This window comes from Pteropus medius, unplaced genomic scaffold (genome assembly GCF_902729225.1).
Source record: "Pteropus medius unplaced genomic scaffold, Ma_sr-lr_union100, whole genome shotgun sequence".
Classification (NCBI taxonomy): Eukaryota; Metazoa; Chordata; class Mammalia; order Chiroptera; family Pteropodidae; genus Pteropus; species Pteropus medius.
In genome coordinates this window covers 1,088,357-1,152,544 of record NW_024351073.1, presented here as the reverse complement: position 1 = coordinate 1,152,544, position 64,188 = coordinate 1,088,357, and the positions used below count along the sequence as shown (strand labels likewise).

The 64,188-nt window shown below is 36.2% G+C and overlaps 1 protein-coding gene across 3 annotated transcripts; it reads right to left on the bottom strand.

Moving 5' to 3' along the window:
• Window positions 1-3,690: 3,690 nt before the first annotated feature.
• On the bottom strand, window positions 3,691-57,173 carry C6 (complement C6). 3 transcript variants are annotated; one of them, XM_039842589.1, is made up of 19 exons: window positions 57,005-57,138; window positions 56,585-56,699; window positions 52,175-52,337; window positions 50,470-50,626; window positions 49,086-49,230; window positions 45,356-45,497; window positions 40,657-40,795; window positions 37,450-37,647; window positions 32,419-32,659; window positions 27,151-27,273; window positions 24,408-24,574; window positions 22,718-22,943; window positions 21,667-21,838; window positions 21,243-21,354; window positions 17,846-17,978; window positions 16,776-16,964; window positions 11,841-11,931; window positions 9,305-9,546; window positions 3,691-4,110 (listed from the first exon to the last, which is right to left on the bottom strand). In XM_039842589.1, exons 3-19 carry the CDS (start codon window positions 52,315-52,317, stop codon window positions 3,929-3,931), a joined length of 2,802 nt encoding a protein of 933 aa, XP_039698523.1. In that variant the 5' UTR covers window positions 52,318-52,337; window positions 56,585-56,699; window positions 57,005-57,138; the 3' UTR covers window positions 3,691-3,928. The 3 variants fall into 3 exon arrangements, with proteins under 3 accessions (XP_039698523.1, XP_039698521.1, XP_039698522.1); XM_039842587.1 differs by lacking the exon at window positions 56,585-56,699 and having other exon boundaries at window positions 57,005-57,173; XM_039842588.1 differs by lacking the exons at window positions 56,585-56,699; window positions 57,005-57,138 and adding an exon at window positions 55,437-55,790.
• Window positions 57,174-64,188: the final 7,015 nt, after the last annotated feature.

Genomic DNA, 64,188 nt, shown 5'->3' with positions numbered 1-64,188 from the left:
AAGACAATGCGAATCTGGGAAGACAGACACGCACAGAAGGAAGAAGATGAAGAAAGCCATGTGGCGATGGAAGCAGAGACTGGAGCGAGGCAGCTATAAGCCGGGAAAGGCAAGGATTTCTGACAAACACCAAAGGCCAGAAAAGGCAAGGAAGAATTCTATCCTACTGGTGTCAGGAAGAACAGGGCCTTTCTGATACGCTGATTTCAAATATATAGCTTCTAGAAGTGAAATGATAAATTTCCATTATTTTAGGCCACCCAGTTTGTGGTACTTTGTTGTGGCAGTTCTAGCAGACTGATACAGCTTTCACAGTGTTCTACGCAATCTCATTTTCCTCTTGCCTCAAATAAGTTTGGGACAGATCATATAGATTTCTGGTAAGTTTCTGTTTATAAAAGTTGGTCCAGTTTAAGTCTCCACTTTCATATCTAATTTGCACCTGACCTCCTTCCCACTTCCAGTGTCAGCCAGGCTTGTGGGTCAGAGGACTGGGGTAGGGAAGGGACGACGATTGCTCTTGCATGTTTCCAAGCCCTCCAGCATCATGAAAGTGATGAGGAAGGGCATGTCTCATTCTAGGACACCTCCCTCCCATCCATCTGCTGAGACTGGTTCTCTGATGTCAGAAACAAGGAAGTAGACTGGGAGAGATGGTAGTAGGTGTTGTTTGATGTTACAGTCAGTAATGAGACATCACCTCTGGACTTGTGCTAATTAAATCTTGTTCTATGTTATTGTTGGTCCTTGTGTTTTCTTGAGTTGGCGTTTTACTTTACTCCAACTTGCTCTTTTCCCCAGAACTTTCTGTGAGAGAGGCAGCCGTGTCTCCTTTTGTTGTTTTCTGTAGATTCAAGTCCAAGATTCAGGATGGCCTCGGAGTGCCTGCCTTTCCTCTTCTCTGTGTTCCTCCCCACAGAACCAGGAGAATCACCAGAGTTCCATGTTCCTTCCCTATGCCTTGTGACTCAGACAGAGAAAGGGCTGCACCTCTCTCCCTTCTAGTCCTGCCACACAACTCCCTTCTCACTGCCGAAATCGTGCTGACCACCCTTGAAAGCATCCTGCCCTCAGCACTCTCTATGCAGGAAGTGGTCTCATGTTGATGTAAGGGAGACTCCCTGGATGGATCCACACCTCTCAGGAACTACTCCAGGACGCTGCTCACTAGTGGCAGCTCTAAGAGTCCACAGCATCCAGCCAGTGAGGGCAGCACTATATATCCTTACTGTAGGTGCCCCCGCATCCTACAGATGATTCTCTCAAGGCTCCAGTGGCTACTTTCGGCATTTTCTGCCTCCTCACCAAGGGGACGAAAAGGACTTAGAGGAGGACTGGGACTCTCACTATGAACATTACATTCATGTGGCTGCAGATTCTCATGGCTCCCCTCTCCTCCCCTAGTCTGGCCCTCTCGCCTGGAAAATGTGGGGCTGGCATGAGAGGTAGGTAGAGTAGAGCCAATTCAGTCCTGAGGAAAGTTTCTTGGCTCAATTGTTGGTGGCTTTCATTAGGATATGGAAGTATTTACTGTCTCTTTGCCTTCAGTTTGAGATCTTGGAAGTGCTGAAAGCATGATGCTTCCAAGAGTGGCCTGTGCCCTCTGGTAGTGAGAAGGGAGTGGGGTGGCATGGCTGGGAAAAAGATGAGTTACTGACTCCTGGGAAAAGAAAAATTCCCACTCAATTGCCATTATACTAGGAAATATGTTTTCTGCTTCTGGGTTTTTTCCTTTCTCACTCTCTTTTGATAATGCAAGATGTTTTAGATTTTGCCAACATCCTATGATTGAGGAGATGGAGGAGGGGCTGCATTTAATGAATAAGATCTAGAGAGGGTGCTGCCAGAAGGCTGTGGCTCATAGCCTCTTCCACTGTGGGNAATTTGCACCTGACCTCCTTCCCACTTCCAGTGTCAGCCAGGCTTGCGGGTCAGAGGACTGGGGTAGGGAAGGGACGACGATTGCTCTTGCATGTTTCCAAGCCCTCCAGCATCATGAAAGTGATGAGGAAGGGCATGTCTCATTCTAGGACACCTCCCTCCCATCCATCTGCTGAGACTGGTTCTCTGATGTCAGAAACAAGGAAGTAGACTGGGAGAGATGGTAGTAGGTGTTGTTTGATGTTACAGTCAGTAATGAGACATCACCTCTGGACTTGTGCTAATTAAATCTTGTTCTATGTTATTGTTAGTCCTTGTGTTTTCTTGAGTTGGCGTTTTACTTTACTCCAACTTGCTCTTTTCCCCAGAACTTTCTGTGAGAGAGGCAGCCGTGTCTCCTTTTGTTGTTTTCTGTAGATTCAAGTCCAAGATTCAGGATGGCCTCGGAGTGCCTGCCTTTCCTCTTCTCTGTGTTCCTCCCCACAGAACCAGGAGAATCACCAGAGTTCCATGTTCCTTCCCTATGCCTTGTGACTCAGACAGAGAAAGGGCTGCACCTCTCTCCCTTCTAGTCCTGCCACACAACTCCCTTCTCACTGCCGAAATCGTGCTGACCACCCTTGAAAGCATCCTGCCCTCAGCACTCTCTATGCAGGAAGTGGTCTCATGTTGATGTAAGGGAGACTCCCTGGATGGATCCACACCTCTCAGGAACTACTCCAGGACGCTGCTCACTAGTGGCAGCTCTAAGAGTCCACAGCATCCAGCCAGTGAGGGCAGCACTATATATCCTTACTGTAGGTGCCCCCGCATCCTACAGATGATTCTCTCAAGGCTCCAGTGGCTACTTTCGGCATTTTCTGCCTCCTCACCAAGGGGACGAAAAGGACTTAGAGGAGGACTGGGACTCTCACTATGAACATTACATTCATGTGGCTGCAGATTCTCATGGCTCCCCTCTCCTCCCCTAGTCTGGCCCTCTCGCCTGGAAAATGTGGGGCTGGCATGAGAGGTAGGTAGAGTAGAGCCAATTCAATCCTGAGGAAAGTTTCTTGGCTCAATTGTTGGTGGCTTTCATTAGGATATGGAAGTATTTACTGTCTCTTTGCCTTCAGTTTGAGATCTTGGAAGTGCTGAAAGCATGATGCTTCCAAGAGTGGCCTGTGCCCTCTGGTAGTGAGAAGGGAGTGGGGTGGCATGGCTGGGAAAAAGATGAGTTACTGACTCCTGGGAAAAGAAAAATTCCCACTCAATTGCCATTATACTAGGAAATATGTTTTCTGCTTCTGGGTTTTTTCCTTTCTCACTCTCTTTTGATAATGCAAGATGTTTTAGATTTTGCCAACATCCTATGATTGAGGAGATGGAGGAGGGGCTGCATTTAATGAATAAGGTCTAGAGAAGGTGCTGCCAGGAGGCTGTGGCTCATAGCCTCTTCCACTGTGGGAGGATCCCAGTGAGTTATAGAAGTGGGAAATCTGCGTTTACTCGCCTGCTTGGAGATTGTCTGGTTAAGGTTTTGAGAATGATGACTAAATCAGGATTCGCTGTATGATGACTCCATTTCTAAACTAAGTGTTCTCAAAATGTGATCTCCTGATGACTGTAAGCTGTACTACCTGGAAAGTTGTTCAAAATCTAGATTCTCAGCCACCCCCACCCAGACCTACTGAAGCATAAATCAGGGGTAGTTCACAGGCACTGCATTCAGCAGCACTCCAGGTGATGCTGACGCACACTAATGTTTGAGGACCACTGTTCCAAAGACGCTTCTCTTCCCCAATTCAAAGGTCCTAAGAAATCCCATCATTTTAGTGCAACATGAACAGAAGAATTTATTAGATTCAAAAAAAAGTATTACCTAAGGATATGCTACAGGGTGTTGTGGGCTGGAACAAGATAGGGGAGTCTAAGAGAGGAGAGGCAGAGGAGAAGAATGATATGAAACTAACACTAAAGAATTTGCCAGTAACTTCTGGGCATGCCAGTCTGTTTGTACTTTGTAGGAATTATTTTTGGACAGTAAATCTGTTTATCAGTAATTGTGTTAAGCCAAACACCTGCCAGAATGCAGTATTTCCATTTTCCTCTTGGCGCATCTTATAGTTCCCACTTCACAGATGTTCACCGTCTTCTTACTCATCGACGATCCCATTCTGATGCAGTAGAGTTGATTTCCGCCTTTGGAGCACTGGGAGGGCAACAGGCAGACACATTTGGAAGTGGAGGCTGCAATGAGAGCAAGAGCGAGAGCAAGAGTGAGGGAGAGAGAGAGAGAATGTGACTCCCCACAGTACCTTAGGGTTTAATATTACCCAGCTTGTCTCCGGAGTGGTAAGTGCCTCGGTGGCAATAAATGAGAAAGGTGAAACAAAGGCATTGACCCAAAATATGAAAGCAGACTACAGAGTAAGCCAATAAGATTCAGCGGTCGGGTTATCTCTAACATCTTACTCTCACTCACTGCCCACGGCCAATCAGTTCCACCTGGTCAATCCAGTTCCCCAATGTCTTCAGTATGTCCTTTCTGTTCTTTTCTCATTGGCATTGCCTAAGTACATTTATCTTTCTCATTTATTGATCATGTATTACAAAACCCACGAAATATGCCAAGCGCTTTACATGCCTTATTTCATTTAACCTTCACAGCAGATGTATGAAATATATGTCCGTATACCAATTCTACAGTTGAGGAAGCAGAGCTCAGAGATATTAAGTGATTTGCCCCACAAGTAAGTAATGGTCACACAATTAGTATGTGGTCGATACAGGTTTCAAATCACACATGACTCGTAGGCCTGAACTCTTTTACCTAACTTTATACCACATTTGTTGATTTCTTTCTAGAATATTCCTGGGTTATGCTTGGGAAACTATATTTTTAATAAGTAACTAAATTGAGTAATTCTTCTTATGAGGCCTGGTTTCAGAACCACCCAACCACTTTATAATTCATATAAATCTTTTGTTCATGAAATAATTTCATGAAATAGAATCAGGAGTAAAGTTACCCAAACTAAGTATGTTAAATTAGTTTTGAGTAAAGGAATACAAGCTTATTTATACACATGCATGTTTTAATCAGAGTTCAAGGTCACTTACAGTTTAACCTCCACATCCCTTTGCAACATTGTCTTTTCTAGCGTTCTCCATTCTGGGTGAAGTAACCCCCTCTCTGTTTCCCAAACAAGACCCCAAAGGTGTTTCAGTTTTTGTCCTTTAGCCCATAACATCCCCCCTCCCTTTTTGTTTGCCAGACTAATGTTCTCTTTCCTACTTTTCCCCACATGTCCAGTTTCTACAAGTCTTACCTTCTCCATGAAGCATTTCATAGCCACTTAGCCCCTCGTCAATCTTTCATTTAACTAAACTTTAATAGTGTAAACTTGTCAGTACTATATCTGACATTTTTATACTTTCCTGTTAGCTTTTCCTATTGTTTTTCTCCTAAGACACCTATAAGGACTTTGAGAGCAGAAACTATGGCTCATCCATGTGTACATCCCACTCAACTCTTACCAAGGTGCTCAATTAATTCTGCTTCATTAATTGGTTTTAAATTCTGAATTTGGGGTGCAGATATAAGTATTCAAAAAGAAATGTATTTGATGGATCTGGGATAATTCACGTTGCCAAAATATCTGAGCCAGTCTGAAAATCAGCAGTGATTACAGCTTCGTTTAGGCAGATATCAGTACTTTCCCATGTGTCTCAACCAATGGGAGAAAATATAGCAGGGAAGTGGGCAAATCCTCATACTCATAGGCTTTCTGTCTTTGGTAGGAAACAGTTCATGAAAAAGCATGTGTTTCCCTTCTACGCCCTCTGTTAACCAGCTGGAGAAGATACTATTTGTGGAAAGTCTTCTCCATTATTGGAAAGAACAGGGTATGGTGAGGTGCAGGAGACTGTTCCACCTCTGGAGAGGTCAGTTCCCTCGGCTTCCAGAAAGGCCATAGTCACCACTCTTTTAGTATGGTTATGGCTTAAATGCTCTTAGCAGGGTTATTTTCAGACTACTGACACCAAAGAACTTTCCCACCTCCTCCACGAATACATCCCCCAACACTCAGTTCCCACACTCTCAACCTTATGAAATACTTCCCGGCCAGAAGATATTTATCTCTCTTATGGCTCTTATTACACACAACCTTGCATTAAAGTTATTCATGTAAGTATTATGTAGTTACTTCTCCAATTACCGTGACCAATTTAAGTGTACAAAGGCCCTTTATCTTCAGACCTTTCATCATACCTTGTATAGTGACTTCCATATATTGGGTACCAAATAAATGTTTGCTGAAAAAAATCTTCCCTTCCTGTTGATCGATGGTGAATATTTTTGAAATTCAGACAAAACACATAATATTCATAAAAATAGGCTCATTTCACAACCGTTTGTGTTCTAACTTTTGAAAAGTGAACTTGATGTTATTTTGAAGTTTGATTTTAAACTTTTTCTTATTTTAGAAAGAGAAGGAAATCAGTAGCAAAGCACACAATGTAATCAAGAACACAATTTAATCAAGGTGACATTCAATTCGATTCAAGATTAATAATATCCTAATTTGTCATGAGTGAGTTGGGTATAAAACACAATTTCAGCTTACTCTTTCTTCATAATTGCTGTGGCGTGTACATCGACGCTGTTCTCCAGTGCTACTTGAACTGAATTCTCTGTGAAATTGACTTTTGCTCATCAATTAAAGAAGGCTGCCAGAGGCAGACCATATCTATGGGGGAGAAAATGCTTTCCGTTTTCTGATTGTGTGCAAGATCAAAGAATATTTTAAATGATGTAGATCTCTTATTAAGAAATATTCATGTTTTAGTGTGATTACCCCAAGACATTCTGCTAACTTGAGTGATATTGATTAAGTATTCAAACTTTTTAGTGTTTTTTTTTTTTAGACAAACTTAGACTCCTAGAGACCATGGGACTTAGATATACTTACAACAAAGAACTAATAGTAAAAGATTTTTGTGAAATTGTAAGCCGCAGATTATTTATTACTCGGACAGATTTGAAAAGAAAAATTTGTGGAAAAACAGCAAAAAAATAGTTCTTTGCAACAGAAGAGTTCCATGAAGACCTTTTTCTTTATGATAAATGAGAAATGGAACTTAACACTAAACACATCCCAAAATGCCTGAGTTACCGATTGTAGTACAGACAGAGACCATTTTTATTTGATCCGCTGTCCAAATTCCTTTTATTTTCTGCATGTATTTTTTGATAATAATTTTCTTACACTACAATTTTCAAAGAAAGGGTTTATATTTTAGATAAAAAATAATGTTATATAATGCTGTCAGCTTTTTTCTACTACAAATTATTGTTTCTGAGAAAGATGTCAGTTGGATAATGGTGTTGATCGGGCAAAGAATGAATAATAGCGTTTATCTATAAGTTGATTTAATAGGATTAGAATTGGGCAATGTACCTATGAGGCCTGGTTTGCTGTCTCCTACAGTTCAAATATGGCTTGTTTAAATATGGCTTGAAGGTTGGAAGCCCCAGACATTGAGGTCCTGAGTTGCCACCATCATATGGTCTGCTGACCATGGCTTCTGTGTATATCCTCTGTCATTAGTTCAATCCTGCCACCTTTAAGGAAGCTAGATCTTGATAATTAGCTTTAAGTGGATCAGGAAGAAACTTTATCTGAGTAATAAAGCTTCTCCCCTTTTACAGGACTGAGTTGAAGAACACTGGGCTGGAAAGTGAAAGAGGATGAACGAGAACGATAAAAGTTTTTTGTCTTTTTTTTTTTTTTTAAAGTAAGATAGTTTTAGCAAAAGTTAGAGGTAATGATTCAACAAGTTTCTGTTGCATACTTTATGCCTCAGTTTAAGATAAACACAAGGGAAATCTAGTTGCCTATTTGGGTTCTGTTAAATCTTAATCTTCAACCCATATTTATGTATTATATGAAGCCTAGGTAGGCTATTTTGGGATCAAACTTCATCTTAGAGCAAATGTACTGCTCTAAAGTTTCTGCTTCCAAGCAATCCACAAACAAGATGGCAACAGCCAATACAATGACAAAAAATAGAAATGTAATGCCACTTCTTAAGTATCAAATTGGCAAAGATATAAAGGAGTGATAACTCCAAGGTTTGGTGAGGGTGTGGGAGGGACATCTTTATCATACATTGTAGATAGGAATGTCATATGGTAAAACATTTCTGGAAAGCAAGTTGATACAACAGATTTTATAATTTCAAATAATATTTAACTAGAAATTTCTAAAGTATATCCTAAGGTGTATTTTCTAAGGTATATCCTAAGGAAATAATCTTACATTATAGATTTATTTGTGATAGATTTGTCTATGTAATAGCAAAATTGTGGGAAAAATTTAAATGTCTAACAGAAAATTGGTTAAATAAATCACAAAATAGCAATATAGGCTTTTGCAGATATTGAAAATTATGTGACAGAATAATATATAGTGACATGGAAATAGTTTCATGATATAAGTGAAAAGCAGCAATATGTAAAATAGGATGTAGAGTATGATCTTATTTTTTTAAAATTTGGAATATAATTAGGGCTACTCCTGAGGTATGTATGACCCTGGAGAAAATTTTTTTATGGAATACTTCTCTATGCAAACAATTAAAGTCACTCCAAATTAGAGTGTCAGTGCGCCATACTAGCAGTTCAATCCCAAACAATCTCAGGAGAGACTACCTTGCTGTCAGGCGGCTTATCATGCTGCTCCCTGGGAATGAAAGTCTACCTCTGAGCCAGGGATGACTCTGTAGATGGAATCCCAGAGCTCCTTAGAGCATCTACTTGATCCCAGGCATGGGAGAGGAGAGAAGCAGTAGAGGGTCAGGGAGAACCACTGTTTGAGTCCATGAAAGACCCTGTCTGGGTTCATGGTGTCCTCCCTGAATAATACTGCCAGCCTTGGCTAGTCCCAGGCACTGAAATAGGATGTAAAATATTTTTAGGAAGATGCTTCCAGCTATTGGTACCCATGAGGAACTCAGTCTAGACCCAGGGCATGCTACTTATGCTGGTCCTAGCCTGTTCCAAATGCCAGAAGAAAACTTTAACAATTTTGATGCATGTCCTCCGAAGCGGGAGTGAGAAAGAGTGCCTGAATCATGAGATGAGGATGGGTACTCTTCTTACTGTGATCTAAAGGTGGTAATGATTATATAGCCATGAAAAAAGATTAGAAAGATTTATACCAAAATTGTTAACATAGTTATTTCTAATCATAGGTGGGTTATGTTTTTCTTTTCTGTTTAAATAATTTTATAATGTTTTTACAATAAACTAAAATTATTTTTGATTAAGAAAAGGTTGATTTTAAAAGAGAGCGTATGAATGCAAAGAAGAGGAAGTTTCGCTGAGATGAAGGTTAAGCGAGAGCACTTCTAGTATGTGGTTATCACTGGCGCTTACCTGAACATTTTTCCCAGTCGTAGCAGGTGTCATAGCCGCAGGATTCTCTCTTTGTGCTATTGGATGAAAGTTTTGTCCTTTCAAGACCCCATTCTAACTGTGGACCATCTTGGCAGGAACCAATATGCAGAAAATGGAGTTGCTGATTATTTAAACACTTCTTTGCCAAAAATTTACAAGCAGATGAAGTAAAGTAATGGCTGGAGTCTGAATCAAACACACAGAGATCTTCTGAATTAGGGCTGCCCAAGAGAGAAAAGCAAGTATTTATATATGAAGACCAGAAAAAATAAATAAATAAAAGAGATAGCATCTAGCCAACTTAATATGTTAACTTACTTCCCAGTCTTCGTCACCTTGCTACCCCTCTCCTCAGATTTCTTTTTTTTTTTTTCTCAGTTCCTCATTTTGTCTTGCATGCTCTGAGATTCCTCATTCTAAAATTTCATCCTAGTCTTGGTATTACTCTCAATCGCCTTTGAATTAAAATCTACATTCTTAAACTCTGGTAATGAAGACCTTCCATATTTTGACTCCAACAAACTTGCCTTTCTAGAATTATTTTCTCATCCTCTTTAATCTCTCTTTATCACCTGACAATTGTACTGATCATTTTCTAAACTGGTAAGATTATTCTTCCTTTGCTGCCATCCCATGCTCTGCTCAATCAGCATTGCATTGTCTCTCCGATCTGCCTCTCTGTGTCTAGCTCAATTACTGCCTACGTTTTAAAACTAACCTCAATCAACCTAGCCCATGGTAGTCTGTACCTCTTCTGAACTCAGTAACATTCATTAATTGCAACACTAGAATCATATATCATTATAGCTTTGCATGTGTGTTTGTTTTATGATTAACATGCACTTTTAAGTTATGCTTGGGTAACTTGCTTAATCTCTCTAAGTAGATGATGGATCCTGCAACCAAGAAAGAACCAGCGGCCACAGCCCTTGTCTTGCTGAGAGGATAAGAACTCCTTGATTACTCCAAATTTGAGTCTCTTCTCTGATGTCAATTTTAGAGTTAACAATCAGTGCACCAGTGTTTAAAGAACTAGAAACCATAGATGAGAAAAAAGGCCACTCACTAAGTTTGGAGAACTTAGGCTGTGGGGTCAGCCACTCCCACAAACACCTCAATGCCACATACAAGAGAACTGAGGACTGTAGAAAGAGGCTAGAGAGTCAGGGAAGAGCTGAAATTTAGATGATTTTGGAAGGCAGTCATTTTCATGGTTTAGTATTGCAAACATAAAGAAAAGTTTTTCCTGCATTAAGCGGACAACATGAATGTTGTAAGTACTCCAGCAGGCCGTCCGCCGGGTGAGGGGAGTCCAGCAGCAAGAAGCTGTGTGGTGGACAGCTTGTGGTGGATACTGAGGAGAGCAGAGAGAGCCACTTTTGGGCTGTTTTATGTCAGTAGAATTATACAGCCAAAGGCCCTGTAGGGTTTACATGAGTGAATGAATGAGTCCTTACAAGCATTCGTTCATCTTAAGCACAGAGGGACATGAGAGCTAGTCGCTGTGAAAAGGAAAGTATAGCAACTGGGCACAGCCTGCTGGCCCCTCACCCCAGTGTTCATTCCCTCTTCTCCTCAGTACTCTACTGTTACTCACACATGCCTTTACAGCCAGCCAAAGAACTGCATTTCACAGCCTCTCTTGCAGGGATGTGTGGCCATGTGAATATGAGAAGGTTAAGGAGATGGAAGCAAATGATGGGCCTTCAGGATTTCTCTTTAAAAAGAGAGACTGTGTTTGTTTTTGGTCTCCCTTCCTTCCTGTTGCAGCAGAGCAATCTTAGACCATGAAATAACTTTAAGGATAGCAAAACAGAGAGCAAGAAGCAGCCTCAGTGTTACATGAACTGAGATTCACCACACCAGCCCTAGCTTGCCTATCTCTGTATTTATTTTGTGAGACAGAGAAAGAAAAATTTTATCTTAAGCTAATGCTATTTTGGATTAAATTCCACTGAAAGTAGTCCTTAAATGAATAAGCGCTCTTGATACTCCTAGGCTTGTTCATGTAAATAAAGGGCAGTTGTAACAACAAAGAAGAGATAGCTAACTAGTCATGGCAGTCACATGAGGATATATTATCTTTCTCCTTCAATCTCTCTGCCCCTACATGAAAGAACAAACTGACAAAGCTATGTGTGTATGAAGTCCATACTCCCACCACTTTCTCTACTCCAAGCTTTTGGGGTCACAGCCTTATCCTTAAGAGAGAGGTAAGTTTTGAGATAATTGAGTCTGAAGTTTTAAAATAGACAGAAACAAGTCTTTATCATCAAAATGAGACTGTTTTAATAAACAAGAGCCATGCAAACTTAGGGAACTGGGCTGAGAGATAATTAGAAAACTTACAACCAGTGGGGAAGGAGGAATTCAACCGAGCACAAAGAGTATCAGCTATGTGAAAAAATTAATACGTTTCATGTTTGTGCTCCAAGAAGCGCAGCTTCTTTATCAAGCTGGTTACACTAGACTGATTTCCCCAATTTCTACACACGGTCCATAGAGTGCCTCTCACCTACAGTCTTCTTCCGGAGACATGCAAATGCATTCAGATCCCAATTGTTTTTGTCCTAGTTGACAATGGCCCTTTAAGTTTTTCAGAATCTCTGAAAGAAAAGAAAAAGGAGTAAAGGACAGTGTACAATACAGATTCTAAGCGATGAATCTCAACCTAGGAGAAAAGGCAATGGTGAAAGGTTTTCATTTACCTCCTGAAGTTAGAGCATTCATTTTGGCTTTTGAAAATAAGTTGACATGAAATATTCCATCTGAAATGTCCCTTCTAGCTCTCATGAGGTGTCATTTTTTTCTACCTAAAATTGCTGTCAAGTTCAGATAACTGAAGAAAATGGAATTTGTGAAATTTCCGTTCATTTGTTTTTTAAATATTTATTGAGCAACTATAGTATCCCCAGCATTGCATTACGTTTTGGTGAAAGCGGATTGAGCAAAAATTGACCCAGATTCTATGCTCACAGAGCTTATAGTTTTGTGGAGGCAGCCAGACATTAATCAAACACACACACCAATGCAAATAGAATTACTGCTCTTATTAGTGCTATTAAAGGGAAAGCATATAATCAAGAAAATTTATGTAGCCAGAATGGCTGGGAACGGTAAAATGAGAAGAGAAGAAAAGAAGCATTCAAAGCAAAGGAAATATCAGGCATGAAAGTGCTCAAAAGAGAGGCAGCAGGTGACTTTTCTGGAACTGAAAGAAGACCAGTGAGATTGAAGTGCATGAAAACAAGAGCATGGAACAAGATATGGCCAGAGAGGTTGGTGTGTGGCAGGTTGTGCAGGGTCTTTCAAGGCTTTTGAAAACTTTTGTCCTTACTTTATAAGCAGTGGAAAGTATGATGAGTTTTAAGCAGTGGATGGTATGACAAAACTAGGTCTAGATTTTGCAAAAGAAATTAATTCTGGCTTCTGTGTGGAAAATGGAGAGGCATGGTGGTTAAGAGGGCTAGGGGCAGACAATCTATGAGGCTATTATAGTAGTTCAGGTGAAGGAAGATGGTAATATAGACCAAAGTCCCCAAGGTGAAAAATGGAGAGAAGTGGGTAAACTTGAGACATATTTAGCAGATAAAATAGATGCTATCGCATTTTGTGGATAAGATATGAGAGCTGTGAAGCATGATTCTTAGGTTTCTGGTTTGCATAAGAAAACAGCCATTAGTACCTTAACTGAAATAGAAAATATTCAAAGACGTTAGTTTTAGGGAGGGGAGAGTGATGACTCGAGAGTTCCTCTCTGCATATGTTGAATTTGTGTTATCTTTAAGACTTCTAACAAAATAGGTATATAGAAATTTGGATATTCAGGTCTAAAACTCAGTAGAAAAGTCTGCGCTAAAGATTTAAATTTGTTATTAGTGTATGGGGGATCATGGAAGCTATGGGTATGGGTGAGATTCCCCAGCAGGAGAGTGTAGCATCAGGTGAGGAACTCCAACATATAACATCCAAGCACAGGCAGGAGCCTCCCCAAAAGACAGGGCAACAGCTAGAGAGCTAGACTCTAAATAAGATGTCATTGTGTCTTGGAAACCACAGAAAGGATGTATGTGCAGAAGACAGTCGACAGTGCTGAATGTTGCTGAGTGGTGAAGGGAGATTGAGGACCAAAACATTGTCTATTACGTGTAAAAATTCGGATATCAGTGACAGCAATCCTGCAAATAGCTGCTGGGAAGTAATGGCTCGAAAGTCTGATTTTCTTATAAGAAAAATCAATGAAGAAATGCAACACCTAAATGTAGTTATTTATCCCTGCATTATATACTAGGCACTAGGATATTATGGTGGAAAAGAAAAAAGTGAAAATAGCAGTGGTTCCTTTCTTCATGAATCTAAAGGATAGCGGGAAAACAGACATTAATCAAATAATCATAGTAATGGGTTTACACTTACAGGCTGAGATAGGTATTTTGGGGAAAGGGAACATGGTTCCAGAAGATCACATAACAGAAAGATGCCAACTGAGAAATGTAAGGAAAGACCCATAAGGAAATGATGTTCAAGCTAAGATGAGCAAGTGGCTAGTGTGTATGTGAGGAAGGGGAATTAAAGCAGAGAGACTAACACTTGGGCACATTATACAGAGGGAGAAACCTTGGTTATCTTTGCTTCCGTTAAGGCTCATTCAGAGAACCTTTAGACTGGTTGAATAGGAGCTGGAGCTGACCTCTGAAGCCTGTCGGATGAAACAGACTTCCCTGAACTGCATCTGACTAAGCAGGTATCCACAGAGCCACAATGGCCTCTGTAAGCAAGCAGTTGTCAAAGGAGGGGTGTAGGCAGCTATCTGTATATTCCGACACATTAGATGGCAGAACAGGAGACCCAGCTCATGGCTTCTCCTCCGAGCCTGTCAGGCAGAAAGTTTGATAAAGGAAGAAGGTTTATGTTAGAGGCAAAAATAAAGATTTAAAAAATCTGTAGGTTTTCTTCTTTACTGCTATTTCTGTTTCCTACTGTTATCCTCTGTTAGGACTCTCATTCCATCTGGTGATATTTGACCCAGAACTTTCATGAACATGGAGGCCTACAGCTGCTGAGAAGGCCTCAGACACTAAGATTATTTCCACTGACATGGGATTGTTTTTCTTTGGTTTCTTTTATACCTCTTTGCTCTTTGTACATAAATCCACACTTAGGTCAGGGAGGGACCTCAAGCCATACATTGTTTCAAAAGAGAATCAACTTTTAAGTGGCACAGAGGATTTCTCTGTCATTACAGATTTGAAATTGTCAATGACTCCATGCAAGGAGTCTTTGCTCCCTCACGAGGGCTCGGGATGAAGCTGGAACAGGCCCTTGGCTGCCCACACCCCCAGCGCAGTTTGTAAGCAATGCAGAAATGAGAGTCTTGCGTCTCTGAAGGGCTGAGAACAAGGGGACCCTCTGGAAGTGTCAGCTTCTCAGAGGAAGGAAACAAGTAACAGTGGAGGCAGCAGCAGCTTGCTTTTTTCGCATTGAAAGAATAAAAAGTCTTTCCCTAGCCAATAAATGGCCTGAGAGTCTCTTTACCTTACAGCTCCCCACACATTAAAAGTGTCTAGTTTTATTGATGATTTTCTTTCTCTTTCTGTGATTTCCTTCATTAATCTATTTTGTCAATGTTGCTAGAGAGAAAGTATAAGAGATAGGATATTGATTTCCATTATTTAATGTAGAACATTTCATTATCTCTCAGTTTGGATTATAATTTCTTTTCCAAACACAGAGTCGTGCGTCTCTCTCTCTCTCTCTCTCTCTCTCTCTCATCTCTGTCTGTCTCTATCTCTATCTCTATCTCTGTGTGTGTACTGTTATTTGCATAAAGAAGATGCTGCCTAATATACCCCAAGGATCTTAACTTTCTGAAGCCTGTGCATCCCAAACATATCCATCCCTCTGATATATATGATCAGGAGTCAAGCGGAACTAAGCCACAATATTAACCTGAAGTTCTTATAAATTTCCATGAGATTTCCTCATCAATTTTAAGGTTGTTTAACAGATTAACTTTTCCCCTTTCCTTCACATATTATAAAAATCCAGAAGAGGAGGATAAAGAAAGCAAGATAGCAAAGAGTGTGGGGAATTAGCAGAGCTATTGCACAGTTCCTATTTGATCCAAACTGTCTGCCTTGGGTCTAATGCAACTTCTCTATGTCTTGTGTGTGTGTGTGTGTGTGTGTGTGTGTGTGTGTGAAACATGAAACATTGTTGTTGCTTTCGATTGTTTTTAAATAAGCAAAATAGGCCTACTCATATCTGATCTCAGATACAGCCTTAAGGATTCTCTGACTTAAAATGAGACATCATTTGAACAAGCATGTTGAGAAATTTAGAAGACACGAATTGATAGAAACTCTCTTAATTGTCCTCCAGCTAACTGACTGGCCAGGCTGATACTCTCTGGTCCCTCTGTACCAGCTGCCTGTCTGACACTGAACTTCAAGGTTTGTGCTTCCTCTCTTCTACAACTTCACACTTCTGCTCCCACCGGTCAAGCTACAGGTTTACCGAGAGTCTGTTGTGTTTGTTCCAAATCTATTTATGCCAGTTGTTATTGTAACTGGGTAAGTTGATTAAGTATGTCAACTGATGAAATAAAGGAGAAAAAGGGAGTTATTATTATAAAAACTAAATTGAAATTTTTGAACAATTAAAAGTGATTTGCAAAAATTTTGTTTTAAATTAATTGTGAATGAGAATATTGTAAAAAAGTGAAGAAAAATATGTAAAAAATTTAGAGCATTCTATAGTCAATTTGCTTCAAAAGTACCTTTAAGTTTTCATCTCTCTGGAAAATAATGGCTCTCAACTCTACACATATTTGGGTTAGCTAGGAGAGATTTTAAACAAACAGTAAATCCTGGGCCCTCTCCAGCTCAATGACATCAGAATCCGGGATGAGATCTAGATGGAGGTGTTTTTTAAAGAAGTACACTACCTGGGGTTAAAAATCATTGTTCAGAGAAAACTGTATTAGTTTTATTTGAGAAAGAAGACTTGAAATCCAAATTAGGAGACTCATTAGGAAATAAGAGCTTGGTCCTACATCATAAAATTAGTGAATAAATGTGTATTTCTGTGTTTTAAGTTCAAATGAAATGCTTAAGTAATTAAAAAGTAGTCTGGACTACTTTTTTATGGCCTTTCGCTTTACCTAAATTTTCAGTTAACTATGATTTTATTAGATGAGAGAGCTTGTACTCTCAAAATATTAAAGTATTAAATTAGAAAAGAAATTGACCTCATTCTCTAAAATTGGAAGATATCCACTTGAACAGTAACTTCTCATCTGCTGCCTGACATCATCATCTGCAAAGGGTGAAACACAACCTGCTTTCTCCTTCCAAAACACACTCAAGAAACAGCACCATGGTAGATGCTGTACTATCAATCCCGGGGGACACCCACTTAGCAGATCCCAGAATCCTGAGCTGCTACTCACCATTTTCACAAGTGAGTGAGTTTGAAATGGACGGTGTCCAGGAATCCTCAGTGCATGTGTACGTCGATGGCCCAGAAATGACAAAGCCTTTGGGACAGATTAGCTCAATGGATTCACCAATTTCATATGATCCTTGAAATGGTGAGACCTTTAGGACTTCCTGTACAACGGGCTTCAGGCACTGTGTCCCTACAGGCAGAGAAACATTTCAGACATGTTTAGTGGAACAGAATACTCACCAGATGTAGGCAAATTTTATACCAAGAAGTGATTTTAGTGTGATTTATTGAATTCATTCTGCTTTAATGCCATCTTTTGATAAGAAAACTTGGGGTTCCTCCAAGAGCCTTCTTTTTAGTCCCATTATCTAGGTTCCCTTGCTAAGGAACTAGCTCCAGATAATTCAAATTTTCATTACATTATTGGGAACTTTTCCTTTCAAGAAATAATCTTCATCCCTCTTCTCCTCATTTTTTCAAAAGCAAGTCACCACATTGTGGGTGATACAGACGCAGGACATTCTATTGACATTGGCCTCAATTCTGCATCATGGGGTCCCATAATAACTCCTTGGATTTCCTTTGCTTGAATCTCATTTTGATTTTACCGTGTGGCGTAAACTCATCCTCTACAAACTCATCCTCTTCTCAGCAAAGGATGTGAACGGGCTCCAAGGAGACAACTGCATTTTACATAAAATCCCATTTTCGATACATAAACGGTGTTAGTATCATCTTCCTGGGATTTATTAATTTGCATCAGTTTGTACATTAGGCAAAACAGATGTCTGTGGTTAGATGCAATGAGCAGATTTCCTGGGTTTCTTTTTAAGCACATGCTTCGCAGTCTTGGGTGTATGAGGCTAATATGCAGGGGCAGAACTGAAATAGAAAGATACTTTGAAATCTAATTTTAGCAGATGCATCCTATTTTCTGCTTTACTAAACCTTTTCACCAGAGGTACCAAAAAATAGTAAAATGTACTGATCTAAGGGTGTGACTTTGATTTATTTATTTTGGACACATTCTTTCTTTAGAGTAGTCACACAAAATGGCTGCCCAGTTCTCACGTTGGCATTCCACATCTAGCTGTCTCCAGGTCCTGTCTGGTAAGCATCTGAAGTACTGGTATCCAACAATTTTGAATCCAGTATAGCATGAAATTTCAGCATCTTCCCCAACTGAGTACAGTTTCTTTACGTTCTGGAATTCAAACAGAAATCAGCAACTTATTAGTGCTATGAAGAATACGACACCTCAAAGTTATTCTGGATTCTTTCTATTCATTCAGCCACAGAGTTCTCTTCTCTCAATTTCTACTTTCAAATATCTCTCAAAGTTCTCTCCTGTCCTTCGCCATCATCGCTGCCTTTGTTCGTGGCATTTATTGTCTCTTACCATACCAACTTTCTAATTGGTCTTTCTTCTAATCCATCTTCCAGAATGCTTCTCTAAATTGATATAGATATATATATTTTACTTACAGATTTGCTCCTCACTGTATATGGGATGGCCTACTATTTCAAGAATAAAAACAAACAAACAAGCAAAAAAACTATATGCTTATCTTGTAGTGGTTACAAACTGGATAAATACTGTATTCTATGTATGCAAACAAAACCAGTTGATATTATGACTAATTGACTACAAATCATTTAAAAGTGTCACTCAAGTCCTATTAAGCCATTGGCCATTACATATTTTTCCAATTATGGGTAATTAAAATACAACTGCTGTTGTGTGTGGGGAGGGTTGGGGAGATAGGGGTGGTTTACTATAATTTTCCAGATAAAATGGGTCTTACCTGGTTTGGAATGTTAGCTTTAACCCACGTTACCATCCTCATCTCTTGCCATCTCCTCCCATAAACCCTATGCCCTAGCAAAACAAAACACCTGCCATTCTTTGAACTTAATATTTATTCTCTTGCATGCTTCTAGGTCTTTACCTGGCTCTTCCCTCTCTATCCTTAATACTTTCTCTCTTCCCTTCTCTCAAGACCCTTTTCAAATAGAAATTCCTCTATGAAAACCCAGTTCATTTCTCCAGCTTTAAGGGGTGCACCATCACTTTAAGTTCTAGGGAAAACTTGCACAAAGCTCTATTTTTACAGTGTTAATCACTTTTATCTGTCCCTCCCCGACATTCGAGAGGCACCTCCACAACCAGATTTCCATCTCACAAATCTTTACACAGGGCTTAATAACTCTTTGCTGAAAGAATGCAAAACACTATTCTTCTTAGAGAGACAGTAATGCGACACTCTTTTTCCTTACTGAATGCGAGAAAAATGCAGAGAATTAACTAGAAAGTTATTCTCTGAGAATTGAAGTTGAGAATTTTGAGGGAGGTGAAAGCTTAATAGTTGACTTTTGTTATTATCCAGCCACATAATTCAACTTGTCTCCTAGAAGATTCTTGATTTCCTGAATAGAAGAAGAATATCCTACCATTGGTTATTATGGGTGTGACTTTGTTTCTAAGAGAAATAAAGTGATGAATAATATTAATGATCTGCATGTTTTATTCAAAGGCTGAACTTTTTCTTTGCATTCTTCCTGTAATAAATTATTGCCTTAAGTTTCCACTTTCATTTCTCTTATGAAGCTATAACCTGTAAATGTATGTTACAACCTCTGAGCTTAGACCAACACAGCTGCTAGACTGACTAAGCAAGAAAACCTTACCTAAAGTCACTGTCACTTGCCTATAAGAGTAGAACTTGTGTCTTGGTCCTTGAACAAATATCTTCATGTGCAAAGACATAATTGTTTTACCCTGCAATTGGGCATATCTGCTTCTGTTTGATTCCATATGAGGGACATTTTGCTACTAAACATTTCAGAAAGTGCTCCTTAGGAAAACTAAGATTGTATTACTTTTGAGTAAAAACTGTCAGATAGATTGTAGACCTTTAATAAAGAAGACAATAAGACAAGGAGTTTACTAATGAAAATGGAAACAAAATCTAATTTTATAAAAAGAATCATAGAAAAATGAATCATTGTTTAAACCCTTTGTGTGTTTTTAAAATTAGAATGCTGATAATTTTAACAGTTTTTGTAAGCAGCATAGATTAAAACTTATTGAGGTATCTGAATCTGACAAAATGTAATTTTGAGGATAATGTTCTAGGGCAAGGACTGGCACACTTGTCCTTTAAAGGTCCTCAGTAGTCAATTGCAGACCACACAAGTGTCTACTGTAACTACTCACCTCTGCCATGGTTGGATTAAGCAGCCATAGGCAAGATGTAAACACATGAGTGTGGTCATGTTCCAATAAAACTTTATTTAAAAAAAAAAAGATAATAAAAGAAAACAGATGGCAGATCAGATTTGGCCTGTGCGTCATAGTTTGCTGACCCCTGTTTTAAAGATTTTGTTCCTTAATTGTGGCTCTTCTGAACTAGCAACATCAGTATTATCTGAGAACTTATTAGGTAAGGTCATTTCATCCAACACCTACTGAATCAAACTCTGAGAGTGAGTCAGAGCAAGCCCTCCAGAGCATTCAGAATTTGAGAATCTCTGTTCTAGAGTAAAGACAATTGACATTACCTCCCTCCAAGGTATTTCTTCCCTTTAAAACCTTTAAGCGTGGTACCTTGCAGAAGACAAATGAATAGGGAAGAACATTAGCTCAGACTACATTCCATGGATATTTATTTGCTAGCCTTGATGAATAGGTTGTTGATCTTTGTTCATAAATATGATACAGTTGAAAAATGATTAATTAAGACTTTAGTGAGTTTAAGAAAGGTAAATTTTAAAAAAAGAAAGGTAAAATTGATTAAGGAGTATGGCTTCTGTAATCAATTTTAAATACTATATGTCTCTTAAAAGTTTATATCTAAAGCCACAGACCTGTCTGACAAAAAAAAATTCAGTTTTTTCTTTTAATCAAAGAAACATATTGTGCCTTAATGAAAAAAGATACAATGATTAATTTTATGTTAATTATATTAAAATTGTATGGACTGGTTAAGAGTGCTATAGGTTTCTAACTTAATAAGATGTTACAGACACAACACTTCCTATGATTATAGCCAAACTAGTGTGTCTCTCTGATAACATGATCAAATTGGGGATTAGTTTGCTCGGACTCAGAATTAAACAGTCAGACTTCAGTTGTAGATTCTCACAAGTCATCCCAACCTGTATTATACTCAAGTTCCATTCTCCGTTCACATAAATGTACCATTAGCGCACGAATTAGTGGTGCCAAGGAACACAAGGAAACTGCCATCCTTTGGTCTAACAACCAGGTGTAAAGACATCTCTAGGGAATTCAAGATGGAAGAGTGGCAAAGTATTTTTAAACATTACTTTTTTACTTTTTAATTCAACAGAAGATTATTAAATAAGGAAAACGATAACTCTAAATAAAAAACAAAAAACAAAAAACATACGTTTTAAGTTCTATTTTTTTGAACTCCAAACCTAGAGCGAAGGTCAGGATGCTTACTCGGATAAATCCATTTTCCGGAGGAACTGGCTGAGAACATTCTGTATCTGATTCTACTTCAGGAAGGTCTACTTCTTTTATATCTTCATCATCACTGATACATGGTTGTCCACTAAAAGGGAACGAGGAAAATATGCGTATATAATATCATAAATATGTATATATACACACATATATTTACATGTATATGTATATGCATATATGTATGCATAGATATTCATGTATGTGTGCACATATATAATATATAATAAAGAAATAAATATTACAGAGAAAGGGATAGCAGCAAATCTAATACCTCACTAATGTGTTACGTTGGAATGGGTAAAATTCTAACTATTTCTTTACTTAGCAGTAGGATAATAAATGTCTTAACTTTCTGTTAGTGGGGTGATATGACCCATTCTTTCCCATTACACATCCTTACTTGTTCTCCATTATTGAAAATGTGCAGTGCTCCTCTTGCCGCTTCTGCCCCTCACAGGGTTTCCCTCCGAGACTGTGGGCAGGGTTGTTGCATTCTCGTGTTCTTGATCTCTTATACGTAGCATCGCATGAGCTCCAGGAAGACCAGCAGCCCCAGTTCCCATCTACCGCACCTAGACACAGGAAGACTCAGCCACTGATCACAGTGTACCTGAGAGAATTGGGGCTTTGAAGCCAGGCCAACTTGGTTTCCTCACTTTTTAGCTTTGTGATCCTTTGTGGAATATCACAGGATTATTGGGAGGATTAAAAGAAATTAGGGCCTGACATATTGCCTGATTTCCCTTTCCTGTTCCCACAGCCTGAATAATGGTAATGTTTATGAATCATTTTTTATTATCTGCAACATATCCCACACATGCGTATATGCATGCATATACATATAAATATAAACTTCTGAATAGAATATATATCAAATTTTGTTTTTAAAGGTAATAGAATATACTCTCACTCCCGTGACAGATCTTCTTTCTAAGGAGGATTAGAGGTAACCATGAACATTACTTAGTCCTGTATGAAAACTTTCATTGTGGCTTAATTTATCCTTATTACAAAGCCACCTTCATTCTATATTACAATATATAAAAGGCTTATAACAACAGTGTCACAAATTTTATTTTGTAGCATTTTCTATTCTTTTCTTTATTTATTTTGTGTTACAGGCATTATGCTGTTATCCTTTATATAAATATTTTTTAAAAATCTTTGGGCACATACTGACATTATCCCCATTTTATGAATGAAAAGATTGAGGCATACAGAGGCTAGGTGACTTTCCCAAGGTCATAGAGCTGGTAGGTCACAGCTGAGACTCATACCAGGGCTTTGTGACATTAGAGTCTAACTTTCTCCAAGCTTATTTTCCTTGTGACTTGGCATAAGGTGGAAGATGCTAATAGAAGTTTGTTTTTATGTTTGTTTTAATTGACCAACCTAGGATAACTTCTGGAGGGGAAAAGGTACCTGCCTCACAGTAAGTCACTGATACTTACTAGATTTATAATCCGGAGAGCGTCGCTCACAGTTCTCACCATAGGTGCCACTCTGGCACACACACAGACATTCAGATCCTGAGAGTGTGGGGCGGCCGTTATTAGGACATGGAGCACACTGGCAAGGGTCAAACTTGGCTGCATATTCTCGAAAAGCTTTCCTGAGGTTGTTCCGTCTTGTCACTGCACAGGGGATGTTTCTTACCAAGTCTGTGATGGGAGCAAGCTAAGAGAAAATGGTAGAGAGGAGGTCCAGTCACAGACACATCCCTTTAGCATGTGTTGCCATCACTGCCCAATTCTCATGGGATGAGAGGCAAAGCCTGGAAAATCCCACACTTAAAATGGATTATTGTAGGATATCGGATATCTGCTTATGAACCAGTGGAGGAAAAGGGAGGGCCTGGGAGTTTCTTTGCCTTCTATAGTGGGTAGAGCAAGCTCTCTGAGAGATTGCCTGCATTCTGTTGTTCGTAAAGTCTGGTAGGTGTGATGTATCAGGAGCTTCCTTTCCCTAGACTTCTGCTACGAAGGAAGCCTCACATGAGGTGTTGCTTACGTAGACTTGCAATATGTTATTTATTAGGCATCAAATGCATGCGTCAAAGCACTGAGATAGATGACCTAGAGTTAGGCAGTTCCGAAATGCTTTGCTGAAACCTCATTAAGTTTGACTCAAACAGAAAAATCCAGGGAAAATGAAGAGAAGCTTTCTGTGTTCTATGTTTTTCCAGGGACATTATTGGCTTTTGGTGGAACCACAGGAGAAAATGTAGAGTGGGAGAAAATGGAAAAATGACCTCACTAGCAGGATGAATAGAAGAATTACAATAACAAATGATGAGGCTAACACAAAACCAGGGCTCATATTAATATTTTAAAACCCAAAGGAATGACTATTTAGTTCAGTGTATGACTCACAAATGCCCAGTTGAGTGGCTGGATCTTATTTTCCTACCATAACCTGGAAAACTCAATGTATCTTCATGCTGCATGTAAATTATTCTACATTCATAATGATTGAACTCCTTCATCTTCGTTTAAATGAAATGAGCAGAAGAGCTTGTTAGAGGGCTTTTACAAATGTGGTTATGTTTTAGGCAAAACTAGTTCTAAATGCATAAGATCGATATGTGGGCAAAGTATTCCATAAATAATAACAAAATAACAATAATAATAATAATAATAATAATAATAATAATAAATACATACTTTTAATGTAATTACAACAAATATAACTTGGAAAATTGAATTAAAGGTGATAGAAACAGAAAGCCAAACAGATCTAAAATCCCATTTATTCCGTAGAGCTATAAATGAAGATTTAGGAGTGTCCATAAAATAAAGAGTTGAAAAAAAAAATACAGAAATCAAATTTTTTATATACAAAGGGAGATGGAGAGTACCACTCAAGGCAAGTTTGAGCAGTCTTATTCACTAAATTCCCTTTCCTGATGTTTTATGCATGCTGGAAATTTTAAACACTATGCTAGAGAATGCTTGTTTGAATAGCAAAAGCCACAGATGTGTAACGTAACATTTTAAAAGAAGGTGCACTGTGCAAGCACACTAGAGAAAGACATTTCCTTTATCATCTGAGAAGGAAATGAAAAAAGAACTGCATGACAATTCCTTTGGGCCGCTAGAGAACTACTTTAGCTCTCTTACCCATAACACTTTATAATCTTACCTCAAAGTCAATCACAGCAGGATTATCCTTCACCGATTTTAACCACTCAGAAAAGACCTTTTCCTCCGGATCAGAGGCCTCTTTCTTCCACGCCAGAGCCGCTGCATACTCGCTCCTTCCACCTTTAACGAAGGAGATGGATTTCTCTGATCCCTGCAAAAACGAACCTGCAAGGTGTTTCAAAAAGAATTACTCATTTAATTTTATTGCACATTCAACCTTTAAAGATAAGCCTATTTGCACAGGAGGGAGAAGTAAATGGTACAGTCACGTAGCTCCATTAAGTAAGCTAAATGGAAAGCAAGAGAACACTACTCCTCATCCCTACAGGGAGTTTAATAATAGAAATGGTAATGATAGTGCGAACAGCTACCGTTTTTTAAGCTGCTCGTATGTGCCAGGCACTTTGCACACATTATCTTACGTAATTCTCACAATAGCCCCGAGAAGCAGGTATTGTTATAAACATGGACATTAAAGCTAGAAGTGATTTGGCCTGGAACACATGGTTACTAAAGTGGGGTAGGGGGAGCTGGAATGCAAATGCAGCCCAAGTCCTGACTACACTGCTTCCCACTTTCTGATGCCAAACCTCCACTTTTGATATGCATATTCGTATATGTCTTGGTCCCCTGGGATAATATAAACCACATGGCTTCTGATATCCAATCAGTTGACTGCCAGGCTGAAGACTTCCAATCACAGAAAAAAGTTGACAGAATGCCTTTAAACTTAAAGACAGGAGTAAAAGCACAACTTATCAAAGGAAAAAAGAATTAAACCTCCAGTTAAGAGTTGGCCCAATTTTTCTTTAGGGGCAATGACATTTAATATACACAGCATAGATTTTTATGTAAATTTTCAAAACGATCCCTCTTAACTAATGGTGTCTTTGACATGAATAGGAATAGAGCAATAGGAAATTGTGGTAAGAAATAAAATTAAATGAAACAGAGTCTCGTGATATGGGTGGTAGTTAATGCCATTAATTTGATGTGTATTCTGCAGTGCCAGTAAGGATTAGCCATGCCCCTACCATAAGATAGTCTAGAATGATTAGAACAATGGGTAAAATACTCTCCCTACGAAAAGTAGTATGATTCTTTTCTAAGTGAAGCACATAAAATAAAACAGAAAATTTTTAAAGAAAATTTTAGAGGTTTTGGTATTTATTTTTCATACAAAAATAGGAGAGAAATTAGTATCTGCCAATATATCATATACCAATTGACAGTGACAAAATATAATCATCTGAAAATAAAATTAATAAAATTAATTATATGTAGGAAAGATTTAAAGTAATTTATAATGAATACAGAGAAAAGATTCAGATATTAACAATTATTAAAGAAACTCTAATGGAAATGCATTGACAAATATAATTTAATATATGGGAATCAGTGTCCTTGAAATACAGCAATTATATTCTGTCCCTGCAGTGCTTAATTTATTTACAACTATAATGATCTTTTTCAATGTTTGTTTGCCTTTGTATCTTAGCTTTGGTATCTCTCTTTTCAATTAGTTCTTATATTTAATCTTTTTTGTTTCCGAGCTTTTGACTTATTAAGTTCACATACTTATTAAATTATTCTATTTTATGAAAAACTGTTAAATAATCTTTATCCATTCTTTGGTTTCTATTATTAGGTGTTTGTCTGTTTTGCATGCTGTTCTATTTGCTCCTCTTTCTTTTTTTGCTAAAATATGAATGCGTAGCTGTCAAACCAGTTCTCATTTTGCTCATGCTTAACATGGGAATCTGTGTGTAGACCATCTACATGCTTTGATATTTTAAATTATCTATTCATTATTATAGTAAATGTTATATTTTTACTTATTCCTTATCTGTCTCCCCATGAGAATATAAGGTTTGTATTTTAGAGGTTTCTGTGATTTTGTTTTCTTTTGTTCTGAGCAGAATGAGTAGCAATCAGTCAGAAGTAAGAGAATGAGAAAGGAATTACACAGAGGAAGGAATTATTTAAAATGGAAAGGCACAGGAGAGAACATGACTTTTTTAGGAGACTACAAACAGTTTAACTAGGCAGAGAAAGAGAGGCAGGAACTTATCTTTAAGGCTTTGTGAAACCACAACATGTTTAAGGCCTATGAGTTTCATGATAAGATTTGCCTTGAAGAACATTTCTCTCACAGAAAATATGTAGAAAAGATTGGAAAAATGCAAGACTAGAGGCCAGGAGCCAGTTAGGAGGCTTCTGTAGTAATCCAGGTTGGAAATAATGAATGGAGGATGTGCCGACGCAAGTGAAGAAATGGGGATAACTTGGAGAAATATTAAGAAGGTAGAGTGATTACTTATTGGCTGTGGAGGCTAGAAAGAGAGAGAAGTCAAAGATAACACTAGGGTTTCTGGCTTGGTTGCCTGAGCCTTCTTTACCTAATGTTCTTAGACTCTTACCAGTCTGTATTTTGAATGGCGGTTTATATATATCATTACTTTGTAAGCTTTTTACATCACAATGTCTAATATTGAGTTCAGCCTAAGGGAAGGATCAATGTTAATTAAATTAAACAACCTAAGTATAAAATAAGAAAACCTTAACCCTTTTAAGTGATACAAATGATATTTTATTTGCGCTCTTCACCACATGTAAGGCTCTGTGATAGATAAATGAAATAAATGAAAGTCGGAGATAACACAGTCATGTGCAATGTGGTACTTGAATTACCATCAGCCTCAGGACACACTGGGTAAGCTGCTAAGAGAGAGTACTGTTACCTTCATATTTCTCTGACATCTTATTAGTGGTACACTCTTCTTTCACGGATTTTTTTGTAAAAAATGCAATGCGTTTCTTTGTTTCAATCCGAACACAATTTCTCATTTGTTTCTCTGTTAAACCTAGGAAATGGAATACAAACAAAAAGCCCTGAGAATGCATCATTGACAATTCAGAGAAGAAAAGAAGAGGCTATAAGCATTTGGGAAGCTACAGATGCTCTGTATCAGCCACCATTTTGTCTAATTCTTATAAGTGTTAATGAATGACAGTTCTTACCTACAGATTCAGTCTTCACAGACCCTGAGACAATTGCGAACGCAAGAGGTATTTATGAATCCCTGCCATCTTTCCCTTCAACACTGGCCCTAGGAAACACATGTGGGGTCACTGTGGCCCATTCCAGGATATCATATTGGCCTTGCCTGTTGCCTACACACAATGAACCTCAAAGCTTGCATATCCTACTGGCCACTGCCACTGTACAGCCTTGCAGATTAAGAGAGAAACATATACTCTGTTTTTGAAGCTTCACTGTAAGACCTTCTTTCCGGGTCACAGGTGATTCTGTGAGACCTCAGTTCACTCCACTTTTTCCGCTGTTCGTCACCTAAACTTAAATCTTATTGGTCATCTCTCCTTCCCTGAACACTCATCCTCATATTTATTCAGGCTTCCTCTCCCTGGCTCAGTTGCTTACTCCACCTCTACCTCCCAAACCCTTTTGTTTTGCTCTCAGAAATTCTGACTTTTGACCTATGAACTCTACTTTTCAACATCCTCACTGACTGTTCTCTCGCTCTCCTTATTATTATTTAAGCTTGTACTAGTCTTTCCAGTTGTCACCGAGGAAAGTTGGTACTGCCTCATTCCCAGTCCCTTCAGGTGTGGGAGCTGGGGTTGCTGACATCGTCCCAGTTTCCCAGTGATGCTTCTCCACAGTTTTATGTCTTGCAAAAAGTTCTCCACAGTTTTATGTCTTGCAAAAGCCCTGATGCTCTGAGGCTCAGGTCACCCAGTTCTGATACATCGTTCTTGCCTTTTACCAAACTTCCAAGCATTATTTGTTGGAGATTTTGACATCTGAATCACTCTTTCCCTCCACAATGCTTGCCATTATTCTCAGTGATTTCAAAAATCTATGCAGATGTCAGGGATTGAGTGGGACTGAGTACAGGGAAATAGGTCTGGCTACTTGTAGGCTGAGTTGGTACTCCTATCTGGGGTGACTTGAGGAGAATCAATATTTCATTTTTCTTAACTGCTTCCCAAGCCACCTGACCTGCTACCTGAAATATCAAAATTAGAATTCAGTTTTTTTGATGTTTAGTTAAAAGTTGCCTTGCAAAACACAAGCACAGAAGAGAGCTCTTACTATCAGCTCTTAAGCCTTAAAGCAATTTATCAAATACTGATGATATTTAGGTCTGCAGGTAACAATAGGCGGGGAAGAGTATGTTTAGAGCTTGAGGCAGAGTTTAGTGTGATGCTGAAACTGAAACCTAAAGGCAGAGATCACCGAGAAAGGAGGCTAAGTAGATGCGGGTGGGGTCTGCCCACTTCAGTTTTCTCAATAGTTTTTTCAATAGTTTGACACATTTAAAGAGATACATTATAAGTTGGATGTCAAAAATTCTTAATTTGAAGTCCTCATGTTTATCTTGTATCTTGAACTTAAAAAAAAAAAGACGGCTATTTTGATCAGGCTGAATAAATACGAGTCATTTTTTTCCTGGTAGTATTGTTCTTATAAGTGGGTCAGTCAAATGTTTAGGATATGTTAAGAATTTAATGCTTCTACGGCATATAACCCCCATCTTTTCTTATTCTTTCATTTGGTTTTTATTATCTGTAAGTGAAAATTACATTTTATTTGTCTAATTCATTAATTATAACATAATTAATTAACCATAAGCTTAGTTAATTTCATCTCCTGAGGATTAGAGGAGAATCTTTGAAGATTTGAATGAACAATCCCTCTTATGAGCTATGGTGTCTCATCAACCAACCATGGTGTTGGTCAGACAATGATTAAAATATCAAGGCTTTATCAGTGAATTTCTACACAAGATTTTTCTTCCCTCAGTATATCCTATAGCTTGCTGCCTGACCTCTATCCACATTGACGAAGAGTTGTTTAATGCTGTAGCACTGAGCCCCTCAACCTGAGTGTCCCTCTAATGTGGCACAGGGATGAATATTTTGGAAATGTCCACAGCTATTCTGACTGGGCAAAGGTCAATAATGTTAATCAAAAATGTCATACTGATAAATAGTGGAACAATTAATTTTTCTCTTCAAATTCAGAACAGAAAATGACTTTAAAACAAAAGGAGTTTAAAATTACCACCTTGCATTTTATGATATTTTAATCATTTAATGTTTTCACTGTCTTCCTGAAATTCTTTTCACTTTGCACAGTGAAGCAATTACAACTTTTTTTTACATGAGTACTTATTCCTCCCCCATTTTTACCATCTAGTTACCACATATTCTTTATTAAGCTTTCATCACCACCACTTTTCTGACCCCTGAGTCCTTCTGTGATTTTTGTTAAGATCTGTTTTGCCATTAACACTCTATTACATTATGTTATGCCTAAGTTTGCATTTATTTTGAATTTAACTTGCTTGAGATTGGTTATGCTTCCTGAATTTTAAGAGTCCTATGTCCCTTAATTACGGAAAGTTTAGAAGCATCACCCCTCTCAATATGACTCTTCCCTCATTCTCTCTTCTTCTCATTCTGAAACTCTAGTTATGCTATTATACCTTATTCTGCCTGCTATTCTTTTCCTTTCATATTTTCCATTTCTTGCTTTCTCTGTTATAAATTCTGGGTAATTAACTGTTATACCTTCAATTTATGAATCCCCTTATACGTTGTGTCTAATCTACTGTTTAACCCATCTCATCCATTACGATTTTTTTAAAAATTAATATTAGTTTCAGGTATACAGCACAACGGTTAGACATTTATATAATTTATGAAATGATCCCCCACCCCCAATTATTCTAGTACCCACGTGACACTATATATTGCCTGCAATGATAACTTTTATTTAAGATTTTTAAATTGCCTATGGGATAGTGAATAATAGAGAAATATATCAATGGATGCAAATAAAAAGCACTATGGAATATTCAAGTTATTTTTTCAAAATTAATGGCAAGAGACATGATTCTTATTGAATAAAGCAAACAAAAACTAAGCTTATACTCTAGTTCCATGTTATGGCTAAATAAAGGGAGAAGGAATAGGAAGAGAGAAAAAGAAGGAGGCCAGAATATAAATTCATCTAGAGAGTGGGCAAAAACAGGTAAGCACACCTGCTGGAGAATTCCATTTCATTGAGATTTGTTTCTGTCTGCATGTGCTTCATCTTAACCATAATTAAAATTGTGCACCAATATTATTATTGAGACACAGAGAAATAAATATATATACCCATTGAACACAAAATATATATTACATATAAGAATATTGCATATAAGAATCTGGTTTATTGACTATATTGAATATACATATATACATATTATAAATGCCATATATATAGCATGTATGTGTATATGTATGTAGGTGTGTATGGTTATATATTTTTAGCTTCCTATCATATCTCAAACACCCTTTCATTCCCTTATTATGTGTATCTCATTGTCTGTCAGTCTCTATCTCCATTTATAGAGAGATGGAAGGCGAGACCATTCCAGAAAGGAAGTATGGCCCATCACTCTTCATTTGGTTATGGGATTTCAACTCTTAAAATGCCTGATGGTTGATAAAAGATTCACATCATTCTTTAACTGACTTGATCTCTAAGCCCTCAGAGGCTTTGCTCTGAATGCATGATGAGTATAACTCATCATGTGAGAAATTATTCTCTGGATTACAGCAGCAGTGACCAGAATAATTTCATCCCAAAGGCGAGATGAAACCAAGTCAAGGGCCAGAGATTTCCCCCAACCATTTTTGCTCAGCATTAATGTTGATGCTATTTTCAGTGACAGAAGACAGCAAATTCATCACTCAAACATTGCTCCAGTGGGAAAGATAACTGAAAGGAACATAAGGGTTAGGCGGCGTAGAAAGTTCATCAGCATAGATCTGTCTGTTTTAGTAATTCTGTCAGGTGAAATATTTTTAAGACCATCTTACTGAAAGTCTTTCTCAAAGACATTTATCCCATCTACCCTCTCAGGAAGAAGATCATAAGGGCTACTTGGTCATTTAAAGTGTGGAAGGACTCAGGGCAGCCACATTAAACATTAGTACTTGCCATATGAGATGTAAGAACAGAGGGACTGATGCTCCATTGATCCCAGGGTTGGCTTGATATTGTCTTTTAAAATAAATTGCTGGTTTCCTTTATATAAAAGTTATATGACTAAGAATTATGGTTTATTCGGGAGGAATTGGTCAGCTGGGTTCTGGTTACCATTCAGTTCCTAACCAGGTTCTCAAGTGACATATGATAGAATCATTGTAAGAACCCTGTGTCATTTCACACAGGAGTCTGAAGACAAGTTATTCCAAAGGTGATTAAGCTGTAATAATAATTAATATTGGCAATTAAAGATAATACTTAAGAAACCAAGATTTATTTATAAACTAAGGTTTATATTATTAGTTTATATATAAGCAGGAAACATCACTAATTATATATCAAGATATAAAGTTGCAACCTTTCCTTAAATAAAAGTGCTTCTCATCTGGTTTTAAGTTTTATCCCTAGTAGATTCGTATCTGGCCCACATTCCCTTACTCCCTTGTCAAGGCCTTAATTGTGCTTTCATCTTAGGCCCTTGGCTTTCAGCTAAAAATCATTAAAAGAAGACTTCTAGTGAATTTGTTATAATTATTGTTCTCTAAAATTATTATTGCTTATAAAAAATGCTATAAGTAAACTGTCTTTTAGAATTTAGTTCCATAACAAATTTTGTTTTCCTTAGAGTAATAGCATGCATCTCTCTTTTGAGGTCACTACTGTGTAGTTTATGATGTTCCTAGATGTCAGGAAATTCAGAAACAAATCTGATGAACCATCAAAGAGGTTAAGTGTATTTATTTTTCCTTCTCTTTTGGTCAAAATTTCCTATTTTTGTTTTGTTTACTTGAGTGTGTCTTTTCTAGGTATTCTTCATATCATTTTAGAAATAAAGCAGGGTCTAAACAGAGTTAATAAAAAGAATTAAAATGACAGAATAAGAGAAGAAAATGTTACATATTATGGGATCAGTTTTAAAAAATGAGGGCTGAAGAAAGCATACCTGAGTTCTTTAGTTCCTCACTGCTAAATTGATAGAGGAGGTCATACACGCCCCCGAGGGAGCCAGAGGTGAAATAGTGAGTCCCAAAGTCATCAAATATCCGGCTATACAGAGCATAGTTGTACTCTAGAGGCAGATGGTTAAGCGATTTCAAAAAGACATCAGAAAGCTGCAGATCTTTACTTTTCATTGTGAAGTTTAAGACTTTTATCGCTTTATGGATCCTAATAAAACTAGAATCCTAAATGCAAGAGGAAAAAAGAATTAAAAAAAGGTTGATTAAAGGTAGTGAAAGCTTAAGGTATCAAGCGCTTAAATGTCATCTATTTATCATTAGCTTCATTCCAACCTACTATTGCAACAATTTTAACTCTCTATTGCATGTTCTCACATACAAAATTATAATTTTTATTTTATTTTCTAATACCTTTTCCTGAGTTGTTCAAAGTGCTAAATAGATAAGATTATCTCAATAATGTAAACTGTGTGACTAAGGTATATATTCTCTATCAAAAAGAGATCAATTTTCAGAAAAGTAAATCTTTTTCTCTCAACTGCCAATTATGGCTACATTTCTACTGAGTTTTTATTTAGAAAGACTTGCTATTGAGAATAATTGAAAATGGATTGTGCAAATTTTTAATTGAAAATTGTGCAACTTAGATTTAAGTCATAGCTTTGTCACTAACTGGGAAAAAAACATCTAAATTTTCTAGGCCTTGATTTGTGAAATGTCACCTGTGTACAGATGAGGGCTGTGTAATGGGTGACATTTCGCACCTCTTTTAACATAGTATCAAACAAAATGCTATGATTTAAAATTACTTAGGGGGTAAAATTAACCAAAATTATTTATATTCTCTCTCCTCCAGCCATAAATAAGCAAGAATATTTGTTGGAAGGTTTTTAAAAATTGTTTCTTGCTATGCTAGGTTATTTTAGGATTAGATGCTTTTATGCCTAAATCTCATTTCATGAAATTGTCCTACATAGCCACTGAGTTTTATAAGTATATCCATGTAACTGTTCTTTAAAAAAAATTTTATATGCTTTATCCAATCTCTCAATTTTAGCAAACTGCAGTGTTTAAGTAATAGAAACAGAGGAGCATATTTTAGCAAAAGAACTTTTTTATAGCTGTAAATCATTAACTAGCTATCACCCTGTATGCTATAATTATGGCACAAAATTACTGCTAAAACAAAAGGAAAACAATAATCACAAGTGTTGAAAAAGAGTCATCATTCACCCTCTCTCCCTCTTTCTTTGCCTTTCTTATTTCCTCTCTCTTTCTCCCCCTCCTTTCTTTTTACCTTTTGTCTTCAATACATTTATTGCTCAACTATCTCAGGTGCTGTAAACACAGCAGTGAACAAGGCAGACAAAGTTCATGCCTTTGTGGAGTGTACATTTTAAGTGTCCATTAACTCTATTTTTAAGTTCAATACTTGAATTTTGTCATAGAACCATGGCTTTTGTTGGAGGAGCATTGTGATTTTAATAAGAAGTATAATTACTCCCTGAGTATCTGAAATGCCTGTATAGACATGGAGGTTGAAATGGGTGGTTCGAAATTTCCAGATTGCTTTTAAAACTAAGTTGTGAAAAATACAAATAAAATTTTGGCAATTCGGCTTAGCACAAGTACCTCCATGATGTTCCACTTGTCAGTGCACGATGGCTGAAATTGGCTATTTCACACTAAAAAATTACATGACAGTAGGTTCTTAACCATGTATGACTTATTTTAACATTCTATGAGAACTTGCTTCAATTAACCACCTTTTTGTGGGTTCAATTTTGTAAACAAAATCAGAAAAGCACTGAATCTTACTGAGAAGACTGATGTTTTGACTTTGAAACAGACTATGTGCCCAACGAATATATTTAGTCAGATTGTGATTGACAAAATTAACAAATAAAGCATTAAGCTTCATTGATGGACTTGGATTGATTTTCAAATTTGTGGTACCTTGTTTTCAATATTTGAAGACTAAGAAAGTTTACAGTAGCATTTCCTATTTGGACTGAGATTTTTCTTATTATGTTCAGATTTAATAAAAAAACAACAGTCATGGTATTGGGTCGAACCATATGAAGTTAACGATTTTGTAAGTCAAAAATGGTTGACCACTAGTCTATTGTCCAGAGGGGAGCGGAGAGGCGGGAGGGGGAAGTAGATGGGGTAAAGGGTGTCAAATATGTGGTGACAGAAAAAAATCTGACTATGGGAGGTGAACACACAATGTAAATATATGTATATGCCTTACTTTTAAAGTGTACAGTGGAAACTTATTGGATTTCATTAACCAATGTCGCCAGAAAAAAAAATAATTAATTAAAAAAAATGGTTGAATGTCAGAAGTTTTACATGTTTCAGTCTAATACTGTGAATAGCCTTAAGTGCTTTCACTTTAGGACAAACTATTAGAGGATCAAAAAAAGCTGTTTACCTACAGATAAGGGTTCTACAAGTGTTTTCCAGTGCGTCTGAAACATTTATAAACCAATTTATAAATCAAGCAGATCTTAGTGTCGAGAATGATATATACATTCATACATACATATGTATGTACATACATACGTACATACGTACATACAATCTTTCAATATCTCCATTTCTTTCCCTATCTTTGTCTATATTTTTATGCAGTTATTTCTAATCCCAAACACGATATCAGAGGGAGCCGGGGGACTTAAAAAAAATGAAGCCAGAATCATGTGCCCAACTCTGGAAATTAAGGAAAAGACCTGGGGATGGACGTGGTGGTGATTGATGATGTAGTTTTACTTCCTAGTATTTCTGATACTAACTTGTCTTAAGAATATAATTTGGTAAATTTGAGGGACACTAAATGAACCATAACAATTCAAACTGAATAAGCAATCTTTGTTTAAAAGGAATCTATTTTATTCTCATTTTTTCATATGTTCATATCATCAGAGCTGTACTCTTTTCACAGTTTGTTGAAATTATGAATAATTGAATGAATAAGCAAATAGCTTAAAGTGTAACGTAGTAGATAAGAATAGTAGACAAAAGTCAGAAAAACTGATTTCAGTCCTCAACTCTAGCATTTACTCACTGTAACATCACAGGAGCCACTTAGCTTCTCGGACTTTAGTGTCATGCCTGACACATTAGGTATTTGACAAATGTGTGTTGAATTGAAAATAAATATATGGACTATTTATGTGCAAAACAGTATAAAAACTATCTACTCTGATTACTTCTTAAGTTTCTTTTGCAGATAAATGAAATACTTAGGAAATTTATCCATATAGTGCTATACGGTCTCATATTTATATGTGTATGAATAAATTAATATATAAAAATGTGAGGGGCATTATGGTAAAAGCAGGAGCCCTAAAATGGTGCCCTCCAGGTGTTGGTCTCATTGTTTCCAGCATTGGTATCTCTACTCTTTTCACTTCTCCTCTGAAAATCTATGATTCAAGACTCAGTCCCCCCATTCATCTCTTTGCAAGGAACAAATATTACTTAGAGTGGCAGTTGTAGTGAGGAACAGATACTATTTTAAAATAAACCTGTAAATGTTTAAAAATATCTAATGGAAAATTTAACCCCTAAAGCATTTAAGAGTTGGAAGGCATATCCAGGAGATTTAACTTGCAAATATAAGGAGAAAAAGGAATAGATGAAGAAAGATTAATGGATAAAGATGTATCTTTACATATTAAAAGAGTTTCATAATTCCCTGGCAAGATTAATGGAAACAATCCAACACTTAAACATAACCTAAATTCTAAGCATAAAAAAATTATAAATTTCCAGACAAAACAAAACAAAGAAAATCAGCTTTACATGAAACAATGGAAATTAGGAAACAGTGGAATATAACATCTACTGACCATCAAGAGAAGAAGACTAATATCCAAGATTCCATATCAGCCAAGATATTCTTTACCCTTATTGCTCAGGGAAAATGTAGGCATTTTTAGATACACTATAAGAATTTAGGAAATATATTTTGCATGCATCCTACCTGAGGTAAATACTAAAAATATGACAATTAAATGAGACAAGAAAGGGAAGATGAGAGGAGAGAAAATGGTGATGAGTAAATAGAAAATATACATATGCGCGCACACACATATACCTGCAAATACATATGTAAAATACAAAAAAAATTTTTAACTTGGAATTTAGAAGTGTTATGTGAGGAATCTTTAAATAGAGAAGACAAGAGTCAGAATAAAATACAGATGAACATATCTAACATAAAAGCAAATATAAAACAATCTTCATGGAACACAAAGGCTTTGAACTATCTCAACAAAATTGAGGTTTTGGAGGCCTGTGATGATAGTGGTGGGGGAGTAGAGAGCATGTGTTTTCTCAAGGAGATAGTGAAAATGGGATGTGGAGAATAGGTAAGTAAAAAAATCTCTTTTGAGGGAGGCTATAGATATTATGTAATGTGATACAGAAAAACATAGATATAATTATGCTCTATGACTAGAGAAAGGTAACTAGAAGGAGAATTTGAAATTTTAGTAGAACTTCTAAAATGACCAAAAGGATGAGAAAGGTAGATAGGAATATGATAAAGATAGCAAAAGTAAAAAAATAGGAAACAGCAACCAAGTGAAATGAGTAAGAAAAATTAAAGATAGGAGAAAAATGGTCAAGTATTTCAGTGAGTATACTAAACATAAGTTGACTAAATTTTCCTAGCAAAGACCTGAGACTGTTAGATTACATTTAAAAAGCAACGTTCTGTTACATGTGGTTCATAAGAAATATGTACACCTAAAACAATAAGATAAAGAAATCAAAACAACCATAAACACAGTTAAATGCATGCAGAACGGAAGCATCATTAGACATATTATGTCTATAAATTTTGAAGTGGGATAAAACAACAACAACAAAAACCCTAAAGGTATTTAAATAGGAATTAGAAATCTTGACCTGAGATCAAAACTCTCCCCTTCTTGTTGCATGACTGCTGGAACTGGTATTAATTTTCAGAAAAGCATAAAAAGATCAGGAACCATTTTTATTACCTTTTTGTGGGAGGCTTCAATGGCTTGTTTGAAGGCAGAATTATGGTTAGAGGAGTGACTGCTCGATGAGGAATAAAAAATTGACCCATGATGATGGTTCTGTTGGCCCAGATCTAAACTGTGTTCATCTTTATTCTCTTTAAAAGGAATTAAATCCTTAAAAAAATCTGTTTCCAGTTCATCTTCTTTAGTTTCTACCTGGAAAAAAATCCATATGAAATAAAACAGAATTTACGAAATACTGGAGTTACTTGTGAAGATCTAATGCAATGATCATTCATTTATAAATACAGTAAATGCTTATTGAGGACCCATTTTGATAGCGAACAAGGAATAATGTAAATTCCTGCACTCAGAGAGTCAACAATTTAGTTAGAGAGAAAGATAATCACAGACACTTAATTCAATCTGTGATGTTTTGTGCTTCCAATGGAATTGCCACAAATAACTGTAAAACCCAGAGAGACAATACCAAGAAAGTCTAGCTCAAGGAAATGACTCCTAAGCTGAGACTTAATGGGGTAATAAACAACAAGGACTATTTTCAGTCTGCCTGTGAATTTGATGCAGTTTGCAATCTAATTTAAGATGTAGTTCAGAAAATTAAGGCCTAGAAAAGGAGAAGAAAGTCCTATCTGACCCTACTCTGAAACCATCTTCATCCCTTCAGCTTATTCAGTATTGGGCATCAGCACTCTACTGGCCATGTCTGCAAGGCAGAAGCAAATAATCAATTGATTCTGCCTTGTGGGTGGTTATTAGTCTTCACTGACTTGGTCTAGGAAGAAGAGAAAATGCCATTGGGACGTGACTTGAGTTGAGTGGAGCCAGATTTAAGTACAAGGTAAATCCTTGTAATGGTTATGCTAGTAAGAAGAGAACAATGGACAAATTTTTTAAAAGTTGCAAAGCAATTGATTGAAGAGTACTTCTTTATGTTAAAGATGCTTATCCGGTTTGCAATGGAAAAATCTTTTTGTTTTAAAATATTCAGTATTAAAATATACCGCGAGGCAAACCACATGTCACAATTAAATAGCTTGCACAATTAGTCAAGCAAAGACAAAATAATCCAGCCGCAAAAGAATCTTTCTCAACAGTAAAATACAGTCAAAAGTTTAGTGTTACTTTTAGATATTGTAGTGCATGCTAGTTAGCTTTTAAAATATCTACGAATAAGTTAACAATGAAGCGATACAATCATATTTAAATATAGTTGCTGAAATTTCTTTACTACTTTTCTAAAAAACTCAAACAACAAATATTTTGCTTTATGAATTAGCTCTCACACAAGAAAAAATGTGTCAGCTTACAGAAAAATATATTAACATGTAAGGAAGGGGGTTTGGGTATCCTGAGCAGAAAAACTCAGAGAAAAATCTGACCATGTACATTAGAGGGCAGGTTTACAGGTGAGCAGTGCTTAAAAATTAGATTGAACTGGGAAACTGGGGCCAAGCCTTGTAGGCCCTGCTAAAAGATTTGGATTGAATTCTAAAAGCAAGCTTTTCTATATAATAAGTTCTTTAAAAATATGAATTAAATGAATGAAAAATTGGGGATGTTACCATTACATTTGTGTTTTGCAAAGATCACGTGAACTATTGCTGCACAACTCTGAGAAAGTTCTTTATCTTCAATGAGCTTAAATCTTCTATGAGTAAAGTGGGTATAAATAATTTTCTACCTTCTGGGAAGGTCGTTCTAGGAATTGAGAAAACAGTATGTGCAAGTACTTTGAAAACTCTAAAGTATCTTATAAGTGTGAAATGTTATCCAAGCCCAAATATGCCCTAATTTCAAGAAAGGTTAAGCTTTCTTGCTTGTAAAATTGCATGAAATAGATGCTTGCTGATAATACAGGCAGTATGTTTTTATGTTTGGAAATTATTAAATTCTGAAAGTAAATTTATGGGTTGGTGGCTTAGGACCTAGAAAGCATCCTCCAACAGAACAATATTATATGTAAACATCTGGGTTTTTGCTCTGTCTACAAAGCCTATTCAATACATCTTAAGAGTAGTAACATCGTTGACAGAATTTTTGTTCCTTTGGAATGTCTCTTCTGAGTTCCTATTTAACATAGCAGGGATGGGGTTTCTTAGGGTATGTCTCCCAAAATGAATTTGAATTTGGCAGTTGGAGCCTAAGGACATTTTCTACACCCATTAATATATATATATAGGTGGCGTTAAATTGAGTTTATATCAAATTGGAAAATGCTTGTATTTGTATATTTATAAAAGTTTTTTTTTAAATGAAGTATCGAATGACTTTTGTTGAACTCATACTATTCATCATGTGGTCTCAGAAATCCTTAGACCTTATGAAATTCTCTCTAGCATATCAAATTTTATGTATAGATATTACCATTAAAGTTATGTCTTTTCTGTTTTTCTTATCATAAATTAAAAGAAATAGGTTGTTTACTTTAGTTCAATGAGTATGGAGCAATTATCATATGTAAGGAACTGGGCTAGATTCTGGGAGTATGTAGTGTGCTGCTCATTACCACTGAGGAAAACAAACAGAAAACCAAATCAACTAATAGGAATGAAGGTAGGCAGAACTATCCCTATTATACTTAGGTTCATCCTGACTTTTTAGAAGCCAGGCACTGCCTTATGTCTAAATTTAGTGGTTACCTGAGAAAACTAGCAATGGTAGGAGAAAATTCTGAATAAATCAAACCTTTTTTTTTTTTTTTTTAATGTATACAGTTTTATGTTCATTGAAGGAAGCATGGACTCTGGAGTTTGGGAAACCTGGGCACAAGTCTCTTGCTACTTACTAGCTGTTTGACTTTGGGCAAATTAATTACCTTAGTTTTTTCATCTCTAAATTGATGATAATGACATTGATTTCATTGGGTTTTGGGAAGATTAAATACCAACACATAATAGGTAATTAAAAATGTTCATTACCACACAATACAATATATATATATGACTTACTGTTGAAGTATACACTTGAAACTTACTGGATTTTGTCCACCAACATCATCATGATAAACAAAAATAAATAAATAAATAAATAGATAAGTAAATAAATGAACAAATAAATAAATAAATGAAAGCTAAATGGCGTACTAAAAAAGAAAGTCATTATCTTCTTATTCTGTCCCTTCATTCATCACTAATTTTTCATTGGAAATTTAGCTTATAATCACCATTGACATTGGAATGCCGCCATGATAGGCTGTCATACCTCAAAGTTGACATTTTCCAGATTGGCTGAAACACGGTATGGATTACTTTCTCTAATGCTTTTGGCAGTTTTACATATTCCTCCAGTGAAAGAGCTATCAAGGACTTCTCCTTTGGGCTCTCCTGCCAATATATGAAACCTAGAAATAAAGTAATATTCAAGAATTCGATAGATATAGAGCAATCTTTAAAATTTACCTTACTTACATGAAATTCCTCTCTTAGACATTTTTGATTCATGACAAATGACTTGAAGGAAAGCCTGTTTTCTTCTAGCCTATGAGGAAGTATCCAGAAAGGGCTAGAAGCCAAAACTCAGCCCCTCTGTCTCTGTTAGTTCTTTTTATTACACTCATTTAGTCATTCTGGGCTTTCAACATGAAATTCAGGTTTAGAATTATTTTGTAGCTTACAAAAAACAGCACAAACTTTGGGAAGTAGATTATGAAATAAATTATTATATAATAACTAATGCCATTCTAGGTCCACTTCCTTCAATATGATACAGCAACGGAATTGTTATAGAGAGCTAATGATGAATAGCAATATTTTAATAAAACCGTAATATTATTATTTTTATTAATAGCTAATAATAAATCATTTAAAATTTATTTAATAGATGCTTACATACTATTTACTATAAGTCAAGCACTGTTTGTTCTATATTTAATATTAACATTATATTTATTGACTATTATGATAACCACGTGATAGAGAAATAATTATTAGACCCATTTTAGAAATGAGGAGATTGAAACATATACAGATTAATTAGCTTAGCACAAAGTAAGTATTTAAGAAATTGTTTTGTGGTAGATGAAAAACTCTTTCAAGATGATAATAGTTTTCCAAATTCTTATAGATATTAACATGTATCCTGAGGAAAAAAAGTTTTGTGTCAATAAGTTTGATAATGAGGAGATAATAGAAAATATAGATAATGGTCTTTGCCCGCAGTTCCTGGCACAGAGCTACTAAAACTTTTGTAATCTCCTAAGTAATAAAAACACTAAGAGCATCTTTTGTTTTAATATTTGGTCTTTGATCCTGGTTTCTGGCACAGGGCTCCTAAATCTCTTGGAATTTCCTGGGTAATAGCTGTGTCTTTTTTTCTTTTTTAAAAATTATTGATTTTTTAATTACAGTTGGCATACAATCTTATATTAGCTTCAGGTGTACCATATAGAGATTATACATTTATATGCCTTACGAAGTGATCACCCCAATAAGTCTAGTACCCATATGTGCAGTGTCCTTTTCTCTAACGAATTGACTGTTGGTGGGCTCCTGGGTGGGGATTGGTCACCAGAAATACCAAGCCTTGATTTTGAGCTTGGAATTTTCAACCCCACTCTCCATTCTACGGAGAGGGGAGAGGGGCCAGAAATAGAATTAATGATGGATCATGCCTACATGATGAAGCCTCGAAAAAATCCCCAAAGTACAGCTCTCAGGTTGGTGAACACGTGGAGGTGCTGACTGTTCAGGAAGAGCATGGAAGAACATGGAAGCTCGGAGCCCCTTCCCACATACCCTGCCCTACTCATCTCTCTCAACTGGATATTCATCTGCATCCTTTATCACACCCTTTTATAATAAGCTGGTAAATAGTACATTGTTTTACTGGGTTCTGTGAGCCCTTTTAGCAAATAACTCAAACTTGAGGATGGGCGTTGGTGGGAGCCTCCAAATGTATCAGAAGCACAAGTGAAGTGGCATCTGAAGTGGATGGGGCAGTCTTGTGGTTTGAATCTTTAACCTATGGCATCTGACACTATATCTAAGTAGATGGTACCAGAATTGAGTTAAATTGTAGCACATTTCGCTGGTGTTGCAGAGAAATGTTCAGTGCGGGGGAAAATCCCCACACATTTGGTGTCAGAAGTGCTGTGAGTGTGGTAATAGTGCAAGAGTAACAGGTACACAGGAGAAGAACTGGCACGTGAGCTAGATGTCAATAAAGCTGTTAAAAAGGGAGGGCCATTCCTGTGGGTTCTATAAGATGCATCTCATACTCAAATAGCTGCGAACACAATTGGGGGTCTGTTTTCATCCATATTTGAGTTCGTATCAGTGGGTTTTTGAGGGAGGAAGTATGAGGAGCTGGTCTGGGAAGAACTTTCCAAACTATGTAAGTTAGCTTGACAAACACAGGTTTAAAACTCATTCATTTTTGTTCTCTGAGTTAAGAGAAATGAATGAGGAAAAAAGAACTGTTGACCTTACAGTGCCTTATGCTATGTGCTTACGAGTTTATCACAAACAAGAAAGGGCTTAAGAAAAATGGTTCCCAGGTCCTGAGGACGTCGTGAAGGCAGCAGTTGCTTGCAGAGAGCCAGAAGATAAGATTTTCACCAGGTTGCTCTCTGGGCATGCTGGAGGAACCTTTTAGGACTTAGGTCAACTACACAGAAATTTTCAGCCTTATTTTCTTTCTTTCTCTTTGTAGTATTTAAATTGACTTTAAATAGTTTGGTGTTTCAAATACATCATGGATTTTAATATAATAGGTTTCTGAAGGGCTTTTATCTAATTTGGTTTAATGTGTCATCTTTTGTAATTTTCTAATTTAATTAACATTAATATATACATATATAAATATACATGTGTGTGCATGTACATATGTGCATGTGTGTATGAATTTGTACCTTGGCTGAGCCTGAGAAAAAATAAACAGCATGCTAAATTGCCTGATTCTTGCTTCATGTTTAAGACCTGGTGACTGATGTTGGCAACGTAGGAATGTTGTTTTGCCTTATTAAATCCTTTCTTGGAGAGAAAAAGAGGTACAGCCACCTAAGAAGCTACCTTTCATGGGTAAAATGTATCAGAGAGGGGGCAGAGATTCAAAGGCCAGCAGATTAGCAAGAGATTCCCATAAGCAGCTCTCAAAGCTCTCTGTCCTCGGAGAGGCAAAGGGAGGACAGGCTGTGCCGAGCCAGCAGGTTTTGCTCATTTCTGAGAATCCTTGGGACAACAGCTCCACTTGGCAGAGGGCCACACGATCCTTCTGCCAAAGTACACACAGCGTGTGGTCCTCCTCATCTGTAACTCTAGATCCTAGACCAACAGAGCAAGAGGTGAGTTATAATGTCACCCCTCATCAATCAGAACATTAGAAAACATGATAATCAGTGGAAGTTTTGCCTGAAGTTTTCTTCCAGAGGAAGGAGAAGAAGGAAGCACATTGATAAGAATATGCTGTCAAAACATTGTCATTGAAATCAACTCTAATTAGGAATTTTTAGGACAGAACCTCAAATCAGTGTGTAGCCATCCAACATACATGCAGCCAGAGATGTTTAATAACTTGGTTATGATGTAGTGAGTCAGTGCAGAACTAGGTCTAGAGCCTGGCTCTCCTTACTTCCAGAATAATGGCTGTTCCATTTTACTATGTCCTTGAATTTGGTTCAATGCTTCTGGTTTCCATTCTAATCAAATGAGGTTGTATTTGCAACTGATGCTGTTTGGTTTTTGTGCCTCAAGGCTTCATATTATGCACGTTTGGCAGTATAAGTGAAGACTTAAAAATAGTTGAATATGAAGCAATAAAAGCCTATAGCAAACTATTTGCCTTCTGGCCAAAAATCGAAGAGAACAGAACAATACAGGAGATTATCTTTACTGATTTTTCTTATGCTTCAAACTAAAGCTTAGTTCTGTTTCTATTGACTTCCTTTACATTTTCTAAAGTTTTCTAAGTCATTGGTTCAGTATAATGAATTTAGAATCCCTTGACAAACCTCCAGTCCCCTCATGATTTGAAATAGAAACATTAGAATTTCTGAGCAACTATTCAAAGATTGGGAGGAGGGTTGTGTGGGCTCCTGAGGTTCCTTTCAATATATTCCCCTTTTTAAGGTTGTTATTGTCTAGAATAAGCATGAAAAGGTAAAAATAACCTCAGTTTTGAAGTCTGTTTTTGAATCCTGGTTTAACCATTTACTGATTGGTAGACTTGGACAGGATATGGCATTTTCTCAGGCTGTTTCTTGGTTTGTAAGTTGAACAGGAACCAGATGGTAATGCAAGTCTGATCTTCTGCCTTTAAACTGTACTGACCTTCCATGCATCATATAGTCTAGGTAGGAGGAAGTTTTGAATACCCTAGTCATGATCATTTCACTTCTAACTCTTTTAACTTTTTCATTTCATTGCTTTTTCTGTTTGTGAAACTCTCTTCTGGCTTTGTCTCCCATTGTTGACCCATGGCTTGACTCTTAGACTGAAAGACTGGTTTTGCTTTTCCAGTGTTTTGACTTTCAACACACACATTCAGGCATGCTTTTCTGATACCTTCCTCATCTATTTGTTCCTGGTATTTCTGAGTGGTTACTCTCCCACCCCAAGCCCCCAGGAATCCATCCTGGGACCTTCCAGCTTGGCTGGCCTCCTACCAGTTTTCCCTGATTCACTCCAGATCTATCAGAAGGTTAGATGAGAATTAAAACAGTTACGAGGGGCCTATAACATTGTTTTGTACAAAGCAAATGTGAAACTGCTAAATTGTTTTATTCCCTAGGAGTGAGGATCTTGGCCACATGCTTGCTGAGAATCATAGCCAAGTGCCAGAGACAGGGCTGGTGGGAGTAATAAGAAGTTAATGAGGAAGGTGGACAATGATGTGTCTTATTGCTTCATTGCTGCATGTTCTGAGATGCCTTTATTCCCCCAAATGATAAAAAGATGTTACATACCCATTGCCCATCATATGTACGTTAGGGATGGGATTATACTTCCGTGGGCATATTGCTTTTGTACGCCCACAATTCCTTTCATCTGAATTGTCTCCACAGTCATTTTCTCCATTGCATTCTAACTTGCTGGCAATGCAGCGGCCTAGTCAAGAAAAGCAAATGACAACATTGACAACAAATAATCATTTAAGACTGTATATATTAATTTTAATCATTAGTGCTTAAATTTCAAGGAAAAGTTAAGAGCAAGTTTTCATTGTTTTTTTTTTTAAACTGACTCATCCAAGATCATGCTTTTTAAAAATTAAAAAAAATTTTCAGTTACATGCAACATTCAATATTATATTAGTTTCAGGTGTAGAGCATAGTGGTTAGACATTTACATAACTTATGAAGTGATCTGTCTGATAAGTCTAGTACCTACCTAAGTTTTCATTATTTTTGATAAAGATTTAAGAACATATGGAAATTGAATGATAAATTGATATTTTCTCTTATTTTTTTAGAATTAAAAGCATCACCATAGATTATTTAGGGTGATTGCTTTAAATAAGAGAATTAATTCTATAATCCCATTCCCATTATAGTGAACTTTCTGCAGAAACATGTTCTGTAAGATAAAATGATAAAAATGGGTTCAGAATTTTGTTCTGATCCAAGATAGCACACTCAAGGTCACTGTTTTTACTCAAAAAACTATAATTTTACACACTCACTCACACACACACACATACATCAACTAGTACATATAGTAACATGGCTGAATCTAAAAAATTTTGTGTTGGGCGAAAGATGTGAGACACAAGAGTCGTGTCATGATTTCTTTGTGTAATGTTCAAGAACAAATAGAGGGATTAACTGGAAAGGGGAGAAAAGGAACTTCTTTGGGTTTATGGAAATTTTCTATATCTCGATTGGGAGTTGTCTACATGGATATATACATTTGTCAAAATAAAATTTTGCACTTATCTGTGCATTTTACTGTATATATAATTATTTTACTATACATAATTACTACATATTTTATTATATATTCACTATATATAATTGTTTAACTACATATAATTTACTATACCTAATTATTTTTTGGACAAGTTAAATGCCTACATGCTATAGTATTAGTAGCAGGTTAAGTGACCGAATATAGAAAATAGTACAAACTTCGTGTACTCAGATGATTCCCTTCTCTTTTAAACTTGTCGAATTTCATAAAGATCCTTAGAATCAGTAAGTGTATATTACGGAAATTGAAATGCCTCATGCACAATGACAGCCCTTCTCCTGTCCCTCACCCTCTTGCCTGCAATCAGGGGTGCTGGTGTCCCACCATTCTGTACAGGTCTTACTGAGAGTGATTAAATGTTTTACTCAAGGTTGTCTGGTTAACTATTTTAGGTGGTGATCAGCATTTCACTATAGCTGTACAAGATTATTTTGACTAATTGAAATGCTTGGGGGAAATTGGATATTCTGTTGAAGAATTTTTTTATTAATAGTTTCCCAGAAAGCACTTAGTTTCCACTGTTTTGGTTAACAATCTTCAGTAAGAAGGTAGAGTGTAATGAAAGTAATTAAGTCCTCCTTTGATTATTCAAAATCTTGCATTATATCTAGACCATTATTATAAAGAATTATAGTTATGAGCCCTGGAATTGTACAAGACTGAAAATACAGAGGGAATTGAATTTCTGTTAATCTCAGGACATAACCTGAAAGATGCTCTGTTTTTAAAAGAGCATGCCTCTAGTTTTTTGTTTATTTCTTTTTTTCAGGCAAGAACGAAATGGATCATTTAGTTTGAAATAGACATGTTTTTACTAAAAAAAAAACCAAAACTCGAATATTACATTTTTAAATACATTTTGAACCTGTCACAAATTTCAGCAAAAGCTAATTTTTGATATAATTACACTAATTTTTTTTATTTTATTTTATCAAATAAAGGTAGGGATACACATGCAGGATACAGTTCTCATTAGCTCAGCTTTGTGAGCAGGGTATCAGATTGGCTAGGATACGAGACAGTCTATCCATTTGGTACATCTAGGCATAATGGAGAAGAAATATTAGCAAGGGTAGGGATGAAAGCAAGAGGACATATCTTAAGTAATATTTAGGAAAGAGTGGCAGGAGTGATGTAGGTCTGATGGGACACAGCTGAGAATGGCCACAAAAACTCAATGAAGTAAGAAGCACAAGGAGAGAAATATTATAAGCCATATATATATATATATATATATATATATATATATATATATATTGTAATTATTCAACTATTATTTTCTGATACTTTTATATAGTATATAATATTATATATACATATAGCAGAGATATATATATATGTTATTATTATATATACATATACATACATATTGTCATATATATATATATGTATATATATATGTATATATGTATATATATATATATATATATGTATATATATATATGTATATATGTATATACTATACCAAAGAAGGCATGGGAAAGGTGAAAAGTAGTTTGGATAGTACAATATTTGCAGAAGTCAGCATTTAGCCAGCACATATACATAATACATATATACTTACACCTGGAGCTATGAAATTACTTATAAATTGTACATGATTTCCTATCTGCTTGAATTGATTTGTGTTACTGCAATGACATATTATGTTTATAACCAGTCGCAAATTTTCTAGTCATCTATGCTTAAAATTAGTACTTTGAGGGAGAAGTTGGCCCAGTGCATAGGGATAAGCCAGATGGGTAATTCTCAAAGATACATATTAAAATAATATACTTAGTCGTAGGGACTCTAAGAGGACTCTGCTCATTTGCTGATACACTGTCTATTGCAGCTTTGAGGCTAAGATACCAGAATTGAGTACCTGCAACACAAACCACATGACTCACAAAACCTAAAATATTTACCATCTGGACCTTTGCTGAAAAAGTTTGCAGAAATCTGATCTAGACTGTTGAACATAGTGACCCTTGGAGAACCATTAATTAGCAAGATAATACATAGATTAAGTAGTATTTTTAAGATTTGATACAATGCAATATACACATGATGTATTATTGAATTGTACACTTGAAACCTATATAATTTTATTAACCAATGTCACCCTAATAAATTTAATTTAAAAAGATTTGATTATAATGTAATGAAATTTAAATATCAGAATTTCTGAATCTGAATGAGTATTGAACTTGAAAGAAATGTTGCCTTCATTTAAATCATTTTCAAATTCTTTAGGAATTACTTTTGGAGCCATTCAATAGACACTCTAGAAAATTTGTCACATCACCTCTTGTCATCTCCCTAACATAATATCTTAATATTAATATTCTTATCTTAATAAACTACACTGAAAACATCTTTTAAATCTGTAGCTCCTTTTCAATTGCTTGTTCGGATTATAGATTTGTGCTTATTAATAGCTGATTTTAAAAGGTGTCAGCCTACTCCTCCTTTTCCTCCCCCTCTTCTCTTCCTCCTGCTTTATAACAGTTTAGGGACCTGAGAACCAGTACTTGATGAGCAAATCAATCAGGTAAGTGGTCAAGATGATTATAGCTTAAAAGCTGCAATTTCACACATGAATAGCTTGGTAATTGGTAGCATAACACCTCTATCTCCCCATGTTTAAAATATGGTAGGACTTCTCTATTACCGCTTTTACTGGAGTCAATTGGAATAACTTTAGTTTAGTCAAGTCGTTTTTAGTGGAGGCTGTAAGTACATTACCAGTGTCACAGCGGAATTTATTCTTGCAGTCAATCTCTTCAATGTTGCAGAGTTTAGTTGGAATACATGGTTGAAAAGTCACCAGGGGCTCAGTACATGGTTGTCCTCCAAACTGACTGGGGCGCAAAATAGATCTAACCTTAAACTGAAAGCAAAGAGAGAAAGATGAGTAACTCTTTGGTACTGTCAAAGCCAAAACATATCTAAGAAAACTGGGCTTAAAAATTACAGTAGTGATATTTACTACAGTGGTGTTTTCTAAATTAATGATTTTTCCAATTCCATTACTGTGTGTCCTTAAGGAATTCATCACCTCTCTGGGCCCCAGTTTCCCCAAAATGAGGAAATAGTGCAAAAAGATTTCTAAGACTTCAAATTCTAAAATCATATGGTTCCAAATTAAATAGAAATGAAACACACAACTATTTACTGAGAGTCTCCTGAATGCAGATTCTTCCAGTAGTAACAATAGCCCTTTTATATTTCAAAGATATACAGTATGAGTGAGTGATAAATGTGGAAAGATTTGGGAATTTTTTTGTACAAGGAAGCCACCGTAGAAACCAAGGCTGACACACCCTCTACACTTTAAAAGATTTTAAATGGTCAGCAGTAAAGTAGAGAAGGAAGAGTAGAAATAGTACAGGATTAAAAAATACTGACTTTGACACCAGAATAATTCGAGTTCAAAATGTAGCTCTACATTCATTAGTAGTGTATTCTTGGGCAAATTACTTAACTCCTAAAGAAAACCACAATGCAACGTGAAGTTTGAATGAGGACATGTATGTAAAGGCCCTGGAACGGTTTACCTCAGAGAGTGTGTGCTCGCTCCACAAATGAGTTTCTTTTTCTTCCCCAACGTGTGAATGCTCAGCACCTGCCCTAACTGGAGTTCACACGGGCAATGTCCTTACAGGAAAGAGCTTGAGGTGGGTAAATATTGCAGCTGGGAACAATAAACAAAAAGAGGGACTTTCCCATGGGGAGAGGGAAATTAAAGGAAGGGCGAGGAGTCAGGCTTCTGATCAGTGCTCCTCATTTCTGTCTGATTTTAAACCTTGGACTCAAATCTCCATTTTCTAGCACCTGCTTTTGCTTCCGAGCTCTGAGAGAGCACAGAGCTGGGCAGCTTCCACGCCAATAGTTGGGGCAGAATTTCCTCTTCGTGGTCATACGACAGTGAAACATGTAAAATGAACTCCCAGCCCTCCCCTACCCTTTGCCCCAAATGCTAGATGAAATTTTCCCTCAGTGGAAGGTGAGAAAGTTTATTTTCAGAAATTGAAGAAATTCAGCAATTCTGTGATTGGTGAGCCTTTCAGGGAATCCAAGCCTTTTTATTGTGATTCAGATTTCCTGAACGTGCCCATGTGTCACCTACCTGTTTTTCAACACAGGGGTCACAGTCTGACCACGGTCCATAATCTCCCAGGAGGCAGTTGATAGGACAAGCTTGCCAATTACATTCTCTGGTCTCCTGCTTGGTGCAAAGCTCGTTACAAGAGTTCTCCAAATAGTACTTATCTATTACTGTTTGTCTGTAATAGTGAAGAAAAAGCTGCTTAGAATGAGTATATTCACTGTGGCTCCAGCCCTATAAGAAAATATCATTGAGCATTTGCTATAGTGAATGAAAGAAAAGGTTTTCATAGAAAATCAAGTAGGTTGGCATATGTGCAGTTCTTACAATCTAATGGAGTTCAGGACCAGGTATATAATTTGTGGGGCCCGGTGTGAAATGAAAAGGGGGGCCTCTTATTTACACACAATGAAATATATACATGACTTACTGTTGAATTGTACACTTGAAACTTATTAGATTTTGTTAATCAATGTCACTCCCAATAAACAAACAAACAAACAAATAAATAAATAAATAAAATTGTTAAGAATTTCAAGACAGTGATGGTAGAACGTTAAGCCAAGCATGGAGCCCTTCTAAGTGTAGGGTCCTGAGTGATTGTGTAGGTCACACACTATGAAGGTGACCCATGATGGAATTTCTGGAAGGGACTGGAAGGGAGAGAAAGGAAAGGAGAAAGTTCTTATAAATTGCTTAAAAGATGACAACACAATGTGATAAGTACAATAATTGAGATGGAATCAGAGTGGTGTGGAACGGAATCAAAGAGAAAGTGACATGAGAGATACATCTTGAAAAATGTATGTGAATTCTCCAGGCAACAAAAAGTAGGGCGTGTGGAGGGAACGAAACGTGTAAAGATTAGAGGCACTGGAGCTTGTGGGATGGGCTTGAGAAGTGCACGGCTGAGAGGAACCAAATATTTTGTTGTATTTTATTTGGTAGGCAGTAAGAGAGCTATTTAAGGACTCTTGAGTAGAGGAATATTATAAACAAATCTGTTTTTACATACTTAGTGGACAATTTACTGGAGAAGTCAATTGGTGTTTTTAATGAGACTCTCACTACATACACAAAAATCATTTTCTAAAATAGGTTTCTAAAAAAGTGTCATAATAGTTAAAACACAGTAAATATATATTTTCCCCCCCAAGTCATGCGAGCATCTCCATGAAACGAAAACACCTAACAGATTAAAAAACAAATAAACAAACAAAACAAACTTAGGGGTGGAGGGACAATTAGTTTGAATTGGTGAAAAGACTGAATTATTAAATGTTACGAAGTAAACAGTTTTCTTGCCTTCTTGTACATGCCAACAATCAAGCTAATAGCTAGCAGTGCTGCTCAATTGAGGTCCTGTTAGACTCAGTTTAATGAATAGAAAATTCTCTGTAATTAACTCACTAACTGGAGGCAAGCAGAGTTATATGCTGATTGAAAAAAAAAAACTTGAGTGGTGATTCTAAGTGAGGTAAATAGTCAACTGGAAATATTGCACAGATTATTAATTAAATTTATTTTGTCAATTTTATGGAGAGAACAAAACTAGACTTCCATTCAACTTCATGTGGAGAGGACCTCAAATTCCATCCAAATTCTTGAGTTCTTACTTTGAGATACATTGTTTTTTTCCCATTGCTTCGTGTGCTACTTTTGATATTGCTAACTCTGTCCTTGAGGTTTCCCTGGCCACACAAAAGGCTGCATAGCTCACACCCACCTCCATCTGCTCTGTGTTCCAGAATTGCAGGTTTTTGAGCAGCTCGTCCACTGAGTCCATGGGTAATGATCACAGAAACAAGCTTGGCTCTTATCAATTAGAGCACTCAGCAGGATGAAATACAAGATGAAGTATCTGGCCATGCCTTGAGAGCCTCCAGGCCCTGAAGAAGAATGATATAATACACATCGAACACCTGTTAGGGGTAAAACTTTACAAACCATTCTCAGTTACAGACTCAGATATTATCTTAGAAAACATCTGCATCTCCCTGCCTGCCTTTTTGGCAAGTTTACACCTATAAATTCACATGCTCATGAGTACAAATCCTATTTCTAAAGATTTTTAGGGCGGATATTCCCATGGTTACAACCCCCACTATGAGTGTCTCTGAACTGTTAGTGATAGGCTACAAGACAAACTGTGTAGTATTATATTTGTAACCCATTTCAATCCAAAATGAGAACTCTTATATAACTTTATACTTTTCAAAACAACTGCTCATTTTATGTGGGCAGGACTGTCAAGTACATTTTAGGTTTTCATACTTTTCAGGGACTGGGGAGGATGTCAGAACCATTCTGCTGGAAGCTCTATTTAGTTTCCTGATATCCTGGAAACCTGCTGAAGAGAGAACTCACTGTCTGATTACCTCTATCTAGAGTCATAGAAGTTAGAGCTGGAATGGATCTTGGAAACCAGAAGGTTAAACTTCCTCTTTTTATGGATGATGAAACTGAGGCAGAAGGAGATGCACTAACGCTGAGGTTACATGACAAGTAAGAGCCCAAGACTCCTCATTCTTAGGCGAGGTCAATCCCAGTGCTGAATTTCTAATAACTAATTATTGTGCTATACTAGAGCATCTCTCGATGGCTGGATTTCTGTCACCCAGGCCACAAGGGACTTTGTCCAGATGTGGCTGAATGCCAGAGAAAATTTTGACCAATAGTTCCCACCTGTGTGCTGTGGAACCTTGGAGATCTGTGAATTATTGAAAGAGATTTGCAAAACCATCTCTGCCCCCCAATACTGCCATTTTGATCTTTATATCTCTAAGAAAGTATGCAGTGTGATTAAATATAGAGAAAATATTGCTATAATTAATATAATTACTTTCATTCAAAGAAGTAAAATGCCATTCACCTAATTTCTCTGTCTCAGTTTCATTATAAAATAGGAATAATACTTTTTTACCTTCTTCAAAAAATGTTTGCCAGAATTCAGTAAGAAAATTCATTTAAATTGCTTAAAACAACCCTTGGCATACAATCATCACTCAATAAGTATTAGTGTATTAGTTTTTCAAATTAGTAATAACACTTAAGAGTGTTGCATATTCAATTGTAGCTGTTGGTCATGCATTTTTCAAAATTAGGGGCTCCTTGAATTACAGCATAGATCATGTGAAAATCAAAAATATGTTTCAATATTGAATGAGATTCATAATCAAAGCAATGTAGACTTATGGCTTTAGTTATTTTTCATCTTACAAATAAAATCAGATCCCTGACCCTCTTATTGGAAATTGCAGTGTTTCCTATCCACCTTCACTGCTTTATTTTTCTCTGTTATATATCCCCTCCTACATATAAATTATTAAGTTTAAATAAGTATCTCCTCTTCTCTTGATTCTTCATCATTAGAATGAGGACACCATGGTGGTTGATTTTTTTGGGGGGGGGCCTGTTTTGTTCATTTCAGCATTTAGAAAAATGAGAGCAAGCCTAGTACATAATAAATATTGTTAGATTTTGAGTAGAAGAAAGTTTACAAATGAGTTTTAGTGAAGTCTGAATAATGCAATTTGAGTCCATAATTATAGCAACTTTTATAATACAACTCTTAATATTTCTGCCAGATTAAGGATATTTCATAGACTTTAATTCTGTTCAATTTTCAGTCATTGTTTTAGAAAAAGTAATAGTTTATAGTATAACTGGCTTATCTTTAGTTTGTTGTAATAGTTGATTGAAATGAAAACTAGACCTCTTGAGATTCAGATTTATTTTTAAACACTTGTAATACATTTAGTTAATTCATTTCTTATTCATTTAATAACATCTACTGTGTTCTAAAAATATAGAAATGTATGAAGAGGAAAATTAAGATGGTTTATAATAAACCAACCAGAAAACTTCTGTTGACATTTAAAAAATACAAATAATATATCCCTATATTTGAAAAATTTAAGCAGAACAGAAAAAGTTCTGAGTTCTCTTCTACTTGTCTCCAGAACCTCTTGCCACACATAATAACTGTTTTCTCTTTTTTGTGGGTATCCAATGAAGGGAAAACTTTTCCACACATCAGCTTATACATATACACACATGCATGTTCTATTTTGCTCATATACAGGTGTGTGTTCTTTAAATGTATAAACAAAAAAGAGAACATATGATGCATACTACTCTGTACTTTGCTTTTTTTCACTTCATGATATACTTTGAAGTTATTTTCATACTAATAGATGCATATCTACTTAATTCCTTTTAATGGCTACATAGTTATATACCCTGTGGATGTATTATATTGGATTTAACCATTATCTTAATTGTGTATATTTAGTATACACACACTGCAATAAACCACTTTGTAATATATATTAACATACTTTTATAGTACATCCATAGGGCCAACAGGTGTATTCTTAGCAGTAAAAAGGCTCAAATGATATGCAAATTTAAAATTTTGATATTTTTAAATTGCCCTTCTGAAATCCTTCACGTGTCTGAGAGGGTGAGTTTCTGATTATATTTTAATGTGATTACACTCCTTAGTTATGATGAAGGAAAACTTCAATTAAAAAAATGGGGTTCATCATTTTATAAATTTTTGTTCAAGCCAAAAGCTTGATATCAGATATAAAAATTGTTTCTCCAATATGCTCAAAAGTTAGAGCATTTGCTCTTAATAAATCAGTAAGTTTTTTGAACTTTCCTACAATCTCAGAAAAGTGTTGAAATAAAAGCAACCAAATTCATTGACATATGGCTAAATATGTCCCTCAGCTTAAAATGTAATCAACACACACATTTGAGTATCCATTGTGTGCTACAAGGCATTGATTGAGAGAGATACAAAGACAGAATTATTATTGTCTGGAGAGTGTAGGCAGAAACTAAAGATGCTTTCTATGCTTTTTATCCAAGCTTTTTAAAATCTAATTCATAGATAAGTTGCTACAGTCCTAGGCTATTTCGATTATAAAAATGATCGCTGCACTCACCGGCTGATTTTAGTTCACAGGTCAATAACTCACCTTTTCTGGTTCTCCTTAGCAGCACAGAACCATAGGATGTTGGACTAGAGAGTTCAGATAGGATTTAGGCTGTGATCAGACAGAATGGTGTGACTCCTAATAAATATCAGACCCGAGCTCCAGATTGGGTGGTTTCTTTAAAGGCCATAAGGAGCTGGAGTTCTTAAATAATGTGAAGTTACCCTCTTAATCACTAGACAGACCACCACCCCATCCCTTACCCCAAATTGAGATCTTCTTACACAGGAATCGCTTCCACAAGGAAACTTAACAGAAGGTTTTGTTATTGTTGCTGTTTATTGATTTGTTTTTCCTTATTAGATTTTGAAGAGAGATATCTTCCTGAATAATTCTCTCAATTTTAGAGAAAACAAATTCTTAAAGTATTTTGTGGAATCAGCATGTAAATGATTGGGAGAAGTTGAATTATAGGAGATGACCAATTCTTGGTTCTCAGCAGACCCTATCTGTTTTAATCTCCAAAAGTTTGAAAAGTATGGGTGGATTTTATTTCAATTGTCAAAAACAGCATGAACAGAACCTTTATAAAACATTCTGATTTCTTCTTTGGCTCTAACTGTTCTGATGCAATTTGGAAAATGCTCTAAATTAAGATAGTACATCAAGGCTTCTTATTTGAGGAGAAGTTAATAAAAGAGCTAATTGATAGTTTCTCCTTTTATAACATTTTCTTGTTATGAGAAAAATTGTTTTATGTTAAAAAGATAATTTTTATTCAAATAATTTTTTTCTCTATTTTTTAAAATTCATGACCAGCATGTATTATCAAATTATTTCTTCATATTTAACATTTCTAGGCATTAAGGAGATATCTAAAATTATATGAGGAGATTTTACCCATTACTATACAAGATTCATACAAACATGGAACAAAAGAAAGCTCAGTGACAGAGGAAGAGAGTTAAGAAAACTCTTTCACTGCAGAAGGGCAAGAATTCTGCAGGTTTCTCATAACTGACATCCTCTCTTGAACTCTGAAAATCAGCGATCCCATGATATCATTGAAAATGGCTTTGTGAGCATTTAGAAAAGTGTAGAGCAAAGTCCATTTTATTTTGAACTGTCACCCTCAGATGTACTTGACTCACATGACCGACTAGTCTATAAGGTAATTCAGCGCATCTTACCAACAGGTTCAGAGAATGATCTAGCTTGCTCCCAAATGCAGGTTCTTCCTTTCCATCTTCTTGTAAACTTCTCGAATCTCTTATTTCTTTTTGTTCTTCTGTGTCTCCCCAGGGGCTCAAGAAATGATATTTAGCATTGCCAGGACAGTCAGGGGTACGTAGGCACATGACTAATCTTTTGGCTAAACTGTATATTTGCTTTACTTTTAACTAAACAACAAGGTAGTTCTCTGGAAGAAAATTTCTTTAAGAAACATGAAACTTTGGTTCTTTTGAGATTTAAGCAAAGTAGTTATTTCTTATTTAAAAAAATTGACTATAGTCTGAGTTATGTGTTTTTACAATGAAAGGGTAAGGTCGTTGGAAACATAACTACAATTTTGAAATAGTAAGATTACAAATGAAATCATTGTCACTTACCTTTAAACAGAGTTGTGGTGGCCAGGGGGAATCTGTAAGTGCTGGAGGAAGCAGTAGGTACTCACAGTGAAAGGGTTTATATGATAATCCAGACAAGCCTTTTTCCCTATCGCAGGCTAACACAAAGTAATACTGTCATATCTCAGAGACCTAACGACACCTAGACCGTTATCAAAATAAACACTCTCTGAAAACCCTGGACTTTGTAAATGATTACTTCAATTGGCAATAAGCCGGGTACTCTTAAGAGTGAGATATGATTTTCCCATTCAAAGGATATTATAATAAGTATTGGTACTGCAGAGAAAAGAAATCCCTGCATCCATTTAAAAAAAAAAACCCTGTAGAATAAGTTACTTAAAATTGCCTTCCTCTTTAAGAATGTGCTCATTTAAGTAAAATATGTATAGATACCTTATATTATTTCTGGTTATAGACTATTTGAAGAAGATTTAGAAAATATAAAATGTGTGAAGAGGAAAATTAAAAATTTTCATAACCAGATAAAACCACTATTAATATTTGGAATAAATACTTCTAGTCATATAATAAATACTTCTAGTCAATGTGTAAGTATGTCTCTCTGTGTAAGTATACACATGAACATATATACATATATAATTTTTTAAATGACATGACAATTTTTAAAGATTTAAATGTACAGAATTAATCACAACCAAGTTTGTAGAACCATATCATCATGTGCAAAATCTTTTTCTTTTCCCAGATTAGTTACATGTATTAATGTATTTGATGTTTGTCATTGCATGTTTATTTACTGATATGTGTATTCTTCAAAAATAGTTATATGTTCCATGTGAATTTTTGTAGTTTACAGAAAATGTATTTTGCTAAAGTTTTATTTGATTCCTTACTTTCTTTATCCAACGTTATGCTTCTGAGACATATTTAATGTAAATCTCCTGGAGCACAGACATTCACTGTGTCAACCATTTTACTTATCCACTCTCTTGTGTGTACCTCTATTGGCTGTAACTCCCTCCAACTCTAAACATAATGTACTTTTTCCTTGTGAACCTGTGAGAAAATGTCTAAAAATTCCTGGGTTGCTCTTTAGAAAAACTATACATGTTTACACTTTTACCAGCAGCCTATGAGGTGTTCCTACTAGTGAGTTGTTACTAGCACTTGTTGGTCAACCTACTGATGTTATGTCAGATGTATTTAAAGTGGTGTTTCACGGCTATTTAAATAGCATGTCTCTGATCTGTAGTGAACTTCACCATAATTTTATTCTCGCCATTCATTTTGTTTTTTTAATCTGTAAATTAAGAATTCACATTTTCAGATTATATTTCTGTTATACTTTTTTACTTACTTTTTTTGTTGTGTGATTTTTCAGGTATGCCCCATACTTTCTAGGTACTAATGTCTTGTAAGTTTTGGATATTTCAGGTTTATTCTCTAAGTTTCTCACCTATGTGTTAGTTTTATCTAGGTGTCTTTGGTTGAATCTAATGTTTCTTTTCCCCTGATAGTTTTTGCTTTGGATAGTTTTTATTTTGCTTATGAAATAATCTTGTATAAGAAATTATAGTTTTATATTTTATGAGAAATTCTTTAGTCCCCTGCAGTTATTCTGTTTTACAAATGGTGTGAGGTCGAATAAAACAAATGAAACAAACCCCCCAAAATTTATCAATTAATAGATGAAGAACAACATTTATTAAATTTTAACATTTATGCTAAAAACTTTCATTACTCAGCCATAAGAAGAGATGAAATATTGCCATTTATGACAACATGGATGGACCTTGAGATAATCACGCTAAGCGAAATAAACCAGACAGAAAAAGTTGAAAATCACATGATATCATTTATATGTGGGATATAAACCTAAAAGCAACAAATGAACAGGACAAACAAACAGAGACTCATGGACATGGACTATTGACTAGTGGTTACCAGAGGTTAAGGGGAGGGAGGAGGTAGACAGGATAGAGGGGGCCAAATATGTGGTGACAGAAAGAAATCTAACTATGGGAGGTGAACACACAGTGTAAATATATATATGCCATATTGTTAAAATGTACAGATGAAATTTATTGGATTTCGTTAACCAATGTCACCATAAAAAAATAAATTAAAAAAAAAAAACCTTTCATCAACTTTAGAACAGAAGATAACTTTCTTAATCTGACAAAGAGGGTCTATAAAAAACTTGTAGATAACATCATAGTTAACAGAAAAATATTGAACCTTTTCCTCCTAGGATCAGAAAAGAGATAAGGATACCTATTATCTCTACTTTTATTTAATACTGTACTAGAGTTCCTATCCAGAGCACCAAGGAAAGAAAAGAAATAAAAGACATAACATTGAAAGAAAGTAAAGAAAATGGTGTTACTGTAGACTGCATGATTATGTATGTAGAATAGCCCAAAGAATCTACAGACATGTATTAGAATTAATAAATGAATTTAGTAAGATTGCTGGATACAAGTTTTTATAGAAAAAACTGTTTCTACATACCAGCAAAACCAAATAGGATATTTACTCTGGAAAGTTTTAAAATAGCAATGGTCAGCTGGGTTCTTTACATCTAATGATGATTATGCTTCTGCTAAATAGAGCTTGAGAGTCACAATATAGCATGAGACTGATTAATACGGATGTTATGCTAAAGTAAAGTGGAACAAAATGGTGCAATAGAAAAAAGAAAACTATAGGGATTGAGAACATGGAGACTCACATTTCACTCTTGATTCTGATATAACCAGCTATACGATCTTCAATAAATCACTTTACTTCATTGAAACTCCGTTTCCTCATTCATAAAAGAATTTTTTCACACTTTTTTCAAAGCAGTAGAAAACTTCTTTTAAAAATATTAATTATATCCTCAGTATGGAAAACAGCTAAAAAATGTTCCTCCGATAACTTAACTTTTCACCACGTGGTGGGGAATGATGATCTCAACAGGTCTAAAGATTCTCTGAAGCACAGCTGGGAACTATCACACCAAGGTAACATGTTTTAACGTGGGCGGAGGTGACTTGAGCACGACTGGAGAATGTAAGAACGGGAATATAGGTATCTTATTTACAGTCTGTTTTCTTTCTCCTATACCGTATTGAGACTTAAAAGATTGAAATTTTAGAGTAAAAAGGAGAGCAGAGTGGTGTGCTGCAGACCAGTGTGGAAGATACTTTCTCTTATTTATCACTCGAAGGTGAGTATCTGAGAAGAAGATAAATAAGAGAAAATATTTGATGTCTGGCAAGACAATATATTATCTAAAGATATATACTTCTTTTTTTTAGTTGATTCTTTGAGGCCCTAAAATTCAACACATTTTTCCATAAGGTCATGGTACTTGGAGCTAAGGGAAAATTCTGAAAGTCATAACCTAGAGAGATGAATGTCAGGAGCCAATAGGATACGCCTAAATAGGGTTTAGTGATGTGAGCTATGAGAACAGAGAAGTGAGAAGGTTGTAGGCCATGGAACAGGAAAAACACAGGTGGACAGAGTAGAAGGGAGTACGGAGGAATTCTTGAGATGGAGTGCAAATGTCTGTGATCCCAATGCTAGAACTGACCTCACATCAACTGAGAATCAATTATCTTTCCGATGATGTATTTGGGTTCCCCATCTTGGGTCCTCATCGATGATTAAATAGTGTATCCACTCAGCAAGGTTTGGCAAGCTACAGCCAGTGAGGCAAATCTAGCCTGCAACCTGTTTTGTAAATAAAGTTTATTGAAATAAAGTCATACAATTAGTTATTGTCTATGGCCGCTTCTGCACTATAACAATTGACTAATTGCAACAGAGACTGGATAGCCTGGAAAGCCTAAAATATTTATTCACTGGCCCTTTACAGTATAAGTTTTCTGAACTTTACAACTCAGAGGGAGAGATTTCTGGTCTGATCAATAAGACTTCAGTGCCCAGTTGCTTTGGGAAGTAGTAGTCTTACTTGGCACTGAGGAATGGGTGATTGTTCCGGAGCTAGAAACTGAATGCTCGTGTGTCATTATGCTCAGGTCTGCCTCTCTGCAAGAATATGAGTGCTCTCTAACCAATGTTTGGGTGTGTGCTACTAGGAAACAAAGCACATTATGAAGTTCACCAGCTGAGCTGTTTTAGCCACTGCAGGCCTTCTAAAGTGTCGGCCGGTGACATGGAATTCTTTTTTCACACCAAATGCTCTATATTTTTATAATGTAGAAAGTTGTTAGTGAGCTAAAATATAGACTGACCAGTAGATAAAGCCTTTAATTCTAAAGGAACAGAAGGGCATAGGAGGAAATTAGAGCCAGGACATGGAAAGTTAAGATGGAGCAATTATAATTTTTTCACAAGGAGAATATGTATTCTGTTCAAAATCTTTATTTCTCTCCTAATGATGATAGAGTTACAACCAAATGGTATTTTCTGCCAAGAAAATAACCCCAAATATAAGATAATGAACAGTGGAAGCTGCTGATTTTCTGAAGGCTTTTTAAATGCTAAGTATTTATATACCAACTTATCATTACGGCAAAAATACTGTAATTTCTCATTTGAGCCAAGGCTAATGACCCCATATATTTCACAAGTCCTTTACATGTACTTTGTCAGTCAATATGTGCGTAGATAAAGTAGAACTGTAAATTGAATTATTTCATGTGGAGCTTCATAGATCAAAACTCTCAAATGGAAGAAATAGAAGTTTGCTTTGGACCTCAGGCTACCATGCTCTTTTTCTCTTTTCCTTTACCACTGAAATTATTAGGATAGTCTGAATTTTCTTTTCAGAAAACCATCAAATTAGGACCAGAATTCTAATACCCGATATTTGAAACTTTGAGGATTCTGATCCTACATGACCTCTTTAGACTTATTTTTATCTCCTTCCTTTTGCATACTCCATCATCCAACCAAATTGGACAACTTACTCTTCCTCAAAGTGGGCTACAGTTTCTCCTGCCATTATATTCTTTCTTGAAACTTTTTCTTCCCCAGTTTCAAATTCTGAAATATTAGTGCATTGTGTATCTGTTCAAGGGGTATTCCAAATATATTTCCTTCTTAAATGTCCCCATATTTCATAAGCACTTTTACCCTTAATATCAGATACTATATAATTCCTCTATCCTTTAAGTTTATATAGCTCTTTTACCTCTGATATGGAACTCACCTGATACTGCCAGATATTGTGATTATTTATATCTTATACTATCACTTACTATCTCTTACTCTATTTAATATATTCAAAATTCCTCGTGGCAGAACCTGAATAATATTCATCTTTATTATTAACATAGTTAAATAGATGTTGATTGAATTGTCTACACACAATGAATTTGCAAGAAAATTGCTAAAGTTTACATTGTGTCTTTACATACATACCTTTAGCTAAAATTCCACTATTTAGGTTCTCACTCATTTGGCATAAGAGGTGACGATCTTCCCTGTAGCAAAGTGCTCTAAGAATCGTTTTTATTTACACGTTTGCTAAATTGTCGAGTAATGCATAATGATGATATTAAATTGAATAAACCCTTTGGTGATTATTTGGAATGAAAAGAAAGAGAACTGCTGCTTAGGCTCATAATCTAAAACTGGTTTAACATAAACATCTATGTAATAGAAATCTAGTTTGAGGTAAAACGAGCCAAACCTCTGCAAGTTTTTGCCCCTTCTAAGATTATAGAGAACCCTGGATTAAATTTTAATTCAGGGCCTTTGAGGAAAAGCTGACAAAAAATTCTGATGGAGGTCAAATAGGTCTTGTCTAAACTCTTGGATCAACTTCCTAGTTTGCTTCTTGACCTCTAGTTGTCCCATGCATCTTGACCACTGTTACCAAGGTAACTTTTTATCTTTGTCTATTCAGGTTACTGAAACAGAATTACCACAAACTGGGTGGCTTATCAACAACAGAGATTATTTTCTTACAGTTCTGGAGGCTGCAAAGTCCAAGATCAAGGTGCTGGCAGATTCCGCGTCTGGTGAGAGTCTGCTTCCTGGTTCATAGACGACCCACCATCTTCTCTCTATAATCTCACATAGTGGAAAGGGCAAGACCGTTCTCCGAGGTCTATTTTATAAAAGTCACAAGTCCCATTCATGAGGGCTCCATCCTCACAAGCTAATCACTTCCAAATACCATCATACTGGGGACTAGCTTTCAACATATGAATTTTGGGGAGATGCAAATATTCAACCTATAGCATTTTCCTTAAGCTCCACTATGATGATAATCTAATATTTGGGTAACATTTTATGGTGTGCAAAATACTTTTCAAAGTTCCATGGGAGCAATAGTATGTATTTACCCATTCTGATCAATTCATAAATATTCACCAAGTATCCACTACACACCAGATATTATGTTGAAACTTAAAGATAAAAAGATAAATAAGTTTGATTAGTTATTTCAAGACTTTAGTTAAAAGATAATGAGTTGGAAAAAATGAATGTGAGAAGTACTGAAAATTATAAGAAGTCTGTCATAGAAATCATAACTTCTTTTGTGCATGTCATCATTTATTCTTGTTTTTAGGTTATATTCACTGTAATTATCATCATTATCATTATTTAAAGCTTTTTATTCACTCATTCTACAAAAGTTTACTGCAAGGCACTATTCTAGGCACCTGAATGGTGAATAAAACCGAAAAAAGAATCCTGGAATTTACAATCTATTGAGCAGAAGAAAGAGAAAACAAACAAAATAAATATGCAAATTATATAGCTCTTTAGAAGCATTTAATATTTATTAAAATATTGTATCTAATAAAAATGCAAGTTATTTTCTCTGCCTCTATTTTTTTGTGTCCTATGCTTTCTTGGAGAAAATCTGTCCAGCCTCATCTCAGGAAATCTAATCCCAAAGGCCTGCTAAGTTGGCTGCAGGTCTCATGACTCTGCCTCTCGGACGAGGCTGTGGGCCAGATTTGGGTAGGAGCCAATTGGATTCATGTGCCAAGGAAGGGAATTGGGACTCAGAGACCCTAGTTAGACATAGTGTGAAGCTTACTTAAGCTACATGCAGGGAGAAAAAGAGAATGCCTTTCTACAGAAAAAATGAAATGGAAACTTAAAGAAATAAGTCTGTCATGAGGCCCAGGTGCACTTCTCTTGATTTCCATAACATACATCTCCTCCTTTTGATAACTTACCTTTTTCTTTCTTTTTTCTTTCCTTACGATGATTTGAATATATTTTTGTTA

Coding starts and splice junctions, on each gene's coding strand:
- C6 (XM_039842587.1), bottom strand. CDS start 52,317: ATGGCCAGATACTTCATCTTGTATTTCATCCTGCTGAGTGCTCTAATT. Junction 50,627..52,174: donor GGAACACAGAGCAGATGGAG/GTGGGTGTGAGC, acceptor TCACTATTACAG/ACAAACAGTAATAGATAAGT. Junction 16,965..17,845: donor GCTAGATGTGGAATGCCAAC/GTGAGAACTGGG, acceptor CTCTGCCTGTAG/GGACACAGTGCCTGAAGCCC.